The 70,803-nt window shown below is 39.4% G+C and overlaps 6 protein-coding genes and 1 long non-coding RNA gene across 11 annotated transcripts; 4 read left to right on the top strand and 3 right to left on the bottom strand.

The window, feature by feature from the left end:
- Positions 1-10,109: 10,109 nt before the first annotated feature.
- LOC133745666 (dolichol-phosphate mannose synthase subunit 2) lies at positions 10,110-11,924 on the top strand. The gene is made up of 3 exons (XM_062173774.1): positions 10,110-10,268; positions 11,061-11,174; positions 11,266-11,924. Exons 2-3 carry the CDS (start codon positions 11,085-11,087, stop codon positions 11,416-11,418), a joined length of 243 nt encoding a protein of 80 aa, XP_062029758.1. The 5' UTR covers positions 10,110-10,268; positions 11,061-11,084; the 3' UTR covers positions 11,419-11,924.
- A 971-nt stretch (positions 11,925-12,895) lies between these two features.
- On the top strand, positions 12,896-15,428 carry LOC133706428 (12-oxophytodienoate reductase 3-like). Its single transcript, XM_062131955.1, has 6 exons — positions 12,896-13,079; positions 13,178-13,271; positions 13,800-13,940; positions 14,049-14,179; positions 14,280-14,462; positions 14,650-15,428. Exons 2-6 carry the CDS (start codon positions 13,198-13,200, stop codon positions 15,291-15,293), a joined length of 1,173 nt encoding a protein of 390 aa, XP_061987939.1. The 5' UTR covers positions 12,896-13,079; positions 13,178-13,197; the 3' UTR covers positions 15,294-15,428.
- A 344-nt stretch (positions 15,429-15,772) lies between these two features.
- LOC133743598 (probable calcium-binding protein CML18) lies at positions 15,773-18,545 on the bottom strand. Its single transcript, XM_062171579.1, has 2 exons — positions 17,052-18,545; positions 15,773-16,131 (listed from the first exon to the last, which is right to left on the bottom strand). Exon 1 carries the CDS (start codon positions 17,597-17,599, stop codon positions 17,108-17,110), a length of 492 nt encoding a protein of 163 aa, XP_062027563.1. The 5' UTR covers positions 17,600-18,545; the 3' UTR covers positions 15,773-16,131; positions 17,052-17,107.
- A 153-nt stretch (positions 18,546-18,698) lies between these two features.
- On the bottom strand, positions 18,699-22,758 carry LOC133743597 (plastoglobulin-1, chloroplastic). The gene is made up of 3 exons (XM_062171577.1): positions 22,168-22,758; positions 19,370-19,565; positions 18,699-19,208 (listed from the first exon to the last, which is right to left on the bottom strand). The coding sequence occupies exons 1-3, from the start codon at positions 22,713-22,715 to the stop codon at positions 18,897-18,899; spliced, it is 1,056 nt and encodes a 351-aa protein (XP_062027561.1). The 5' UTR covers positions 22,716-22,758; the 3' UTR covers positions 18,699-18,896.
- A 14,484-nt stretch (positions 22,759-37,242) lies between these two features.
- LOC133741733 (homeobox-leucine zipper protein HDG5-like) lies at positions 37,243-43,182 on the top strand. 4 transcript variants are annotated; one of them, XM_062169449.1, is made up of 11 exons: positions 37,243-37,508; positions 38,000-38,200; positions 38,290-38,474; positions 38,632-38,749; positions 39,076-39,264; positions 39,890-40,474; positions 40,676-40,888; positions 41,027-41,195; positions 41,593-41,861; positions 41,977-42,072; positions 42,301-43,182. In XM_062169449.1, exons 2-11 carry the CDS (start codon positions 38,066-38,068, stop codon positions 42,754-42,756), a joined length of 2,415 nt encoding a protein of 804 aa, XP_062025433.1. In that variant the 5' UTR covers positions 37,243-37,508; positions 38,000-38,065; the 3' UTR covers positions 42,757-43,182. The 4 variants fall into 4 exon arrangements, with proteins under 4 accessions (XP_062025433.1, XP_062025431.1, XP_062025432.1 ...); XM_062169447.1 differs by having other exon boundaries at positions 37,243-37,577; XM_062169448.1 differs by having other exon boundaries at positions 37,243-37,587.
- A 13,698-nt stretch (positions 43,183-56,880) lies between these two features.
- On the top strand, positions 56,881-61,118 carry LOC133706859 (uncharacterized). Of its 2 annotated transcripts, XR_009844756.1 has the most exons (4): positions 56,881-57,123; positions 59,783-59,878; positions 60,042-60,106; positions 60,902-61,118. It is a non-coding gene; the product is annotated as an uncharacterized LOC133706859 (long non-coding RNA). The 2 variants fall into 2 exon arrangements; XR_009844755.1 differs by having other exon boundaries at positions 56,882-59,878.
- A 696-nt stretch (positions 61,119-61,814) lies between these two features.
- Positions 61,815-63,182, bottom strand: LOC133744707 (anthocyanidin 3-O-glucosyltransferase 2-like). The gene has a single exon (XM_062172773.1). It carries the CDS (start codon positions 63,180-63,182, stop codon positions 61,815-61,817), a length of 1,368 nt encoding a protein of 455 aa, XP_062028757.1.
- Between the last annotated feature and the right edge of the window lie 7,621 nt (positions 63,183-70,803).

Below are 70,803 nucleotides of genomic sequence, written 5' to 3'. Positions count from 1 at the left end.
CAGCTTCTCCAATTTCTTGCAGGAAGTTGGTGATTGAAAGGAAATTGTCTCCTTTCGCTGCTGCCCTTCGTTTAGGAAAGCTGTCATCCTTCATTGGTGCTAATATTATTTTGACATTATCCTTCCAAAAAGTATATGTATTCTTTCTACCATCATGAATAGCACCTTTATCATACTGCTCTGGTCTTCCCAGAAGGACATGACAAGCATCCATTGTAACTACATCACACCAAACTTCATCCACATATTTATTTCCAATGGAGAATGATATAAGGCAGCGAGTATTGACCATTACCTCATTACCCTTCTTGAACCAAGAGAGCTTGTAAGGCTTTAGATGCTTCTCTTGCTTTAATTGTAGCTTCTGAACTACTTCAGTTGAAACAACATTCTCGCAGCTACCTCCATCAATTATCAGCTTACAATCCTTGCCCCCTATGGTGCATGTGGTGTGAAAGATATTCCGGCGCAACCAATCTTCCTCTATTTCTTGTTTAGGCATTAGTAAACTTTTACCCTCACCAGTGTCTCCATAAACTAGGTCTTCGCTGCACTCTTCTTCCATTTCTTCATCAAAGATTGGTTCTCCAATATCATCAAGAGTTTCTCCTCCTTCAATCATGAGTTGCTTGTTTTTGTCCAATCGGCTACTAGACGCTCGTCTACAGTCAGAGGACTTGTGATTAGGTTCTCCACACTTGAAACAACGGATCTTGGGTGCATTGTTCTGTCCTGGCTTGGCTGTTCCTGAAGTATTGGAACGATTTCCTATTGCTGTAGATGAACTTTGAGCCCCTATTTGACCAGATTTTGCAGGTACCTGTCCACTAAATGCTTGCTGGTTCACTGAGTTGGTACCAATTCTGGTATAAGGTCGAACGCTAGACTTACACTGCTGCTTCTCAATCGCTACAGCTTGCTGATGGGCTTCAGACACAGACCAGAAGGTATGGAGATTAAGGACATCCTACAATCCTTCTCTCAGACCTCCAATATACCTTGCAACTAGCTGTTCTTCATCCTCATTTAAGTCATTTCTAGCCACCAACAGATAAAACTCTTCAGTATATTCGTCCACCGTTCTATCACTTTGCTTCAAGTTTTGCAAACGCTAGTAAAGGATACGAATATAATTAAATGGAAGGAAATTCTCCCTGAGCTTTTTCTTCATCTTTTCCCAGCTCTTGATCTTCTCTTTCCCTCGTCTTTCACGTTTCATCTTCAGCTGCTCCCACCAAGCAGAGGCTCGTCCCATTAATTTGACTGCCACCAACTTGACCTTCTTGTCATCTGGCACATCCTTGATGTCAAATATCCTTTCAACAGTATTCAACCAGTCAATGAACTCTTCAGCTTGTAAGCCACCATGAAATTCTGGTATCTCAAGCTTGAAGTTCATCTCCCATCTTCGATCATCCCGAATGGGTGGTTCCTGATGCGAAGCACGACCATGAAACGGGTTCTTAGAGCTTTCATCTAAGTCATCACTTCCTTCAGTGGATCTTGATGCCTCCAACTCAGTTATCCTTTGAGTTAGAAACTCAACTTGTCTCCTTAGTTGTTCAACTTCATTGGTTGGCGGTCTACCTCGCCCTCGTCCAGCCATGGGGCTCTGATACCAACTGATGCAGGCCCTTAATAGGATCTGAACTAGAAGTTGAGTAGGATAGCTAAAAGGATAAGATACATAACCTTAAAGCTAGAATGAACTAAGTTTTGATAAAGCTGTTTTCTTATTGATCTTTCAGAACTGAGTCTTACATTAGCTACAACCTCCTTAAATAACTTAGACTCAACTACTCATAATTAATGCTACTATACTCCAGAACACTCTAGTTAAAAACTACACAGAACACAAGAATGAAGACAGATAAGAAACATAATGACTGACACAAACAAAGCATTTAATGAACTCCGGGCTCTAGGAAAACTCTGGGCTCTAGGAAAACTCTTAGCATTTAATGACTGACTGCTTCATTCTATGACTGACTGCTTCACTCTCGGATCCAAACAACCCAAAAATCAATGGGGATATGACCTTCTCAAACCGAATCACCCATCTCTGGAGCGACGTGCCTTTCGATGCTTCTCCCACCACTGCAACCAGACACGACACCATGCCTTGACTCGATCGCACCCAAAATTTCACCAAAAATCATGTTAGTCCTTGCTCATCTAATTTCATCAGCAATATCATTTTAGTTACAAATTTAATTAGTTAAGTTTAACCTTATCAAAAGAGCATGGACTAACATGATTTTTAGTGAATTTTGGATGCAAAGTCAGTCAATATATCAAAAAGCTCCCTAAATTAAACTCTAAACTTATTTCATGAGCTTAAACAACGTACAAGGGTGCAGCTACACATGGGCTGCATGGGTTATTGCCCACCTCAAATTTTGGGGTTTTGAGGTCTGGCCGCGTCTGGCCAAGGTGCGGGATTTTTAATTTTCTAGGATTTTGGTCTTTTGATTCAGGGTTAGGGCTTCGTGTTGATAACGTGTTTAAGAGAAAACAAATTCAGGAGAACACTTAGCTGATTTCATTGATAATATGGGCATCTTTATATAGAGGGTTACAAGAACAAAATCGTGTTGTACAAGGAAACCTCATAAAACATTGATTAGGATATCTAGAAGATCCTACCCTATTACTACTAAAACAAGTAATCATTGTTTGGCACAGACACATATAATTCGTGTTTCCTTCAACATAAAGCTAATTGTAGTAAATTACTTATAAGTGTTTTTTCAAGATTTATATTATTAATTAAGCCACCATATATTTTTATACCCTAATCGTAGTAAATTACTTATAAGTGTTTTTTCCAGATTTATATTGTTAATTAAGCCACCATATATTTTTATACCTAAGTGTTGACAAATGACAATAATTTTTCTGAAAAATAACATTAGTTTTTCAATTCGTTTATAATAACTTTTTGTTCGTTGACAATAACTTTCTAATTAATGACAATAAATGTTTTGACACTGTGACATTTTTGTGAATAATAAAAATAAAATATGCGGTTGTATTAGGAAAACTGAAATTGGGAGAGAATTGAGTCGTGCTTTCATTGATAATAGAGGCCTTTTTATATAGAGGATTACAAGTATAGAATCAGAGTTGTACATGGAAACATAATCGTACAATTATTGGATATCTACGAATATCTCCGAGAATAACTCTAACATAAATCTTATTACCACTTGCACAAGTAACCTAGAGTTTGGGCCAGACACATATTCTGGATTTACTTGAATACTCCCCCTTGTGTCGCCCAAACGTGGTGCTCCTCTCGTTGCCTCGTCAAAAACCTTGCCGAGTAACAAAAACCCAGTGGGACAAAAATAACTTCGGTCGAAGGAGAAAAAGAGTACAACACACCCTTCATGTTTCGAGACCAAACATGTAGACATCCCCTGATGTCTGCATCTCTCCCTGATGACTACAGTCATGGGAGTTCGAATAACTTCCGTAAACAATGCTGCCAACATGTTTCTCAAAAGTGGATTTAGGCAATGACTTAGTGAGCAAGTCTACCACACTATCCTCAAATCCAACCTAGTTCACTTTGATCTTGAGTAGAGTCTGTTATTACTGATTATGATTGATGTCGTTGCCTTTGATGTAGCTTTGCTTCATTTGTTCAATGCAAGCGGCATTATCCTCATAAATGCTCGTAGGCTCATCTGTGGTAGACTTCAAACCACAATTGTTTCGAACATGCGTAATTATGAATCTAATCCATATACATTCACGAATCACTTCGTGACGAGCAAGAATCTTTGTATGGTTCGAAGATATAGCGACCAGAGTCTGTTCTGTAGACCTCCAAGATATCGCGGTCTTACCCATGGTGAACACATAACCAGTTTGGGAATGACCTTTGTGTGGATTGAGTTACGCCAAAGTATCCTTTGAACCCACAGGCCACCCACGCATCCTAGCTAGGGCTATGGCCTGTAACACGCCACTCTACGGCATTGGCGCCATTCCTACCTCTGTGTAGGGTGGCGCTTACATTCTCTCGTAGGGACATCCATCCTGCAGGCATATTTTCAGCAGATATGTGTGATCTCGTCACTTTAGCGGGGATCGAGATTAGACATAGAGGGGACAGACCACGACAATTCCTGTCGTTCCTGCTGAATATCCGTGTTCTTATCTCCCCCTAATGATGGGAAGACTGTCTCATCAAAGTGACAATCCACAAATCTAGCGGTAAGGAGATCGCTTTGCAAGGACATTAAGTGGCAGACGATTTGTTGGAGTCTCAAATCCAACTTAGTTGCCCATTCGTCTGGAAGGACCCATCATAGTGCGTTGTGGCGGCGAAATTGGCACATAAATGACACACTCAAGTATGCGTAAGTACGAGATACGTGTACACAATCACTAGCTGTAACGCAGAGATTGTTTGAGTGGCGGTGGGTCGTAAACGAAGTAGCATAGCTACATGAGATAGCATCACCCCAAGTGGATATAGGGAGATTGGTGCACATTACCAATGTCCGGGCTACCATCGTAGTCATTTTCGCGAGACCATTTGAGTGTGTACATAGGAATATGATGTCCAACATCTGTCCCAGTGATATGCAATAATCATCGAAAGTCTTCATTATAAACTCTCTAGCATTGTCAAGTCCAATTGACTGAATATGATGATCCGGGGAGTGAGCCCGTTGTCATATGATATGTGCTAGGAATGTAGTATAAGCAGCATTTACAGGTGGAAAATTGTACAACACATGACCAACGTGTTTGCGTGTCAACCAACCAATCATGAACTATTTAAACGTCCGCTGGTTGGTTAAATCAGTCCACAGAATCCCCACAGATTCTATGTAAGAACAGAATGAGTATTTTCATATCCTTTGCATAGGACGGTCTCAGTTCTAATTTCCCTAAGGAATGAGCTTTGTAAAATGAGTGAGAGGCCTTAGAAGCAACCGATGAGGATTTTGGTTGGGCCTAAGCGTTTGAAATGCTATTTGAAGCAAAGTTGGTGATTACAGCATCACTTAGGGCGCCATCATCATGATGGACGCCATCCATGGCGTCATGGATAGGGATTGTGCCAGCCCTAGGCTGGTGATGGACGGCGGCGGTGCCAGAGGTAGCGGCGGTGGTCACACTTAGTCCAAGAATCAACTTTTGATTCATGCTTCGTTTCGCTCGAAAGAATGGATGTTTGTGTGAAGTCTTTAGTAGACGGATCATCATATCATGAATAGGATGACCTATCATGTTATGACAAAGCCAATATGCGTCTAAATCCAAGAGATCTTCTCTTATAACTTTATTGGATTTAATAGCTTGAATAGTGGTGACATAGAGTCAACTAGAGAGACACATAAGTTTCTCTAAGATGCGCATTTATTCGCAATCATTAGAGGTAGTGCAAATGAGCTCATTTCCGTTCTCTACATGCATTTTAGCATGGAATCCGTTGGCTCGAATGACTCAATAGGGTTTGATTCCCCCTAGGAGCGTAGAAAGTTTCTGTGACAGTAATCAAGGTGCTATTTGGCAAGTGGAATTTGGGCCATTCCATATCCTTGAACTAATTCTAATGGCCCAGCCATCGTAGTCACAAAGTAATATGCTTAGAATCAAAATGGAATCATAATGAAAAGAACTCAAAATTTTATTCATAAGCCAAAGGAGTATATCATTGTTTCTTAACCATTAAGAGAATCTAATCCAAATACTAGTTAATGCAAAACAATGGTAGTTGTTTTTCTTTCGGTAACTCCAAAATAAATATGACCAGGTGAGTAGAGAGATATCGGTGGGGCAAAGCTCGCTTAAGTTCTACTTATCTCAAAACCTTCCTAGAAATCATACTCAATTCTGGGGTCTTCTTCATTCATATGAGAGATACTATTTCACCAATTGAGTTACAGGTGTCTAACATATTCATACCTAACGATTTTCCACAAAATGGTGACGAAAGGTATAACTTGTACAAATCTTTTCATTTTCCGATTCGATCCCATCCATTCATTCGTAGAGCTATTTACTCGATCGCAGACATTTCTGGAACACTTCTAACAGAAGGACAAATAGTCAGTTTTGAAAGAACTTATTGTCAACCCCTTTCAGATATGAATCTGTCTGATTCAGAAGGGAAGAACTTGCATCAGTATCTCAATTTCAATTCAAACATGGGTTTGATTCACACTCCATGTTCTGAGAAATATTTACCATCTGAAAAGAGGAAAAAGCGGGGTTGTTGTCTAAAGAAATGCTTTGAGAAAGGGCAGATGTATAGAACCTTTTAACGAGATAGTGCTTTTTCAACTCTCTCAAAATGGAATATATTCCAAACATATATGCCATGGTTCCTTACTTCGACAGGATACAAATATCTAAATTTGATATTTTTAGATACTTTTTCAGACCTATTGCCGATACCAAGTAGCAGCCAAAAATTTTTATCCATTTTTCATGATATATCTGATCCATCCATAATATCATGGCGAATTCTTCAGAAAAAATTGTGTCTTCCACAATGGAATATGATAAGTGATATTTCGAGTAAGTGTTTACATAATTTTCTTCTGTCCGAAGAAATGATTCATCGAAATAATGAGTCACCATTGATATCGACACATCTGAGATCGCCAAATGTTCGGGAGTTCCTCTATTCAATCCTTTTCCTTCTTCTTATTGCTGGATATCTCGTTTGTACACATCTTCTCTTTGTTTCTCGAGCCTATAGTGAGTTACAGACAGAGTTCGAAAGGGTCAAATCTTTGATGATTCCATCATACATGATTGAGTTGCGAAAACTTCTGGATAGGTATCCTCCATCTGAACTGAATTCTTTCTGGTTAAAGAATCTCTTTCTAGTTGTTGTGGAACAATTAAGAGATTCTCTAGAAGAAATACGGGGTTCCGCTTCTGGCGGCGACATGCTATGGGGTGGTGGTCCCGCTTATGGGGTCAAATCAATACGTTCTAAGAAGAAATATTTGAATATAAATCTCATCGATATCATCGATTTCATAAGTATCATACCAAATCCCATCAATCGAATCACTTTTTCGAGAAATACAAGACATCTAAGTCATACAAGTAAAGAGATCTATTCATTGATAAGAAAAACAAAAAACGTTAACGGTGATTGGATTGATGATAAAATAGAATCGTGGGTCTCGAACAGTGATTCGATTGGTGATAAAGAAAGAGAATTTTTGGTTCAGTTCTCCACCTTAACGACAGAAAAAAGGATTGATCAAATTCTATTGAGTCTGACTCATAGTGATCATTTATCAAAGAATGACTTTGGTTATTAAATGATTGAACAACCGGGAGCAATTTACTTACGATACTTAGTTGACATTCATAAAAAGTATCTAATGAATTATGAGTTCAATACATCCTGTTTAGCAGAAAGGCGGATATTCCTTGCTCATTATCAGACAATCACTTATTCACAAACCTCCTGTGGGGATAATAGTTTTCATTTCCATCTCATGGAAAACCCTTTTCGCTCCGTTTAGCCCTATCCCTCTCTAAGGGTATTTTAGCGATAGGTTCTATAGGAACTGGGCGATCCTATTTGATCAAATACCTAGAGACAAACTCCTATGTTTCTTTCATTACAGTATTTCTCTCCAAAAAAGCATAATTTTTTTTACCGCCGCGCAAAGAAAATATTTTGTTGCGAATGAACAAGATATTGAGGAATTGTCCATACATAAAATCATAATTATTGATACGGGCCTTTTCCACAAAAAAAAAGGGAATCCTTTGTTATAATAGAAGCAGAAGTGATGTGGATTATTCAAGAATCGAAGTCGATTTGCTTTATAAAAAGAAGATATCAATGAACTTCTATGAAATGGTTTCACGGGATTCAGCCAATTGTCTTGATCGTGGGATATCATTGAGAAATAGGAATCCATGTTATCAAAAGATTTCCTGCGATTATTTCTAGTATGGAATGAGTCAATCACCCACTTTGTACTGGAGTGAATCATCATATGACAAGTCATTAGGATGATGACTTTCGCCTTAATTGCCTCCAAGGCTACTCTATTTGCTTCCAAAGCTTGAGCTTGCTCAACAGTTAGCATTTCCTGGCTAGGTTCAAGAATCGTATCCAGGATTCCTTCGAACTTGAGATGCTGGCGGACATCACGAACCCACTTGTGATATCCAGAGCCAGTTGTTCCCAATGGAGCAAGGTCCAGTTTGTTCAAGTTACTCATCCTGAAAAGAGAACAAGGAAAAATGGTTAGTTTCGGAGCGGAAAAGCTACCACGAAAAACAATAGAAATTTCTTAGCGTAATCGCTAAAAAAAAATTCTATTCCAAGAGGTATTGGATTAGATTGAAACAACGACGTAAGTGGTTGATCATAATTCTCTACAAACTCTAAGTTTGAAGATCTCAACAAGCTCCAAGTTTGGAGATAGCACGAACCCCCACAGTCTGGCTTAATTAGGTTTCCCCTATGAAGAAAAAAGGGGGGTAGAAGAAGGGAGGTTGCAAGTCCCCGAGAAAAAGAAGAGAAATTGAAAAAACGGGAACTTTTAGTAAAAAATACCTCCAACTAGGGTCGCCGGAATCTGGCCAGAGGTCGGCGATGACCGGAACTTGGCTGGATGTTGCTAGTAGAGGGGTTGGCAATCTGAAGCGAGGCTAACCTTGGTTGCTGTGTGCGCTAGCGAGGCTAATGCTAGGCACAGGGGTGCACAAGATGTGTCTCTGGCGAGACTAATCTGTCGGCAGGTGGCGAGGCTAGCTTGCGGGGCTGCTACGAGGGCTGTGCGCAGGGGCCCCGATGGTGAGGCTAACGCAGGTGCCTGGCGAGGCTAACGTGTGCGGGAGCTGTCGACGAGGGCGTGCGAGGCGTGCAGGGCTTGCTGCGCTGGGCTGCCAAGGCGAGGCTAGCAGTTGTTGAGGCGAGGCTATCAATAAGTCGAAGCGAGGCTAACGATAGGGGAAGAAAGGCGTTAGAAAGGCTAACGCACTGTGCAGAGGCGCGTCGGGCTGTGCGTTGGCAAGGCTATCCTGGCGTGGCTAACCCGGCCGGTTTACTGGATTCCGGTGGCCGGGTCGGCGGTTTTCTGGCCGGTTTCGGTGATTCTGCAGCCGGTTCTGAGCTCTTGGGATCAAGGGCTTCAAGGTGTGCGGCGGAGGTAGCTAGGGTTTGAAGGCTACGATTTTAGAGTTTCAGGGTTAGAGCTTCGTGCTAATAACGTGTTTTAGGAAAACTGAAATTGGGAGAGAATTGAGTCATGTTTTCATTGATAATAGGGACCTCTTTATATAAAAGATTACAATTATAGAATCAGAGTTGTACTTGGAAAGTCGTACAATGATTGGATATCTACAAATATCTCTAACATAAACCCTATTATCACTTGCACAAATAACCTAGAGTTTTGGTCAGACACATATTCTGGATTTGCTTGAACAGCAGTAATTTTTTTAAATATTAATATTTCTTATTTTGGTGACTTTACAAGAGAAAAAAATTTAGGTGGCCTAACCAAAAAAAAAAATATATATATATATATACATACTATTATTAAGAGAAGAGAGCTTGCTCTCCAAAATTGAAAATTTTGACGAATATAACCCTCTAATATTAAAAAACTTTAGAAACTGAAATAACCAACAGGGATAATATCATAATAATGTCAATTTAAAAAAATAAAAAGAAATTAAATTCCTTTAAATAAAATAAATAATAGTTATTGTTGTAAAAAACTGCTTTGGTTAAGAAATTATCCACTTCATTACCAAAAAAAAAAAAACACCCACACACATAGAGTGTGGGCACATGCTAGTGTATATATTCATACTATTATTAAGAGAAGAGAGCTAGCTCTCCAAAATTGAAATTTTTTACCAATTTAACCTTTATATATTAAAAAACTAAGAAATATAATTAATCAATAAGGATAATATGATAAATTGTAAAATAAAAATAAATTAAAAAACAGAAAATATGGTAGTTATACGGAAAGTTTTCCCACTTCTCTCCGCACACTTTTAACTCTGCTAGTATATATATAAATTACCTGTCATTCCAAAAAAAAAAAAGGTGAAAAAAAAACCTGGGTTATAAACGAAGAATTCAACTTTAATTTGGTTTTAGTTTTTGTTGCGGAGAGCGTTGAAGGGTTGCAATTGCAGAGTCTCTCTCTTCTGATCCTACACCAACGCATCATACTCTTCGTCCTCCCTACCTTACTCTTGGGCTGCGATCCCCGTTGGGATTCAAACGAGGATTACTGTTGTCTCTTGTGAGTAATTAGATTTGGTTCTGAAGATTAGTGGATTGAAATTTCAATTTCCAAATTCATAGTCTTAGCCCAATGTGATCAATTCGCTCACTTCTAATGAGTCTATGACTGAAGAAGAGAAATGGGTTTTGTTCAGATGCTGTTTTACTATTTTTTTTTTTGTCATGTTACAATTCATTGTTTGCACCATTCCTTTCAATTTTAGGTGATTTAAGGATGATTTGGTTGCTTAGAATTGGAACTATAGGGATTTCCATTACTGTTCAGTTGAATTGCTACTGCTTATGCTGAAAGTTAAGCGTGTATAGTTGCATTTTGAAGAGAATAAGACTGAGGATTTATGCTCTATGAAGCAAGTGAATTGTGATGAAAGGCCGGTGATGTTCTTTATGATGTTTGGTGCAAGTGATTGCATCGTTGAACTAGGTGTTTGATTATTGAACTCTTGCCAAAGACTAAATGGTGTTTGGGTATTGATGGTGGTGGTGGGTGGCTTTGTTCAGAGTCTGTTCTTCTTTCTTTTGGGATACATTTTAGTTTTACAGAACAATCTTTGTCATAAACCAATCCATTCAAATTATGTCTATACCGAATTTGAATTACTTAAGGACGGCGTGGACTATATTGTTAATTTGAAAATGCTATTGCTTATGGTGAACGTACGGAGCACTGTCTTAGTTTAGGTAGAATTTCGAGTTGGTTGTCATGCATGTTGTTGGCAGTTGTAATTGTTTGTTGAAAGTGTTTCTACTTCATGCAAAGATGTTGATCTTCGTCATGGTGTAATTGCAGGTAGCAGAAGCCATAAAGATTACAATGGAATGGGCGGACAAGGCTGTTGGATTTCTATTGTCGTATATCAGTTTATCTATATTCACTTATTATACCTTTTGGGTCATTATTCTGGTGAGTTAGCGTATTTGGCTTTCTTCTTACTTCTTCAAATGCCTCTCACTTTATGAACGTGCTGTTGACACCGACACATCTTTGTTTGCAGCCATTTGTGAACAGTGATCACTTTATCCACCGGTATTTTTTACCCCAAGAATATGCCATCTTAATCCCTGTATTTGCTGGCATGGTGCTTCTTTGCTTTCTCTCCATATTCATTGGGTATGTGATGCTCAAATCCAAAAAGAAGAAAGCTTGATGCATATATTTGCAGTTTTGATTCTCTGGAGATGAATTGGAGCACTACTTTTTGTAGGGATTTAGTTCCGAAATGGACAGTCTTACATGTTGGTCAGATAATCTGTATTTCACTTTCATAGCCTCTTCTTTGTGGTTTCTAATTTGAAGGATATATCCATGACATTAATATATGTGGTGTGTTTAGAGATGGAATGGCCCAAACTTGTGCCTCATCTCTTAGAGGCTAGTCTGTTTTCAAATATGATTTATGTAAGTTAGTATTGTTTGTGACCAATGTAAACCATGAAGTCAGAGTAACATGATACCCAGACAAGTTGGTACAAAAAGCATTTCTGCAGGTGCATTGTCAAACTTGTTTCAATTTGAAAAACAAGCGAGTCAAATGATCAATTGTTGCAATAGATTCATGCATCTCAGACAGGTGTGCAGAGTATTTGCCTTTCCATAGAAGGCAATCTCGGACTTGTAATAAAACTATACCATTGTTGAAACATTGTTCTGATATCTTGTTCCTGCTGTTGGAAAAGGCAATGCAATATTGCTGCAAATTTTTGTATATTTTGGCCATCATTTTCCAATTTTAACTCATTGTCACTCATCAAATGAAAGAGTGATTTATTACTAGTTCCATCATTTGCACTTCTAATTTAGCAAAAGAAGTGTCCATAAAGTTTCCATTCTTCTGTAATCTTTACTGAGCAAACATAGCAAGACATGATCTCTAACTTTCAGTTTTACTTGTTCATGGTCAACACATGCTAAGATAGTGCACACAATACTTAACTCACAGTTATTGATGGTAAACGCTGTTTGCAAATTGCAAGAATGTTAGATTTGGTATTATAGCTGCAAAAACTTGTGAAGCATTTGCCCATGGACTGCTGAAATGATTTCGTACATACTTTGCTCTCCATCTCGGCAACGACTTTTGCAGTACTCTGGACTTGCTGGCAGAGCTCCAGATGGAACTGAGTGATGCATGTATCATAGTGAAGTTTGTTGAAGATGTGGGTCGCCTCGTCGGGATCCAACCAGTTTTGAATGATTCCATTTTGGCAGAGTATATCAATGTCCTTGGTAGTGCTGATGAGGCAATCTAAGACTAAGAGTATGACATATGAAGTGATGCTAGGGTAGCAGGAATGAAAACACTGTTCAAAGCTGATCAAGTTTCGAGAGATGGTTTTCGTTGATTAGGGAATAACCAACGGTGGTATTTCTAGTACCCCGCCATTGAACTAGATATCCAATATGCCCTTACATGTGCTACCCTTCTTGAACTCTACTTGGAATTAGTTCCCACTAGTTGGATAAGCCTGAAGCGGTGAAGCCCACTTAGGACCAGGATACAACCAAGACCAAGACCAAGGATTGGGCCAGGATACAACCAAGACCAATTCAACTCGCCTCCCATGTCAAAACACATGGGTCCAACTCAAACACGTCTTATCTTTGCATTTGAATTTTGGAAACATCGTACGGCCATGCTCATTCCATAGCAAACGAGGTCGGAAAATTTTAAAAACACTCCGACGCGAATACCATTCCCAATTGTTTATTGTGACCCGCCTCTATAGTCACCGGCCGCCACCGTTAGAAGTTACCAGAAAGACCAATTGAAGATTGAAGAGTCATCGCTGACGCTTTTAGAGTGCCACCGTACGTCTTCCTATATAAACCTCATTTCTTTCTACAACTTCAGTTCAGTTATTGTTCATAGCTTTATTCATCTGAGATTCGATCTATACCTCAAATAGCAAAAGAAAAGATATAAGAAATGGGGGATTTTTCATCAGAAGGACTCACCCTGTTCTCTCCTTACAAGATGGGCAGGCTCAATCTCTCTCACAGGTCAGTCCAGTCTCAACTCCCTGTGTTCGCAGTTGCATTAAAGGTTTTGGTGCTTTCTCATTTACTTGGGGAGAGAAATTAGACAGTAGTTCAGGACACCACGTTCCGTGATCCTTGAAAATATTATTGATTCATGGGGCCTTGCCTATGATGATCGATCCATTTTTTTTTTCTCTGCATGCACATGTGTGGCGTGTTTCCACAAACATGTGGTAATATACAACAATAATTACTCGTAAAATTTAACTTGTCTGATTGATACAGGGTAATAACAAAAGGGTATCCGTTTTATGAGTAGTATCATGAATCGGACAACATATTATTGTAAAAAGCTTGTTACCAAATAGAACACAGAGTGTTTCGTCGGTGGCCAATTTGATACATAATTTCGTAAAAACTGAACATAAATGTAATGTGTGCGCGTGATCTCTTTCTCAAAGAGAATTAAGTACTACAGGCACGATTGAGGGAATTTACTCTGTAATTTTCAGACTGAATGTTTAGATGGCTTTATTCTTGCGTTTACAGGGTGGTGCTTGCGCCATTGACAAGGTGTCGAGCTCCTAACGGAATTCCACAGCCAGCGATGATCGAGTATTATTCTCAGAGGTCAACCCCCGGCGGCCTTCTTATCACTGAAGCCACTACGCTCTCCGACACGAGTGCTGGGTATGTTCTCATGGACTCGTGGAAGAACCTCGAACTATAAGTTCCTTTATTTCAAATGTATTGGTTGGAAGAAGTGGTTTCTTAGTTTATTATGGTCGAATTAAGCAGGTTTCCACGTATTCCTGGGATTTACACAGATGAACAGGTTAAGAAATGGAAGAAGGTGGTCGACGCTGTTCACGCCAAAGGTGCCATTATTTTCTGTCAACTTTGGCATGGAGGTCGTGCTTCTCATCAAGGTAACTTGTTACATATATACATATAAATGGCAGATCTTCATTGCATTCTTCAGCAGTAAAATGATCATTTCCTTACCTGTTGTGTCGATCAATGTTCTAGTTTACCAACCTAGTGGGCGTTCGCCGATTTCTTCAACCAACAATCCCATTTCAAATAGATGGAAAATTCTGTTGCCAGATGGGTCTCAAGAGACTTATGCTCAGCCTCGACGCCTCGAAACCCATGAAATACCTCAGATTGTTGAGCAGTATCGCCAGGCTGCCTTAAATGCTATTCGAGCAGGTCAGTTTTGTATTCCTCGCATAATTGGTTCATTTCCATAATACTTAATACTGTCACACTCCTAATTTGACAGTTTGATAACGTAATACATCTAAGATGAGAATGTTACACATGTCTTCATTACACATACTAGTAGCTAGCTAGCTAGCTTTGACTCTTATCATCTATCTTATATGGTGTGTTTTAGGTTTTGATGGAATTGAGATCCATGCGGCACACGGCTACCTCATTGATCAATTCCTAAAAGATGGGATCAACGATCGAACTGATGAATATGGTGGGTCGCTTGCAAACCGTTGCAAATTCTTGATTCAGATTGTTCAAGCAGTAGTTGAAGCCATTGGTGCTAATAGAGTTGCCGTCAGAATCTCACCAGCTGTTGATAACAATGATGCTACGGACTCCGACCCGATTGGCCTAGGCCTTGCAGTGATTGACAAGCTCAATCAGCTTCAATACAACGTAGGCTCAAAGCTCGCTTATCTCCATGTAACTCAGCCTCGTTTCTTTGCTCAATACATCGGAGGCTTGGCCGAGTCTGATCAAGACACAGATGCTCAATCCATGAGGACTTTGCGAGAAGCTTATCAAGGTACATTCATGGCTAGTGGAGGGTTTACGAGAGAACTAGGAATGGAAACCGTGGCTTCCGGTGATGCTGATTTAGTGTCATATGGCCGGAATTTTATCTCAAACCCTGACTTGGTGTTGAGGTTTAAGCTGAATGCTCCCTTGAACAAGTATATTAGGGAGACTTTCTACACCGATGACCCTGTAGTTGGGTACACAGACTACCCTTTTCTGGACAACGAAAGTGTGAAAGAGGATTAGCTCTCCCCATTTTTATTTTGATGTTTGAAATTGTTCTTGTTCGTTTGGTTGAATAAGTCCTTATTGTGATTTGAATGTGATGGAATACAATGTAAAAACAAATTGAATAATGTTATATGAGTTTTTCGACGTGCATCTTATTTATGTGATAGCTGATGTGGTAAATGCATGTCATTTAATGAATTTATTTGATTGATTGGGCTTTGTGCTACATCGGTCGTCACATAAAATGGAATGCAGGCGGTTCTCAAAAAGATGATTTATCCAGCATTACTCAAATTAATGCATGTTTCGCCTCCTTATATGAACATCAAATACCTCCACATGAAGGTGAGATAGTTTGGAACTCGCTTAACTAGTCAAAGTCGAGCAAAAAGGTTTGGAGACTACATAACGTCTTGAGCTACTTATTAACTTGCTTATCGACATGAAACAAATATTTCACATCTCCATTTGAATTAATTCTCTGAACTTGTAGGTAAGGAAATGTACGTGGATAAACTATAATCTCAACTTCACAACATAACCATTGTTCTCCAAAATGCCCAAGAAATCAGACAAACTGAAAACTTCACAGCCTAACTAGGAATATTTAAAGCACATCTTAATCTATTCAACACGAAGGAAATTCCAACAAACTTTCTGATTGACTACCGAGTACCGAATGTTCTATTTAAGATTTTGAGAAGGATAAAATGCCACATTTATCATAAACAACGAGATTTTGAAACAAAAAGAAATCCCTGCATAATCAAGTACTTGTAGCGCAGTTGAATGGAATTGCTGGAAAAGAGAGCAATCTTGTAGTGACTCATATATTCTAGGAGACTTGTCTAACCTGCAACAAAGGAGTGAATTGGCTTTGAGAGTTTCATTAACTGGCAGTTGTATACTGAATGCAAAGTGGAAAGCACACTCGACCATTGACTACTAACATAGATGAATATATGGAAAACAAACTCTTTTGGTTTAGCCTAACATCAACAACAGTACAATGAAAGTCATTCCACTCTTAAAACTACTTCATTGATCGGATGCATTCGGTATCACTGAAGACAATTAAGAATTCATCATTAAGAAAAAGCTAGCAGGACTGAGACAGGGTTTGAAAAATAGTTAACCAAATAGTTCATCATTCTGTCCTAGTCCAGGGCCTCTCTTTTTGTAAGATTAAAAAGCCTCAACTCATCAGCTTCTTATTCACTAAAAGGAGAGTGTAATTGAACTGCTCGATGTCAATCACTTTGACACACCTTCACACCTTTTTTCAAAAACGATTATCTGCATACCACATCTAAGAGATCAAATCTTGATTCTATGCCTTAGTCATGTTGACAGTATTACTTTTCTGGTGTTTCTTTGATCCTTTACCAATGAAATGGGTATAGATTTTGGATTAGGGATCATTAGAGTTAAAGCAATGATGTTCTATTTATCACTTTTAGGATGATACCAGTTCTCCCAAGAGCCATAGAGATACAAACCTCTTTTAACCTAAACCACCTTAATATTCTATATCATTGGTATCTTGTCAATAGGATTAAAATTAAGATTCATATATAGCTATGAGTTCCTACTCTTCCTATAAGTCTTCATTAGAAAAGAACATGCATATATGCTCTCAAATCAATTATGACCCCCTTAATTACATCGTTTCAGAATACTAAAAACACCCGAAAATACTGAGAAATTCCAACAATCAATGCATACAATACAATCAAACAACAAAGTGCACAAAGAGAATTTAACTAGTCATACCTGAAACCAAAGAAAAATGAATAACAGCTCCCAAACAAGCCTTGATGATCAATTAGTCAAGCCCAAGAATTATCAAAAGCAGCAGAAGTGATAGCGTGAGCAAACTCCTGAAAATTGATCCTCCCATCACCGTCAGTATCTGCCTCCCTGATCATCCCCGTGAGCTCCTCTGCCGTGAGCGCATGCCCCAATTTGGCCATGGAGTGAGCCAACTCCGCCGCGGTGATATACCCGTTGCCATCCCTATCAAACATCCTGAACAGCTGCCTCAGCTGGTCCTCCGTGTAGGGGGACTTAGCCGAGAGCAGCTCCGGCGCCACCAGCGCCACGAACTCCGAGAACTCCACCAGGCCATTGCTGTTAGTGTCTGCCTTCTGGATCAAGGAATCCAGCTGCTCCGGTCCCGGCTTCAGCCCAAGTGAACGTAACAGCGAGCCCAGCTCCAGCTGGGTCAGGCTGCCGTCGTTGTTCCGGTCAAACGACCGGAATATCTCGCGGAGGTCGGCGATTTGGTCGTCGTCTAGCTTCACTGGCTGCTTGTTGCTCATCACCAACAATAATATTATTCCAACCAAGCTATAATAGATCAAACACTAACCGAGTTTACCAGACGATTGCTGAATGAAAATGAGAATTTCAATTCTGGGCTGTTGTTTCGGTCGATCATAGAATCTCTGTACTACTTGTTGATCATGGGATTGGATCAGAGATGAAGAAAGCGATCTGTTTTTGCTGGTTGAATCAATCAAAACCTCTTTGTTTCTTACTGCTATGATCTGTGACTAGGGTATACGTGTGATTGGATCCATCTTTTGAGGCAGTACTACTTCCTCGTCTTCAGGTGGATCCTCGATCCGAATCAAATGCAGATATACGTATGAAAACAAAGGGCATGGAACAAAAGCGAAAGAGAGACTTGGTTATACTTTTATGCTTGTTTTTTCTTTTTTGTTGTATATTATTCTATAAGACTTCGGCGGTGGATTTGATGGACCGATGGACTGATGGAGACTCGACCACGATTGATGGCTATGTTTTTGTTTTGTTTATTGATTCTTCTGGCGAATGACTTGCGGTGAAAGAGGCGGGAATTACGTGACAATTGGCGCGAGCACGTCTTTTTGCTTTTCCGTCAACGGCTTTTTAAAGAAGTCTAGGATTGTCTGCATTGCGTTCTTTCAACAATGCTGCACTTGACATCTCTTAGCCAATGGGATTCGCACACGTATTGAAATCGAACCTGTGTTGCTTCGGTGGCATGTCGATGCGGTAGGTTTTAGGTTGAAACTGTTGGGGCTAGAGGGTATTAGATCATTGTCGGAGTGGGACATTCTCTTAAAGAGACTGAAGTCTAGGGACGGTGGTACTTGAATAATTGGGTTAGCTTATAGTTTGTTATTTGGTACATAAAGTCCCCAGAAAAGAAAGGTTAACCAACTATTTTGGTCAATGAACATACATGTAGTTTCAATTTTGGCAAGTTTATGCTCAACTTGCTAGATGTTTCGATTCAAGTCTAATGTTGATTCGAAAAAGATGTGTCGGTGTTTCATTGATAAACAAAGTCGATGAGCCTAGCATTTTCCCATAAAAAGCTACTCACTATGTCTTTGAAGCTCAAAGGCATGTATGTAGAGGATCTTATAGTAATGAAACATTCAAGTTCTTCCTTATTGGGGTTTTATTCTAGGTGTCTGCAATGTCGGATACACCTTTGATATATCTGAAAATAATTTTAATATACAAGATGATACAAATACTATCATTTTCTTTTCATACAAATAAAATGGAGTAAGGGACTATATGTATACGCCTTGAATCAAAAACAGAACTGAATGTACCTGGTTACTGATCAAGGAGAGGACTCCCTTCTTTTGCAAGAACAAAGAGACCACCATCCCCCCTTGAGATTCGGAGATCGCCATCAAGGTACGTAGTAAGAAGCCAAGACTGGGTCCGCTCACCTGGAATGGGAACCTTAAGTGATTGCTGACCAGAGATGGTTCTTGAGATACTCGCAACAACCTCCTGCAGAGGACTGAGAGTTTGCTGGACAGGTGACAAATTGATTCTCTGCCCAAATATTTCCACATCTTGTGGGAGATCAATGCTTGACTTTATGTCTGGTGGCTGAAAGGTGCCTTCCTTGAATTCAACCTGAATATTTTGATAGTAAACTATTAGGTTTCTAGTACTCATTCACCATATGCAATAACTTGCTCAAGTAGTTTTCTATTTGTCTATTCAAGTAAAGTACCAATCAACTCCTGTACTAGTATGGACACTATCCTGTACTCTGATATCAGTACAAGTTATACCTGGATTCTTGAAGGACTTCTGACTTCAAAGCTAGCAGATGCACTGAAAGAGAAAGTGGCAAAAGGCCCGGACAATGTGATGGAGTTCAGAATTGTCTGACTGCTGGTGTCAATTGATTGGTTAATTTTATCGACTTTCAACAAAGATGTGCTACCTGCTGCCAGAAGTGGCAACAGCTCAGAAGATGCAGTGTACCTGATTTATTCAAATAAAAACAAATGATAATATCAGGATAGTTTAATCCACTTTTTCAATTATCAAACTGTTTCAAGACATCAAAGACGAGCAAATAGAGAACAAATGCTTCTATCAATTGTAATGAATTGTCTGAGATACATCACATTGATTTCAGCTTCAAAGTGGCACTAGAATTTGTTCTGCTATGCTACAAAGTACCAATACCCGTCTGCTATTTGGATATAGCCACTAGATGGACAACATAACATCATTGACCTCAACTTCAGATACACACATAGCAGTTTGACCATCCAGAACCAAAATATATATATATATATATATATATATATATATATATATAGGATTTTTCTCAGGTAAGGATGTCCTTAGTTTTTCTTATGGAACGGATTTACTGTTTTCACCCACTTTCCGATCACATTTTCACATCTTAACCGTTCAGTTTTTAGGTCCTAATGTATGGATCACCTCTGCAAAATTTTAGCGAATTTGGTGATCGTTAAGATGTCCAAAACTGCAATTTACACGAACGAACCGAATCTGTCGAACCGGAACCGTTCGTTTACATTGTTGTAATTTGCAGTTTTGGATGCCTTAATGATCACCAATTTGGCTGAAATTTTGCAGAGGTGATCTATACATTAGGACCTAAAAACTGAACGGTTAAGATGTGAAAATTTGATCGGAAAGTGGGTGAAAACCGGAAATTCGTACCTAAGAAAAACTAAGGACATCCTTAGTGTAGCCGGACTGTATATATATATATATATATATATAGGGCCCTTCTAGTGAGGGATCCCTTTTTTTAGTCTTTTCTAGGGATAGAGCATTAGACCAACTTTTCGATCATATTTTCACATCTCAACCGTTCAGTTTTAAGGTCCTGATGTATAGATCACTTCTGTAAATTTTCAGCCAATTTGATGATCGTTAAGGCATCCAAAACTGCAATTTACCATTATAAACACGAACGGTTCCGGTTAGACAGATTTGGTCCGTTCATGTAAATTGCAGTTGTGGATGCCTTAACGATCACCGATTTGGCTGAAAATTTGCATAAGTGATCTACACATTAGGACTTAAAAAATGGACGGTTGAGATGCCGAAATATAATCAAAAAGTTTGTCTAATGCCTATCCCTATAAAAGACCAAAAAAAGGGATCCCTTATTGGAAGGGCCCTGTATATATAGATATAAGATAAAAAGTCTTATACATGACTATAAGATTACACATGCTACAATAACCAACTATGATGTAATTGGAATAAAAATGGCAACATATGTAGAAAGTTGATGTTAAAACTTGAAGTAAAATTCATTTTGCCACAGGGGAGACAAAAACTATCAAAATCTAGAAAATGTAACTTCTATACATATGATACCCCACCATAAAGAAGCAATACACATATCTTGATTCTTGAGTAACTCTATTACGTAACAGCTTTCACATCAAACAAAAGGCTACTTAATAGACGCCAAGTACACAATAGAAAAGCTTCTTCAAGCAAAAACTATTACCTACAGCTTCCACAGAGCAATGGGAATAATAAAACTAAGATGGATCCTCCTCCATTCCAATAAAATCAATGCAGTGACTTGAAGCACAACCATTACACAATATTTGCACAAGGGAAAACAACAAAAATCATGGAGAAGCCAAGATTGAAACTTTTGACAACTAATACTTGCTAGCTTTTCAATTTTTTTTTTCTAGCAAATTATGGTTATCACAATAAAGTCATATCGTTACTAAGATAATTCCAGTACCTTATGAAGTTTACCATATGGAGCTGAATAGAAATGCAAAAGAACATTTGCATATATACTATTTTCATCTTCTTTCTTAATTCTTGTGTTTTACCTCTCTTCATATAATGAGTCTCTTCACTCAAAGGTAATATTATGCAATGTGCACTGTTCTAGATGAAAAGATAGAGAATCCATTAAGTGTTTTATCTCAAAGAGGAAAATCTTAGAAGAAACCAGATAGTCACAAACTAACAGATCAGAAATTCCCCAAGTTGGAAAACTACAAGTTATTCACTATTATTTCAATTCCAATTTCCAACCCAATTCTCGGAATTATGAAACTTTGTGATTAAAAAAAAAAAAAAAAGGATTGTCTACTGTAATATAATCAAATGTGCGCAGATTCTCAATCTTAAGCTTCAAGTGTGTAAAACATATAGCTAAAACTAATGAATGATATGATCAGCATACAAATCTATACCAAATTGATCCAAAATCTAACTTCAAACAGATTCCAATAAGTGAAGCCTGATTCAGATTTTTCACCAAGACAATTTAATTTGGATTAAACAGCTATCTTTCGGTCTTCTATTCTAAATACCAACAGCCCAACTCTTCCACTTCATTTGGCCAATCCAATCTCTACTCAAAAAAGTAATCTCTGCCCCCTAAGTCCTCCCAACATTTCTCGTACACTCTCATTTTCTGCATCCATTTTCCCCTCTAAATAGTCAAATGCAGATTGGCCAAACATATTCAAGAGAATCATTACATTGTCTTCAACAAGTATCTGCATTTAGAGTTATAATGTCATCTTGCTAAGCGAAAACTCAGACATGAAATTGAACTTACAGTAAAACCCAGTTGCCATCAAGTAGCCCCGGGTTCTCCGTCGGCGCCGGAGTGGGATTCGCCGCCTCCAATTGGTTAACCAACTCCACCACTTCCGCTCTCACCTCCGACCCGGCCCGAAAGCCCAATTCAGTCCCATAGAACGTATCTACCAAGCACCTCTTCAGCTCAGTGAGCTTAGAATCCACCTCCTCCGTGCTCTCAGCCTCAGCTTTGGCCGGAGTTCCATTCCCGATTTCCACGGCCTCATCAGCTCCTCCCCACTCGTCCTCGTTCACCGGAGGGTCCGATTCGGAGATTGTCGACTCGGGCTCCGGCTCCGGCTCGGCCGCCTCGCCCCACTCGTCGGTGATTTTCGCCGCCGGACGGTCGCCGTCGGTGGGGGTGTCGTCGGAGAGAGAGGAGCGGGGGCGGAAGGAGGAGAGCTTGGGGTTTGGGTTTGGGGAGGAGAGAGAGAGTAGGGAGAGGGATTGGGGTTTCGGGGTTGGAAATGTGAGGGGTTTGGAGAAGAGAGAAGAGTGTGAGGTGAAGACGAGATTGAGAGCCATTTCCTCTGCTTCAAAGTGTTTTTTGCGGTAGATTTTATTTTGTTTGTTTATACTTGCTTTGCTTGGGCCACTTTTATGTAATATTATCGTTTATAATTTTTTTTTTTTTTTTATGAGTAAGTTGATTAGTGAGTAACAAATTCTCACTCTGCAATTTAATAGTTTGAATGCTCATATTTTAAGAGCACCCATTTAAGAATTATCTCTATACGATTTTAATATATGTATTTGCCGCTACATTTAAGTATCGTTTGATTCCCTAAACCCTAAACATAGGGAAAGCTCTGCGGCAACTGGGGGCTGGGGGTCGGTCGCTGCGATCCCGATCTGGTCGGTTCTGGATTGGGTTTTGGGCACCGATCGGGTTGAAGAAGGGCATGCACAGTGTCGTGGTAATACGGCGGTGCAGGGTTGCTGCGCGGCGGCGTCGGTCTACTCGGGGGCGGTCTGGTACCGGCGTTTGCAGATCGATGCTTGCTTGGTGGGCTTCTGCTTTGGGCCTCTGGGAGAGATGGTGGATGGGCCGGGCTTCGGCTGTTTGGCTTTGCTGCTGTTTTTTATTTTATGTTTGTTTTATCTCTGTTTATTGCTTTGTTTGTTTAGTTGTTTGCTGTTTGTGGGTTGCTTTGCGCATGCTGCGCGAAATAAGTCCCTGCATTCGTTGTGTAGGGATCGTTGGGCTTTTTGCCCGTGGGTGCACTCTTTGTGCCTTGTCTGCTCTAGGGTGGCGGCGAGTTCTTTGCTTTGTCAAATGGTCGCTGCCTCCTAGTGGCAGGGTGAGACTTCTTGCCACTGGATGGAGATTCAAGTGGCAACATGATAGGAAAGCTGGTAGTATGGAAATTACGCTTTGCTGCATTAAAGTTGCAGATCGAGTAATCTTTCCGTTGTGTCACCGCTGGGAAGCAAATAGAACCGTCTGTCGCGCGTTCTTTACTAGCTGGTGTGGATTGGAGTACAAGTTTTTAGTTGAGTCGTCGCATGAATTTTTTTCTGGATGTACTCTAGTTGCATATTGTAATCTGGGGTTTAGGCACAATGTCCCCCCCTTGTATTCTCCGGTTTCATTAATGAAGGCTTGAGGGCAGCCGCACCGGCCCTTGTTTCAAAAAAAAAAAAAAAAACATAGGGAAAGGAAAGTTGTTTCTTTCTTGGGTTTGGGTTGCAAAAGGAAAGGAACAATATGGGAGCAAATGGTTCCTTCCAAACTCCAATGGAATTACTTTCCCCCTTCATTTCCTTGTAATTTATTACTCACAACAAATTATTTTATTGCATTAATTACAAACTTTTTGACAACTTTTCGGATAACTTTCCTCATGTTACCAAACATCGGAATGGAAAGTTCTTCATAAATTTCATTTCCCTTCCCATGAGAAAGACAAAGGAATTCTTTTCTTTCCATGAACCAAACGAGGCCTTGGGGTTCTTATTCTGTAGTTTTATTTTTGTCATGATTCTACTCTCTTTTTTATTATAGCTGCTAGAGCTCTTCCCTCGTCACCCTTGTCATAATTTCAAGGGTTGCTTTGACCCTGTTTTGGTGATGGATATGTATGGCACAGATCTTGGTCACAAGTCACAACAAGGGCTATGAAAAGAACCCGGGCTATGTAAAAAGTTACTGATGCTATGTCGACTATGCTTCCACGCAGAAAATACGTCGAATAGAGGGTAATCGTCAATCAATGTAACCGGTAATATGACCGACCTTGCCTATTCCACGCAATAAAATACGTCAAATAGAGAGAGCAATTAATCTTCTACCTAAATAGCTGAAAGACCAATTCCAAAACTTAGCAAAAATGAGGGTCTATAGTAAGTCTCAAAGATCCCAAATACGAACCCAAACAACAGTTGGCACCCAACTTCAGCAAACCACAAAGGCCCAGGCCCACTCCTTTAGGCACCCAAAATCACTCTAGGCACCCAGACAGGAGATGAGCTCGACCACGATCACTCACGTGGGCAAAGACCCATCCTAGCCCCATCAGCTAAGCTCTAGATGCCATCATCTAAGCCGGACTTCCGCCTCACCATCCCATACCAAAGGTTGATTGCCGCGCCATTGATGCCTGCAGACTGCCACACCGCCGCTACTCTCCGAAAAGAATGCACACTCCCGCCAAACTAAACTGCATCCCCATCTTTAAGACGAGCTCGTCGTGACCTTGCCGATCCACCACCACTCTCCGCCTCCAGCAAGTCTCCTAGAGCCGCGTGAGTCAACAAACCTCATACTTTCTAATCTGTTGCATTGCCATGCGCACTGCCGGACCCCGTGCCTTTCAACCGCCCATGGTTGGGCCTCAACTGCTCAACCAAAGTTCTATTCTAACCGCGCACCGACGACGGTTGCAATCCTTGACTAGAACCCGATCGCAATCCACATATTTCGATCGTTTGACCAATCAGCAACCCCTGTCACATGGCAGCGCTAGACAAAGAATAGCTTCAGAATCGAACCCCATTGAGGATGAGGGACAATTCATGAGTAGCCAGTTCAAAGGCAGCAAACTCCCATCCCTAGCAAAGCAGCTCTATTAGGTTTCGCCATAAATATTATTGTTAAATATATGGTCTCCAGCAAATAGGGCCAAATTTTAGCTATTTTCAATATTTCATTATTATTTAATTTTTTTCTAAATTTATGATCTTATCTTAAATCAAGATTTTTTTTTTTAGACATAAATGTTTTTTTTTTAAGGTGTAAATTTTGGATAAAATCAAGTTGTGAAAAAAAATAAAATAGAGTAGAGAGACAGCAGCTAGTTGGTGGAAGTGGTCTTTACATATAATTTTAGTTGTATAATTATCCATCACTTACTATCCACACTAACCTTTAAGGACAAATTTGAATATCGGCCAGCGACAGCTTTCCACATGCCTCTCTCCCTAGGTGGTACATGGTTCCAACAATTTGGATCTGTGCTATTAAAATGTCTACATCTAGTCTTACTCCAAGCCCTTTGGCCCTCTACTTTAGTACTCTTGTGGACTCTTGTTAGAGATGAAATAAAGATCATTTTGTGAGATTTCGCTCTTTAGCCTTATCGATCTATTGGATATCGCCTTAGAATCTAGGCATTTGTGTTTTGTTCTTTGTAAGGGACGCCAATTCTGGGCTTGGTGCGGTCAAGAGCTTGGCGTGAGGGTTGTGTTGAACAGAAATATAAAGAATGTCTCGACTTTGGGGTTCTTAGATTTAGCTTATTGAAGAATAGTGATTGCTAGATGTTGTTGCTTGTGTGAGGAGGTTGCTTCTAAGTTCCTCCTAACTAATTAATATATTTTTTTTTTACTTTTGTATGTAAGACTTATAAAATTAATTAAAACATGCATGGGTATAAAGCCCAATATAAAGCTATATCTCTTGATCAGCTACCCAAATTGGTCAAGTTTTCTACTTGTTTCCTGCATATATCATTCACTTCTTTCAAAGCTTGGTTTGTAGACATGTTTTCAGTTGCTGCTTAAGCACTGTTTTTATAAACTGCTTTTCTTGGTTTGGTGTGTGTGGACTGTGGAGAGAAATAAATAACAAATTTTGGAAGGAGAAGTCTACCCTAGTCGGGGATATATATATGCTTCCAAGCCAATGCTTGGTCCATGATTTGCAGTTTCATCAAGTGAACAAGAGGAAATTAAGAGCAAGTGCCTAGTGTTGTGCATTGGCATCCTCCATCAGCGTGAGTCATGCAGGTATACTCCATAACATATTGAAGCTTTGGCAGACATGTCAGTTGTGCATTTCGTTTAATCTAAGAACGTGGCTCCCATTTCTTTTGAAACAAATTCAATGATTTTGGTTTAGGCTGTTAATTAAGCATCAGGTTCAATTGGTTTGTTGTATGGACATCTGTATGAAGATATTGTGGAGGGCATGAACTCAATATCGGGTTTTTTCTTCATCATGTTCCTAGAAAAGGAAATGAAGTAGCACATTCTTTAGCCAAGTTTGCTTTAAATTTTGCTCGATCGACTGTGTTTGGTGGGGTGGTAAGGTAGCAAGTTCTCATTTTGGAAGTTATTGTTCAAGCCCCATCAAAAATAGGGTAGGGTGGGGTTTAAAAAAAATAGTAATTATGCTCAATACCTTTCATCAGGTCTTGGCCTCAGATTGTAATTCACTTAATTAATCAATAAATTTGTCATTCTCTTCAAGACAAATAAAGCCCAATATAAAGCTATATCTCTTTTGTTTTTTTAAATGAAATTAGGTGTCAATCCATTAATAGAAAATGTGGTTAACAAAGCACAGTGACCATCCTTGGGGGGCACGATTGATTTGCATCATTACTTAAGAGGCCCTAGAGCAACCAACATATTAAAGCTAACCTACATAAGGAGCACAAAAATAACCAGTAACTTGACACTATTAAGGTTTTCTCCGAGCACTTCAAGATCTAAACCCTAATTTATTCATAAACCTTTGGGACCACCCTACGCAAAGGGGGATGCCCCAAATGCAGCTAACATCAACATCCTAGGACTAACAACCCAAAACCAGGCCATGATAAAAACTTAACAGATCAAAAAACCGGCTGTAACAACCTTAACATAAATTTAGGCCCAAAGCCTAAACTCAAAGCCTGTAAGGGTAACTCCAACAAATGGAGTCTTATTTGGGGGTGCTATTCTCATATTAGCACCCTCTTGTTGCACTATTTATATAAGACTTAATTCTCATCTCCAACCATGAGGTGCTGTATAGGAGGGGGCTATTTTCACTATTCTTGATTAAAATATAGGACTAAATTCAGTTTAGTCCCTTGAACTTTAGGGCTAAAATCACTTTGATTCCTGACTTTTTTTTTTAATCACAATGGTCCCTGCACTTCCAAATTACATCAACCTAGTCCAAAATTTGACTTTGACTCGAAAGATGACGTCATGTGTTGAGTTGGAGCCGACATAGGGGCCCAGTTTTCAGATTTTAAACACCCAAAGAAGGGCAAAATGGACATTTCAAATTTAATCTAATTTCTAATTTATTTTTTATTTTCTCTCTTTTCTTCTCTCTCTCTCTCTCTCTCTATCTGACTCTCTCTTCCTCTCTGCAATTTCATTTGAAACAAAAGTAACTCCCTTCATTAGGTGCCACCAATAGTTGTACACCAACATTACCACTATTACATTTCTCCAGATAACCCAGTACTTCTGCAGCATTTTGAGCTTTGAGAAGAAAATGTTTTGCTTGGACTGCGGTGGAGATGCATTTGGCTTCTACTGCCGCTCCTCCAGACACAAAGACCACCAAGTGATCCCGGTCTGGTCAACTAAATTTCCACCAAGGAGGTCCTTGAGAAAGTTGGGGACAAAGCCAGTAACTAAGGCCAGTATACTAAGCAAGGCCAGAAATCAACTCTGACAACTACCGCCGCCACGGTGCACAGTAACTACACGGTGGTTAGCCACTGCTCAAAACCTAACTTTCTTCAAATCTCATCCAAACTCAAATTCAAGTATACAGAGAGGTAGAGCTCGAAGAATTGAGCAACTTTCATACCTGAGTTGAAACCAAAGGTAGCCGGAAAAGGAAAAAAACCCACCGTGAAACCCCTACACCATCTCCTTCGATTCTCACTCATGCTTCGTTTTTGACAATTCAACAACATAGGGACGTCCACGACGTCGAGAGGAAGCTTCGGCTATCGATGAGACGTCACGAATTGGCCGGAATCAGAAAATTTACGGGCGAACCTAAGAAGCTTTGGGGCTTCGATTCTCTTTCACCGGAGCTCTTCTGTGAAAACCAAAGTGGGATGACAACGGTGTCGAGAGAAAGCTGTGGCCACCGGTATGTCGTCAGCGGGGATGGTGGTGACGGCGGCTGTGATTACCTTGGAGATGATGGGGTTGGAGAGGGAAACATTGTCGTTTTGGGAGATGGGGGTTTGGTGGAGGTAGTTGAAGTGGTGGGAATGGGAGTGCTAGAGGCGGGTGTAGAGGAAAGGAGGAGAAGGAGGGCGGAGATCACGGCGCAGCTCGAGTTCAAAATTCACAGAAGGGACCTTTTGTTTCAGATGAAATTGTAGTGAGGAAGAGAGAGTCAGAGAGAGAGAGAGAGAAGAAAAGAGAAAAAATAAAAAAATAAATTAGAAATTAGATTAAATTTGAAATGTCTATTTTGCCCTTCTTTGGTGTTTAAAATCTGAAAAGTGGGCCCCTATGTCGGCTCCAACTCAGCACATGACATCATCTTTCGAGTCAAAGTCAAATTTTGGACTAGGTTGATGTAATTTGGAAGTGCAGGGACCATCGTGATTAAAAAAAAAAGTCAGGGACCAAAGTGATTTTAATCCTAAAGTTCAAGGGACTAAACTGAATTTAGTCCTAAAATATAATATGAGTATAATGTTTATGAATATTATATTAAAAATATGTTAATTTAATTAAATAAAGTAAAAACTTACATTTCTATTTTTATCATAATATTTAAAAATTATTGTTATAATTTAATAATTTAAAAAAAAAATTCATATTAAATTCTTTTGTCATGTTGTATCGGCATATATGACAAACAATGAAATTATTAAGATGATATTTGGCCACGTGTATAGCTATAATTTCTTATCCCGAATTTGGATGTGATTTTGTCGCTACGTGTCAAACTCTAAGTAGCTGTCTAAATTACGGTTTATATTTTATCCGCCACGTGGCATAATCTTATCTGATGATATCATTTCAAACCGTCTATAAATATGAAGTCATTGTCACCCTCATCTCTCATAAATTCATAAACACTTCTCATATCCAAATCCTACAAATCTCCATATTCTTTTTTTTTTTTAATTTTGTCAAACCATTTCTGCAATGAATCGTTTGCCGAAACAGTTGATGAAAGATCAAGAAGAGGCCGTCATGAGAAACCGTCGAAGATCCATGACGATGTCTGCCACTGCCTTGTAAATCCAAACTCTGGAAGATGAGGAATCACAATGGGGTGGTTCTTCGAAAGGTCATAAGTATACCGCCAAAACTCGAGAGCTTATGGATCAAGGACTCAAAACTCAATACTTCACAGATCCATGCAGGTATGAACCAAATATATTTCGTAGGTCATATAGAATGCAACCTTGGGTCTTTGACAGGATGATCCGTGACGTGGCTAACTATGATTCATATTTTGTTCAGATAAGAGATGTTACTGGGTGAGTTATTGGCTTATCCACTAAACAAAAGCTGACATGCGCCATGAGAATGCTCGCCTATCACATTACAGCTGACTTTTGCGATGATTATCTAGATATAGCGGAATCCACTGCCATTGAGATTTTAGAGCACTTCACGAGAGCAATTTGAAATGTGTACCATGAGACTTCGTAAGAGAGTCATTGGAAATTAATATAATGGGTCGAATAAATATGCAAAGTTATAAATATTTTAGTATCTTATGCACAAGCCAACATCGTAATGGCTTAATTCTAACATGAAATCCAAGCATAAAAACATGTTTGAACAACTAAAACTTCTTATATAACCGAAACATCAAGACAATGGAGTAGGTTGAAGAATTTTCTGCTACAAACCCTTAACTTTCAAAAATCATAACCTGCTATTAAATCATTTGATGTGATTCTAAGTTTGAAATTCTCATTGACATGTCTACTAAAACTTCCCAAGTTAAGTATAGGAACTTCAAATACGAACAAAATGCTATAGACTTCAGCAAATGGATGTTGGGTAAGAAACTCGAAAAACTCATTTTGGTAGTGCAGACACATGTTTTCTTCTTAAGGTTATATAAAATTCTTCAGAATATAAAGCTTTTTATGCCGATATGTTCTTGTTGTCAATGTGCTTGTGAGCTACTCTTGCATATGGCATGATATTTTTATGAGACAGTACAATATAGGGTGCAACGCTTGTTGATGTACGTGGTCTATGAGGATTTATTGACTCTTTAATATTGTTTGTTGTTTATAGTGCGTGGAAATGAGTGATTATTCTTGTGAAGGTTCGAGCATTTTTGGCTCATGGTACCTAATGTCTATAATTGCTCTTGTTTCCTCTCCCTTGATGAATTAATGATTTATAATTAGCCTGAATGAAATTTATTTCATTTAAAAAAGGGAGTGAAAACCACACTTCCCAAATTGTGATATACATTCCTTCTCAACTTTTAAATATTTTTTCACATGCTATTATCTTTTCAAAAAATCTAAACAAATTAAAAACCAAGAAAACAAAATCAAGATTTTTGAAGATTGAAAATCCCAAGTTATTAGTGTTGTAGTGCGATTAAAAGCCCTAGGAGAAACCCTCTCAAGTTTAGAAAACCCTAGCCTTGCCGGCGCCGGCGCTGACCCTCCAGTGCTCGTTCTTATGCAACACTTCAAAATCCTCGCTTGGAACTGCAGAGGGCTTAACGATAAAGAAACGCAGGATGCTCTTGTTGATATTGTCCGACATCAAAACCTTAGTTTGGTGTTTCTTTCTGAAACCCTAGCAACGTTGGATTTGCTGACGACTGTTTGTTGGAGAATGGCCTTCGATGGAGTCGTACATGTGTGCTCCTAAAGATGATGATTGTCATGGTCTGGCACTGTTTTAGCGGAATGATACCCCAGTTAGACTCCAGAACTACTCTGCAAATCACACAGATGTTGAGGTTGGGGCTATGGGGTCAGAAGGCGTTTTCAGATGTACATGTATCTATGGAGTCGCTACTGCAGCAAATAGTACCATCACTTGGGATCTCCTCTGCTTGTTATCTTCTCAACCTCATATTCCATGACTGGTAGCCGGGGATTTCAACAAGGTTCTTTGTCATGCTGAAAAATCAGGCTGTCCACCCCGCAGTGCAACCCAAATAAACAGATTCAGATAAGCCCTTATCAACTATGATATGATTGACATGGGGTTTGTTAGAGCGCGGTTTACGTGGTCTAATCGCTTCACCAAGGAGAGACTTGATCGAGCTTGCCAGACAGTGCAATGGAGAGAATTGTATCATTTCTCTAGAGTTATCATCCTCCCTTTTAGTCAATCTGACCATTGCCCTATTTTGAGATTAATCCGGAACCAACTCCAATGCATCAAAGACCTAGATCTTTTCGATTTAAGGAGATGTGGCTGCCACACCTTGATTGTGCTAAGGTGGTAGAACAAGGGTGGATGCTCCCAACCTATGGGAACTCCATGCAACAGGTTGGCAGAAAGATCAAGCATACAAGCCAACTCTTTTTGAGTTGGAAGCCGATGTTTTTCAATAAAGGCAAACATAAATGAAGTTTATCCAAGGCAAGCTAGAAGAGTTGATGAAACGGAACTTTGATGCTGGACACTTCGATGAACAGAAGATGTTACAATTCTGTTTGAATGAACTACTTACTGCAAACAAGACTTACTAGAGACAATTTTCTAGACTTCAATGGTCGAAAGAAGGAGATCAAAACACAGCCTTCTTTCATAGACAAGCTTCGAATTGTAGAGGTCTGAACTGAATTAAAGGGCTGAACAATGAGACAGGGCAATGGACTTCTAAACCTGAGGAAGTCTCTGAGCTTTTGATCTAGTATTATGAGTCGATCTTTCAAGCTAGTAGGTCTGATCCTGCAGCTCTTAACACTGTCCTTGATTGCCTGCAACCTTGGGTTTTTGCAGAAATGAATTCGGACCTCACTGCCCCATACTCTGATGCTGAAATAAAGAAGGCTTTATTCCAAATGCATCCATCTAAAGCACCGGGTCGGCGGGTCCAGACGGTATGTCCCTTTGTTTTTTCCAAAATTTTTGGAATGTGATAGAAAAGGATGTTTGTCTTGCAGTCCGAGAGGTATAGAGTACTGGAAGCATTTCACAAAAGTCTAATTTCACTCACCTTACTCTTATTCCAAAGATAAAAGAGCCAAAACTTCCATCTGACTTACGGCCTATTGCCCTATGTAATGTTGTGTACAAGATTGCTTTGAAAGTTCTGGCAAACAGGCTCAAGTCCATTCTTCCCCACATCATCTCCCCATTACAGAGCGCCTTCGTACCAGTCGACTTATCTCGGACAACACCTTGGTAGCTATAGAAATAGCCAACTTTATGAAGAAGCTCTATAGCCAGGGTGAGGGTTTCTTCTCCTTAAAGATGGATATTTCCAAAGCTTATGATCGGTTGGAGTCGTAGTACGTAGAGGCCATTTTGATTGAACTGGGATTCTGTCAAAGTTGGGTGGATATTGTACTTGCAACAGATAAATATGTTAGTTATTCCATTCTGATCAATGGCTCGCCTACATGATTTATTTTGCCTACTAAGGGTATACGTCAAAGAGATCCCTTGTCCCCATACTTGTGCATACTATGTGCAGAAGGTCTCTCTGCACTTATCTCCTCTGTTCACATTGGAACAATCAAAGGCTTAAAGATGACTCTTATAGCTCCTACTATCCATCATCTTCTCTTTGCAGATGATAGCTTCCTCTTTGGTGAAGCCTCGAGTCGTGAATGACGAGCTTTCAAACAGGTACTTTCTATCTATGCACGAGCTTCTGGGCAACATATCAATTTACAGAAGTCTAGTGTTGTTTTTAATGGCAATGTCAGTCTACAGAACAGAAATATTTTGGCAGACATACTTGGTGTGCCTATCCAAGTTGGACATACCAAGAAGGCTATCTTTGCCTATCTAAAGGAGAGACTGTCCAAGAAACTCATTAGTTGGCATTCTAAAATCCTGAGTTCCGGAGGTAAAGAACTTCTTATCAAGGCTGTTGCTCAAACTTTGCCTAACTACGTGATGAATTGTTATGCCTTGCCTAAATATATGTGTGATGAGCTTCAGTAGTTATGTTGTCAATTTTTCTGGGTGAGTACCGATGATAAGAGAAGAATTCATTGGAGATCTTGAGAAAGAATGTGTCTCCCCAAAGACAAAGGTGGTATGAGATTTAAACATCTACATTCTCACAATCTAGCAATGCTATCGAAATAGGGCTGGAGGTTGCTTTCTCAACCAGAATCACTTGTGGCATAAGTTTTTAAAGCTATGTATTATCCATACGGAACTTTTCTTACAACTGATATGGGTGAACGACCCTCCTATTCTTGGAGAAGTCTGATGGAGGCAAGGCCGGTGCTATAAGCTGGTTTGCTTTGGCGTATTGGTGATGGTCAATCACTCAACATTTGGGAAGAGGATTGGATACCAAATGTCTCTCATTATTCGATAACACGACCTACATATTCGGTTTTTGAAAGAGTCTCGGACTTGTTCAACACTGATTCTCTGTCCTAGGATGTTGCAATAGTTCATGCCTGTTTTGAACCCCATGTAGCCTCACAAGTTCTATCGATTCCGTTAAGCAGACGTCTTGGAAGAGATAGGCTTTCATGGAAGCTTGATAAGAAAGGCTATTTCTCTATCAAATCAGCTTATAAAGTTGCCTGTGACTTCTCAATTGGTAATATATATTTGCTACTGGGGATCCATAGGGACCTGTATGGAAGGCGCTGCGGAAAGCGAAAGTTCCAAGTAAAGTGGCTATCTTTGGTTGGCGAGCAGCACCCAATCTACTTCCCACCCGAACTGCTTTGACCTTGAAAGGTTATACTGGTTCGCTACAGTGTGTTATATGTTCTACACATGCTGAGACCTTGGAGCATATATTCTGTAACTGTAGCTTTACTAAGGAGATTATTGGAACTCCTCCATTCTCTATCCCCACTTCCTCTCTGGGTTGAAGGATTGGTTGTTAGATCGAGCTCTCTCTATAACTCTAAGGCCCCGTTTGGTTAGCTGGAATGTCAAAATTGGAAAAGGATTTATTTTCCTTTCCAGACGGATATGGAATGGAATATGATTTGGTATTTCCATGTGAGTGTTTGGAATATTACTAGAAATTAAATTTTGGAATTAATTTTTCATTTCTATTGTAGTGTTTGGTAAGTCATAAGAATGAAATATGGAATTATAATTTTCAATAACGCCCTTTTACTAATTAAAGTACATCAATTTATAAAGAATATTGGTGGGGAATATAAATTTTTAGAGGGATAATTAATGTAATTTTGCCTTTGACAGTGGGAAATGGAAATAGAATACCACCCATGACTAGGTAATTCTATTCAGGCTTTATGAGGGAGTCAATTTCCAGTCAAATCTTATTTTTTATTTCCTTTCCAATCTTTAATTACAACCAAACAACACATCTAAATGGAAAATGAAATTAATTCCCATTCCATACAATGATTTCCTGCCATCCAAACGGGGCCTAAGGGCTTTTGACCAGTTACTAGTATTACTCTAGAATGTGTGGAGAAACCAGAACGATAAGTTATGGAATGATCACGGTCAAACCAGTGCTACTATTGTGACCAAGGCTATGGCTTGGCATGAGGAGTATCTACATGCTACTTGTTCTTCAGCTACTGCACAACGAGCACGAGCAAAACCTAGTAAGGTGTGGGCTGCTCTGGAAGAAGGTCACTTGAAGCTCAATGTGGATGGGGCTTTCCTGACCTCGATTTAGTATAGAGGTACAGGAGGGGTAATTAGAAACTCTCAGGGTCAATTTCTAGCTGGCTTTTCTTCCAGAGTGGATTTTGTTACCTCCCCACTACATGTTGAAGTGCTTGCCTTGAAAAATGGACTGGAATTGATACAGGCTATGCAGATTACTCGTGCCACTGTCGAGAGTGATTGCCTAATTACAGTGCAGGCTATTGCCTCTATCACCCCTGACTTGTCTCCTTTGAGTGCACTAATCGCAAATATTCAAGGTCTCCTAGCTGGAAGTGAGGAATTCACCCTCCTCTATGCTCCTCGTCAGGCCAATATAATGGCTCATAGGTTGGCTAACTTTAGTTTTGATTCCAACGTCCATCTTGAATGGTTTGTTAATGCTCCATAATTTATCCTGGATGCCCTTATGTACGATTTTAATCGTATCTAGTAATAAAATTTAGTCTTTCGTAAAAAAAAAAGATATTTGAAGATTGAAGTCTCAAATATGAATATGGGCATGAACTTGGGTTTGTAATCATTTTTCATTATATTGATTGGGGCAACGAATCTGGGCATTCTTTTATTTAACTAATGTTGTTTTTGGAGAATAGGTTGGTGATAATTTGATATCAGTCCCTTTCAGCTTTTCGAAATAATCAACATCATTTTTAATATCTATCCCTTTTTTGCCATAACTTTTTCTTGATAATTTCTCAATTTCAGCTGTGAGTTAAAGGGAGAGGAGATTGAGACAATGAAAAATTAAGGTATCATACTCCAAAAATTTACTAGCAAAACTTTGGCTTTTCTTTTTTGCAAAAGCAAAAACATTCAAAGAAAAAAAATTGTGCATTATGGATGCTTGAGTTGTGGAATGAATAACAAAGAGTGTACATTGAAAATATTAGAAAATTAAGTAGGTATGCTGATTACAATTTAGAATGTGTGGATTTTACTAAAAAAAATATCCATAGATTTTGCGAAGATTTGGTATAGCTTTGATATTAGATATTTATAATATCATTGTTGTTAATTCAGTGACCATGATTTTATTTCGGATATATTTTTCAAAGATATTTCTCATCAGTATTATATATTATGCCCCTCACTCCCCCAAACTCTAATACAAAAAAACCTTACAATTAAGCCGTTGCAAATGAAATGTGGAACAATGATCAAGTCCCAACGTTTTAGCTAAAAATTTCATGTCCAGGGGCAGTTAGAGTGCGATCTTAAACATGATTCAGAAATTAGTATAAGCAATGTTTACTCATTTTATGTCGTTGCCAATTAACTAGACGAAATGTAACCAGATGATGGATTGCTTGGCTAAATATGCTCTTGTTTGTTCTGGTTTTAATATCTGATGGATGTAATCATGCATGTAGGCTAAAATTTGCTAACCTTATCCCATTGGTGATGATGCAATTTCTCCTCTGATTGAACAAAATTTACTGGGGCCAATTTCTCCTTTGAATGAACCTTAATTTCCCAAGATTACTTTCATCACGATCAATCTACCTTTGTAGGCCCTAAAATTGTAAAGATTTTCATCAAATTATACGTTCCTTTCGTACTGTAAAAAACTGCATTATGAACCGTTATTCTTCGTCCTTGTCATTAATTTCAAATCACCTGCTTAATTAAAATGGAACTTTAACCTAAAACTATGCAAATACAAGACCGAAAAATGTTTGGTACGACCAGAGAGTCAAATGTCGTCGTAATTCCCGATAGGACCTGGTGGCCTCCAAACCCTAAATAGCTTTTGTCCGAGCGGTGGGAGACAAATTTCGTAGATTTCAGGCAGGGCCCACGCGTCTTGAAATGGACGGCTACGATCCCTTGACTCCGCGAGATCTCTGCCCTAATCAAAGTCAATCTCTCTATCTTCTTCGGTAACCGGAGTCAATTTCTGTGTTTACCGTCGAGGTTAAAAAACCGATAATAATGAAGGAGGTCGCGTGTTTCGGACGCGACTGCGGATCACGTGGACTCTGTCAGTAGGTAGGGTTTGACATGGGCTGGGGACGAAGATGATGATGACAACAACGACGAAGAAGACGAAGAAGAAGAAGAAGGAGGAGGAGGAGAGAAACGCTTTGGTCTTCCAGGGAGAAACGGACACGTGGACTGTAACAGCCGAAGACGAGTAAATTGGCGTCGATCGGTTTCTGTCAACCCGCATTTAACCACGCACAGTAAACAAATAAATTACGGATTTATGACGATGTGAAAATTCACAATATCCAATGCTGCACTTCTAGAGAGAGAGAGAGAGAGAGAGAGTGGTACTGGTTCTGAAGTTCTGTAGCTCTGTAGCTCTCTACAGATCAAAAGCAAAGAAGAAGGGTAAGACCAAGAGGAGCCATTCTTTGCTTTTCCTTTCATTCCTCTAAACAACACCGACACTCACTTCAGGTTTATGCTGGTGACACTACTCTTTCTCTTTATCTGCCTATCTAATATTCTGTAATTTCACGGTCTCTCATTTAATTTTGTTGGTAGTATTTCTTTTCCTCTGTATTTAATGGTGTATTTTCTCAAATGGTTCTTTCATTGATGTTTTTGACTGAAATGGGGTGTTTTTGAATATTACTTGGTGTTGTTTTTGGGTATGAAAATATATTTCATCTCCTTTTTGACAGAATTTCCAACCTTGGTATTTCATTTCCCAGTAAGTGTTTTCACCTGCATGCCCAGTTTAGTTCTGTGATCTGGGTATTTTGAAGCTGTTTAAATTTGATGTACTGGTATAGTGGAGAGTGAAGAGACGTACTGATCGAAGAGAAAAGCAAAACTATTTCTTGTATTTTTCTGACAAAAGTTGTTTTTACATGTAGCTGTTTCAAGCACTATAGAAACTGTACTTTTTAGTAGCAAGTGATCTCAATCGGTGTTTACACAAAATGTATGGGGATTGCCAAGTAATGTCAACCATGGGAGGCGGGAACGTAGTCAACTCTGAAACCCTCTTTTCCTCGCCGATCCAAAACCCTAACTTCAACTTCATGCCTTTCCAGCCTTTCTCTTCCATCCTTCCGGTAAATCCTTGTATTCCTTTTCCATTTTCTTAGTTTAACATCTTGATTCCTTTTTTTATTTAATTCTGACATAAATTTTCCATGAGCAGAAGGAAGAAACTGGGCTTATGACTAGAGGAAAGGAAGAGATGATGGAGAGTGGGTCTGGGAGTGAACATGCTGAAGAAAAGTACTCCGGCAACGAACAAGAGACCGAAGAACAACTGCAACAACAGCCTCCCAAAAAGAAACGCTACCATCGCCATACCGCTCACCAGATCCAGGAAATGGAAAAGTACTACACAGACCACAATTCCCTTTCCCGCTACTTGTTTTCCCCAATGCGGGGTGAGATTTCAGTGCGGCACTCATCCGAACTGAAATTCCGCATTGGAAACTTTGTTACCTACCATTTGTTAGGGTAATGATGTTCTTGTTTTATGTTCATGCAGTTTATTTAAGGAGTGTCCACACCCAGATGACAAGCAGAGGCAAAAGCTGAGCCTAGATCTGGGGCTGAAACCACGCCAGGTCAAGTTTTGGTTTCAAAATCGCCGAACCCAAATGAAGGTAATCGAGCACTTTCATTTATTTCTTCGACTATGGTTTAATTTCATTACTAGTGGTTTGACATAACCATAAGGTTAAAAGCACGAGTCCCAAGATAGCGCGTAATTCATAAAACCTATAAACAGTTGAAAAACCTAAGGTGCCATAATCATGCTTTGTATTTTCTGAAATTATTTCCAACCTTATAATTAATAATACAGTCTGTATTCCATTATATGTATGCATGTACAATAAAAGCTAAGCAGAAAATTTATCTATGTCAATGTGTGTTTATATGCTCAATGTTTATCTTGTTAAGCTGACTAATTAATTACTGATGTTTTTAGGCACAACAAGACCGGGCTGATAATGCCATGCTTAGAGCTGAAAATGATACCCTAAAGAATGAGAATTACAGGCTTCAAGCTGCACTGCGCAACATTATATGCCCTAACTGTGGAGGCGCGGCTATGATTGGGGACATTGCCTTGGATGAACACCAACTTCGTCTCGAAAATGCTAGACTCCGAGAAGAGGTATGCAATTCCATTGTAGCTATGGCAGGAAATTGTATTTGGTAAAATAGTTGAATATTTGTATTGATTCCTAAATTGCTTTTAAGTGGAATTGTGCATTTGATGTCTTCCTTTTGAGTGGAAATGGATAGAAATAAGGCATTTATTTACTTTATGTAAGTGGGGTAAAACCAATGCGGACATTTATTGCAATATAAATTGGAAATTAAAATTTGAAAAAACAAAATAGAAAGCAGGTTTAGATTTGTAATCTATAAGAGAGAAGATTGTAGGTAATTAAATTAAAATGAATTCAATGTTCTGCCAATTTGAATAACCCAAATGTTAAAACCCAAATCTTGAGAAACCAGATAGTACTATGCAACTGATTTAATGAAATATATTTATCGAGGAAGAACTGCTAACAATAGTTTTTTGGAATGTCTACTTAATTAGACACTTGTTGCTTAATACTTTTGAGCAGATAAAGAGTATAATTTGATAAATAGAATAACTTGAAATCTGAATTTCGATGATTGATTGCTATTATGAGCATGCATTACTAGAGTGCATTCGTAAGACTTCAATAATTCTCTATAACTATTTATGCATTTGGGAATTTATACAAGATTTGTTTGTTTTATAGTTGGAACGAGTTTGTTGCCTCTCCGGGTACCCTGGGGGCCGGCAAATTCAAACCATGGGACCAGCAGCCCCTCTAATGGCGGCATCTTTGGACTTGGACATGAATATCTATTCAAGGCATTTACCAGACCCAATGATGAGTTCTTGTACTGATCATCATATGATTCCCATGAGTATTTTGCCACCAGAGCCTTCTCACTTCCCTGAGGGAGGTCTGTTGTTAGATGATGAGAAGACGCTTGCAATGAAGCTCGCTGCTTCATCCCTCGAAGAACTTGTTAAGATGTGCACTGCTAGTGAGCCTCTTTGGATGAAAAACAGTGACAATGGAATGGAAATGCTTAATGCTGAAGAACGAGCTCGTATGTTCCCATGGCCTTTGAACTTCAAGCAGAACTCAAGTGATTTAAGAACTGAAGCTACTCGTGATACTGCTGTGGTCATAATGAATAGCATTAATCTTGTGGATGCCTTCCTTGATGCTAATAAGTGGACGGAATTGTTTCCTTCTATTGTTTCCAAAGCAAAAACAGTTCAAGTTATCTCAGCAGATCCTTCTGGTCAAGCAAATGGTTCACTTCAGCTGGTAAGGGAAGTATTTAACATGTTTACTTACAATCAAGAAGCAATTCCTGCTTATTAAAAAATCACAGTTAGACATACGCACAAATATTACTTTCATTTTAAAGCCTGTGTTGGACTGAGATTTGTAGCCAAGAAGAAACTAATCCTTACTTTTAATGTAGTATGATCATACGGCTGAGTTGCTTGCTAATTAATTGTGCAGATGTATGCGGAATTGCAAGTTGTATCTCCTCTGGTGCCAACTAGAGAAGCTCATTTTCTGCGCTATTGTCAACAAAATGAAGAGGAGGGAAGTTGGGCAATTGTCGATTTCCCAATTGATAGTTTCCATGGTAGCTTCCAACCTTCCTTTCCCAGGTACAAGAGATGGCCTTCCGGCTGTCTCATCCAAGATATGCCCAATGGATACTCAAGGGTACGTAGTTTGCCTTTTTCACTTTTTTCATCATTCATTCAATTATTCTGCTTGTGTACATTTATGTCCTTTTAATTATTAGTGTTTTAATACTCTCTTAAGGTGTTTTCAGTGAAAGAAAAATTTTCTTCAATGCAGGTTACCTGGGTAGAACATGCAGAGGTAGAGGAGAAGCCTGTCCATCAAATATTCAGTCACTATGTTTACAGTGGGATGGCTTTTGGGGCGCATAGATGGTTAGCTGTTTTACAGAGGCAATGTGAAAGGGTTGCAAGTCTCATGGCCCGAAATATATCAGACCTCGGAGGTGAAAAAAAATTCTTTTCCTTCTAATGACAATCAAAGACTAATATACATTGATTCATAGATATATATCAGAATCAGGTAATGCTATACACAACTAAACGAGTTGCTTGAGGAATTTTGTAGATAGAACGAATGTTGAGTGGGGATCAATTGCCTTGACATGCTCTTAATTAATATCATATGGATCTGAGGGTGCAAAAAAATTCTAGATTCTAGACCCTTTCTGATAGATATTGTAGGGGTTCATTCCAAGTTTCAATTATTTCTTGTAAGAAGTAATAATAATGTCATATTTGTGTTGCTGTAAGTATGGATCTATCTTATGGGAAACTTGCATTTTCTTATGATGTAATAGTTGTGATTAACATATATATGACTCCTTGGCTTCATATATACAGTGATACCTTCTCCTGAGGCAAGAAGGAATTTGATGAGACTTGCCCAGAGAATGATAAGAACATTCAGTGTGAACATGAGCACATCCGGTGGGCAGGCATGGACGGCTCTATCGGATTCCCCAGATGACACTATTCGAATAACCACAAGGAAAGTCTCAGAGGCTGGCCAACCCAATGGAGTCATTCTCAGTGCAGTTTCCACCACTTGGCTTCCTTATTCTCACTACCGTGTCTTTGAGCTCTTAAGGGACGAACGTCGCAGAGCTCAGGTACTAGCTAGTATCAATTGGTCATATTAATTTGAGTAGTAATTCATTTTATCCGCTGAATTTGTCATCTATTAGTTGAGTAATTATCAACTTGTTGCATCTGTTATCTGTGCAGCTTGATGTTCTTTCCAATGGAACTTCCTTGCAAGAAGTGGCTCACATTGCCAATGGCTCTCATCCTGGAAATTGCATTTCTGTTCTTCGCGTTAATGTAAGTTACACCACTGAATTTTGTTTCTCATTATACTTTGTACATTTTTTAGTGGGAAAAATTCAAATTTCAAAAAAAAAAAAAGGAGGGTTCCTTGAAATTTTCATTTTGTACCATCGTTGTCTATAGTACCACTTGGTTTGAGCCTCATTTTCAGTCTATTCAATTGCTTGTACCCCTCTAATTATTAACAGGAAAAATAGTATTTATTATTTTGTGGGAATGCAGGTAGCTAGCAACTCAACGCAGAACATAGAGCTGATGCTACAAGAGAGTTGCACCGATCCGTCAGGAAGCCTAGTTGTGTACGCAACCATGGACGTGAACGACATCCAATTGGCAATGAGCGGAGAGGATCCATCCTGCATTCCCATCCTTCCTCTAGGGTTTGCCATTGTCCCAGTTGAGTCCACTACCGAGAGTACTACTACAACATCCCCGTCAGCCCAAGACAGCCGCAACTCGGGTTGCCTTATGACGGTGGGACTCCAAGTTGTTGCCAGCCCAAACCCTTCTGCAAAGCTCAACCTCTCCACCGTCACTGCCATTAACAACCACCTGTGCAACTCGGTCCAGCAGATCATCTCAGCTCTCGGCAACACCACCACAACAACTACTGATAATGGCAACACTGTTGGTGGTGGTGGCTCTTGCTCCGAGCCAACTGCTGCGAGCTCCAAGTAGTAATTTCCGATTTAGGGTTTGCAGTTGGGGAACAGTTTTTTGTTTTCAAATGGTAGTTTCTGTGGGAATGGGAAGAAAGGTGGTGAGGCCTTTTAGTAAATAAGAGAAATCAAGATGGTTTAGCTATTGGGAATGGTGGTAGTTGTTAGGTAGGTGAGGAAGACTGTGCATCATTACTGCTGCTTTATGTGTGTGGTTGATTGAATAGAAGGAGTCAAGAGCGCACCATAAGAGAACCCTTGGTTTCTGGTCAGGTTCTGGAAAGCTTTTGTATTAAAGACGATGGACCTTACCAGTCAGCAAGGGTGGTGGTTCGGGTATTGACTTCTCCTTGTCTCTGTTTTTTATTTGGCTTTTGTATTTATGATAAAGATCGAATTCAATGCTTCTGCAATTTATGTTGGTCATCTACAAGATTTGCCATCATCTCTCTCTCTCTCTCTCTCTCTCTCTCTGCAAACAAGCACAAACTTGATTGTTTGGTACTTGTACAAAAATAATTTGTTACTATGCACGAAACACTTTTAAAGAAACCAAGTTGGACTACAAGCATGCTAAACATAAGAGAAAGTAACACAAATTATATTATTGCAGAGGTTTTCTGATTAGTTCAGTCATTCTAGATCTTCTTACTTGTAAGTTACCAACGATGCATTCCCCAAAGATCATCCAAACCCAATTAGGGGTGTTGGAGATTGTTTCGGAATTAACCGCCCAATAATATCCAAAATGACCGATCCATTAATACTTTCTATGCGATGTCCGCGTATTCGTTCTCATTTAGGCCTCATTTGGTTCACGGAAATGAAAGTAATTCCTTTGTCTTTCCCATGGGAAGGGAAATGAAATTTCTCAAGAACTTTCCATTCTCATGTTTGGCAACATAAAAAAAGTTATCAGGAAAGTTGTTAAAAAGTTTGTAAATAATGTAATAAAGTAATATGTTGTGGGTAATAAATGCAAGGAAAGAAGGGGGGAAAGTGATTCTTTTAGGAAAATTATAAAATTTGTAGAAATTTATAAAAGATGGAATCTTTAATTCCATCAATCTAAAATTTCATTAATTGCAATTTCTGTTGTTTGGTTGTATCTATTTAGGATTTGCAATGTGTAATAAATTAAGAAAGTTTAAAACAAATAAAAAAATAAAATAGAAAAAAGCTTCGTTTTGGAAATAAAAATTGAATACTACAAAGAATTCGTAAATGACACATATTTTGGTGGAAATTGAAGTGAGGAATTTAAATAATGAATTCCTTCGATTTTTTCCACAGAGAAATTTAAAATTTTCAATCTAATAATGCCGAACGACAGAATTGAGTTTTAGGAATTATGAAATCCTGACTTTCAATTAAATTCCATCATTTTTTCCCTCATCCAAACATCGTTTAAAATTTCCAATCTGATAGGTTTAGGGGAAGGAATCATTTTCCCCCTTATTTTCCCTTTCTTCAGAAAAGAAAATCCTTTCCTTTTGCATCCCAAACGCAAAAAAGAAACAAATTTCCTTTTCTGATGTTTACTTTCCGTGAACCAAATGCGGCCTTAGTGTTGGAGATTTTCATGTTGCAATTATTTCATTTCGAAAAAGAGTGTTTCTATTGGGACCTCCAAATCTGCTTACTTGATCTCACTCTATTATGAATTATTAAATGACATATATAACCTACTATAAAATGACTATTAAGGACATAATTATTCCAAAAAAATAAATATTACATTGATTTTCTCTAGACTTTCCAATTCAATAATATTATATTGTATTCTTTATTATTTTCCTTATCTATTTTCATTTTTCCTACATACTCATTAAAGCATTATATATATTTAATAATAATTAAAACTATGATTAAGATCATGTGACTTAAAAATGTATGATATACATGATGAATGCATATTGGTGAAGGAAAACAAAATAAATCATATTACGACCTAAATCTAAGTCTATCCATTATATTTCCGAACAAAACAAAAAATGAGCTAGAAAAATTGATGCGGCTAAAATAGCCTCACAATTTAACCCTGCAAAATGTAGTTGTCAGTATAGGATAAGCAGTGATCGTTCAGTCCGGGGATTGTAGGGTAAACAAAAAGGTCAATTAACAAATAAAAGAATAAAATGGGGGGTTTTGAAATTTGGTTCCTAATCTACTTAAAATAAAAACAAAACAAATAAAACTATATACAATGATCAACTTCCCTAACCTAGACCAATACCACTCGGAAATTACTAAGTGTAAAAACAGAAAATCCATTTCAACATGCTACAAAAACGTGCCCATCTTAAATGCCTAGATAAGAGCCCAAATTAAAAGCCTCAGCGGATCAATCCATTTATCTAATTCGTTCTAATGTAGGCTTAGATCGGAAAAGTCCTTACCAAGCCCAATACTACTAATTTTCGAAAACACTCAGCGTAGTTCTCTTAACTAGTAGTATTATCTAACCCTCGAATCAACTCACACGTGTAAATTAACCATTACACATAGAATTTAACACGTAATTTTTAGAATCGTTTAACCATTGAACATGGTTTTTACCACTTTTTAGAACTAATTGCTACTTGTTTAACTCAGCGCCTTAACAAATAACAATTACTCTTGGCAAATTAATCAAACACACAAGAACTCTCACCGTTATTCTAGCATGCAAACTTATTAACCTAACTCTGAAAATTACCTAAACACGTAAAAGGGCACAAGATAACATGCATCATAAAAGAATTCTCAAAATTAACTCAATAATAAACTGAAAATCTCAAAAATATTAATAAAAATATTCTGAAAATTTCATGTCTCCAATTACACAACTCCCAAATCCAAACACACAAAACCGAAACAAAAATTGTAAGTAGAGTCATAGTTACACTTTGAAGCTAGCTTTCCTCAGCGGCTTAGCAACAAGGTGATGAACTCGTCTCTACTATGGTGGTGGAGCGTCCTTGACTCAGCGCCTAAGAACTTCGTAGATTGATGGAAGGATGGTGGTCACGATCTTGTAGGTGTTGGAAGTTTGAGAAGTGAATTGGGCAGAGTCTTGGAATAGTTTTTGGCCAGGAAGTGATAGGCGTCGCCTATTTATAGGGGGCATTGGTTGGCTTTTGTCGATCATACCCTTCATCATTTGGACGGATGCGATTGCATCATAATTCCTTTAATTTCCCAACTGAAACGTCTCCTTTATGGCCTTAACTCCTCTCATAATGGGGCGGTTCCTTTAATTTCCAAGCTGAAACGTCTTTCTCTTATTGATTTTACAGCTGAAACATCTTTCTCCTTTATTTCCCTTCTTCATTGGTCAAACGTTAATGCTTTATTTTCTGATTCCATCGTTGTTGTTTCCAAGAGCTCCACCAGGCAAGGTTTCCTACAACAAGCAGGAGAATATCAGAATTTTCTAGAGAAAATAAAGGGAATTAAAATGTAAAGACCACAAAAACGTCGACGGTGAGGAATCCTGATCCAGCTAGGATTTTTCATGAATTTTGCATTTTCTACCTATTTTACGCCAAACCCTCTACAAGACTCTAAAAACGACTCAATTACTCAAAACACGAAACTAAGGGAGAAACAAGGCTAAAATGGGGCATATACTCATTAATCATGAGGTATAGAAAAAAGAGAAAATAAAATAAATATTCAAAAAAACTTATTAATCTTCATTTTTTTGCACATCTAAAAGAGAAAGAAAAAAAAAACTACAGAATAGTTCATGTTATTTTCTTGTTAATTAGAAATTAATTTTTGAAACTCAATACCTTGTATTTGATTTTTTTTTTAATTGAAAAGGATATTTTATGTTGTCTGATTAAGGAATGGATATGTAATTAAGATTTATAGAGTAATTAAATCATTGAAATGACTAAGTTTTTTATTTTAAAGATAATAGTATGCAAATTATATGAGTGAGATTATTTGAGGAACTTTAGTGAGGTTTAGTGAGTAAATTTAGTATTTGAAAATTTGATAGGAGGTGTAAAAAGCATAAGAGGTCAAGTGAGTATATTTGAAGGTTCAAATAGAAAAACTCTTCGAAAAAATAAATGTTGTGATTAGAAAGATGAAAGTGTCACGTGCATAATTTTTTTTTATTAACTTATTGATTTTATTATTTTTTTTTTTAAAGAAGCTACTGATTTTATTGCAACACCTATGTCAATAGGTTACAATCATGAGGTAGTACATCCCTGATACAATTAGGAGCGTGGCTATACCAGGCATGTTTCTGATCAGATTCGAATCCAAGGTTGGCTAGTCTATGTGCTACTTGGTTACAAGTTCGTGGGCCAAAAGTAATCCTGACTGACGGCAGGTTGTGTAGGGCTGTGCATATATCATCAACAATACTACCAAACTCAAAGAGGGCAACACCCTCATGTGTGATCTATTGTACTGCTGCAAGACAATCAGTTTCTATAGTAGCATGCGTGAGCTGCAAATGCTGAATGAGATCCAGCCTCGCCCTGATAGCTAAAAGCTCCACTTGCTTGCCTGGCTCGCCTTGATTTTATTCTTCAGTCTTGAGCAACATGAATTAATTTCTTCTCAAACTCCCAAATTTTCAAGACTGACCCTAACCACCACTTACTTTTTTCCATCTCCCAAAGAAGGAAGAGAGGTTTGAGAATGGTGAGTAATATGGCCGTTGCGGCTAAGTAAAAGTTGAGAGGTTTCCTTTATAAGGGAAAATTCTTACTTTGAATTTCATATTTGAACTAGCCTTCATGCATGCCCTTACATGCATGCGGAAATGCGGTGCTCGCATGTGCAAGAGATGAAAATTATGTGCAATCTTGCCATTGTCATATCTGTGACAGATACGAAGCAAGAAGACCAAGATATATACGCTACTCATGTTCTAGATTTGATCCAAAATTAAAAAACTTGGTTGGAGAATTGGGAATAATACAATATAGAATATAATACATTAATAACATTGCATGATAATATATACATATTAGAACCACAACAATATGAATCTTAGATTTTTTTGCCTGCCACGATCATATGCAGCAGGTAACAGCTCTTTTTGAATCTCAGTTGATGTGTTGACACTGGAAGACAAAAATAATCATGTCAATATATAGGGCCCTCCCACTAAGGGATCCTTTTTTTTTTTATTTTAGCACCCGTTTTGTACGCGCCTCACGTGCGCGAGATATTTTTTTCAAGAAAACCTTAACGCGGGTTTCTTTATCAGGCAACATGCAGTACCGCGACGGGGCTGCAATCCTTTCCAAGACAACGATTGCTGCATTTTTCAGAGGATAAAGTCTGTCGTCGTTTCACAACGCTATCTCGACGCGGATATCAGCTATTGGCACTACAACTTTCACTGCTGTCGGCCGTTCTGCATCTGTGCCGCTGCTTCACGGTGGTTGGCTTCCACCCTAACTTGCTGCCCATCAGCGATAATCAAGTTGCTCTTCTTTCCCGTCGAGCACAGCACGGTTAGTAACCTCAACCCTAGGCATGGAGGTTTTGGCATAGAACTGTCATGGGCTAAATAATCCGACGGCAAAGCAGGCCTTGAAGATTCTGATACAACAGAGGAAACCTTCCATTATCTTCCTTTCAGAGACCAAGATTGATGATTTGGAATACATGAATTCTTTGTGTTTGCAAATTGGGTATTTGAATTGTGAGGCAATGTTCAATGAAGGTACGTAAGTCCGGTGGCGTTGCTTTATTTTGGTCTGATGGTTTGGATATTCGCTTCCAGTCTAAATAAAAAAGCCACGTTAATGTGCAGGTAAGGGAGACTGATGGGTCTGGTGTAGCATGGTGACTAACAGGGTTATACGGTAATCCAGCAATGGCAGATCGCCATTTTTCATGGGAATTGTTGTAGTCGTTATGGGCAGAGTTGGCGCTGCCTTGGGTAGTTGTCAGAGATATGAATGAGTTGCTACATGCCTATGAGAAGGAAGGCGGCGTAGTGCGCCATGAAAGGCAGATGCAGCCTTTTAGGGACGTCCTGACTTGGTGTGACCTCTTTGACCTGGGCTTTCATGGCTTGCCATTGCACGTGGTGCGAACCAGGGATGCGGAGTAGGCTGGACCGGGCTATCACCTCTATCACTTCACTTGGTCAGTGATGCGGCTAAAATAGCCTCACAATTTAACCCTGCAAAATGTAGTTGTCACTTGTCAGTATAGGATAAGCATGGATCGTTCAGTCCGGGGATTGTAGGGTACACCTACACAAAAAGGTCAATTAACAAATAAAATAATAAAATGGGGGGTTTTGAAATCTGGTTCCTAATCTACTTAAAATAAAAACGAAACAAATAAAACTATCTACAATGATCGACTTCCGTAACCTAGACCAACGACTTCTCTAACCTAGACCACTACCACTCGGAAATTATTAAGTATAAAAACAGAAAATTCATTTCAACATGCTACAAAAAGGTGCCCATCTTAAATGCCTAGATAAGAGCCCAAATGAAAAGCCTTAGCGGATCAATCCATTTATCTGATTCATTCTATTGTGAGCTTGGATCAGAAAAGTTTTTACCAAGCCCAATACTACTAATTTTCAAAAACACTTAGCGTAATTCTTTTAACTAGTAGTATTATCTAACCCTCGAATCAACTCACACGTGCAAATTAACCATTACACATAGAACTTAACACGTAATTTCCAGAATCGTTTAACTATTGAAACATGATTTTTACCACTCTTTAGAACTAATTACTATTTGTTTAACTTAGCACCTTAACAAATAACAATTACTCTTGGTAAATTAAGCAAACACACAAGAACACTTAGCATTATTCTAGCATGCAAACTTATTAACCTAACTCTGAAAATTACCTAAACACGTAAAAGGGCACAAGATTGTAACATGCATCATCAAAGAATTCTCGAAATTAACTCAATAATAAACTGAAAATCTCAAAAATATTAATAAAAATATTCTGAAAATTTCATGTCTCCAATTACACAACTCGCAAATCCAAACACACAAAACCGAAACAAAAATTGTAAGTAGAGTCATAGTTACACTTTGAAGCGTTTTCCTTAGCGGCCTGGCAACAAGGTGATGAACTCGTCTCTGCTATGGTGGTGGAGCGTCATTGACTTAGCGCCTAAGAGCTTCGTAGATTGATGGAAGGATGGTGGTCACGGTCTTGTAGGTGATGGAGGTTTGAGAAGTGAATTGGGCAGAGTTTCAAATTAGTTTTTGGCCAGGAAGTGATGCTTTAGGTGTTGAGAATGGCTGCTATTTATAGAGGGATCCTCCTCTCTTGTGATGCAATCATGGTCATTCATCTAGAGGTGATTTCTCCTCCAAATTCCCTTGATTTTCTCTTGACAAAGTCATGAAATTTCTGATCTCTTTTCCCTTGATATATTCCCTGGATATTTCTGGAGTCAATCATGCAATGCTCCTCTTTCCCTTGAAAAGTGACCGGATACATCCCTTATTCTTCTCCTTTGAATTGCACTATTCCTTCTTCCAAGAATTGTGCACACAATGAAGTAGGGGTGGCCAAACGAAACCGAAAACCGAAAAAAACAGCACCGAAAACCGAACCGTAGCCGGAAAAAACAGAACCGAAACAAAAAAACCGAACCGAACCGATTATGTTCGGTTCGGTTTTCGGTTTCGGTTAGGTGAAAACCGAACCGAACCAAACCGAACCGAACCGAAATATTGTGCAATTTTATGACCACGGTTTACCAATCCGATCGGGTTCGAAACTATTGTGAAATTTGCTAAATTTTTTACCACACGCATAATTTATTGTAATCATTGCATCCAACGGTCAGTTTTTTTATTTTCTTTGAATTTATAGAGGTTTCTCTTTGGAGTGTATGATATATAAATATAGGTTTATAAGAGTAACTAAGTTTGACGTAGTTGATCGAATTCGAAACGAGAACCAAATTGGCCAGATTTTTTACAACCACCATAAAACATTACAATCTCTCCATCGAGTGGTTGGTTTCTCCAAATTCATTTTTCTCTTTATGGTTGCTTTAGAATGAACCTCAATAATTTAAATACAATATATAAGTCATACTACTTTAGGAGACAAATTGGTATAGGCCAATGTATTGGTAATTAAAATTGAAATTTTTATCTTATGTCAACGCACATCCATCAATGAAATATTTACAAACATGATGTAAAAAAATAAGCACGTTTCCCGGTCGTCACTTCATTGGTCAACCAAGAAAACATACAAGTGACTACGGTTGACCAATCCGATCGGGTTCGAAACTATTGTGAAATTTGCTAAATTTTTTACCACACGCATAATTTATTGTAATAATCGCATCCAACGGTCGGTTTTTTTATTTTCTTTGAATTTATAGAGGTTTCTCTTTGGAGTGTATGATATATAAATATAGGTTTATAGTTTGACCTAGTTGATCGAATTCGAAACGAGAACCAAATTGGCCGGATTTTTTACAACCACCATAAAACATTACAATCTCTCCATCGAGTGGTTGGTTTCTCCAAATTCATTTTTCTCTTCATGGTTGCTTTAGAATGAACCTCAATAATTTAAATACAATATATAAGTCATACTACTTTAGGAGACAAATTGGTATAGGCCAATGTATTGGTAATTAAAATTGAAATTTTTATCTTATGTCAACGCACATCCATCAATGAAATATTTACAAACATGATGTAAAAAAATAAACACGTTTCGCGGTCGTCACTTTATTGGTCAACCAAGAAAACATACAAGTGACTACGGTTGACCAATCCGTTCGGGTTCGAAACTATTGTGAAATTTGCTAAATTTTTAACCACACGCATAATTTATTGTAATAATCGCATCAAACGGTCGGTTTTTTTATTTTCTTTGAATTTATAGAGGTTTCTCTTTGGAGTGTATGATATATAAATATAGGTTTATAAGAGTAACTAAGTTTGACCTAGTTGATCGAATTCGAAACAAGAACCAAAGCCAACCATTTCATATAATGAAGCTTTGAAATTTGATTATGAACTACGAAGCAAGATTATTGTCTTGCCAAAAAACAAAAAAAAATTGTTTTATTGAAAAAAAAAAACTGTTTTATTGAAAGAAAAAAAAACTGAAAAAAAACCGAACCGAACCAAAAAATACACAAACCGAACCGAACCGAACCGAAAAATACACAAACCGAACCGAACCGAACCGACAATTCGGTTCGGTTTTCGGTTTCGGCCTAAAACCGAACCGATCGGAACCGAACCCACCCCTACAATGAAGTCCTATAATCAAGAAAAATCAGAATTTAATTAGAGTTTATAATCAATAAGAAATAAGATAATTAGGAATAAATATTGATTATAAACACTCCCTTTTTATCTCCACGAAATAAGAAGAATTTATGTGAATGAAATTTCTTGATTTCCTCCTTATTTTTGTGCTTCATCTTATCCTTCATGTTTCCTTGTTTTCATCACTCAAGAGTTTTCAATGGGATGGACTCGTAAATTCTCTCTTTAAAACAAGAAAATCAGAAATAGGAAAGTTCAAATGAAGAAAGTTCCCTAAAACAAAATAAAAAATATTTCCTAAAATGAAAGAGGAAAGTTTCTAAAATAACTTATCTGACATTTACACTCATTTATGCTCTTTTTCACCTCTTTTCTCCATTTTTGACCTTTTGTACCTAAAAATAGAAACTATGTTAGAGTTAGCAATTTTAAGAGAATAACTTAGCCAAATGAGGGAAAATACATATTAAAAACGTCATACTTTGTGCTCTTATCAGTCAGACATCTTTCTAGCTGCACGAGTTTTACACTTGCCTCCAGTCCATGGTGATCACATCCCAATCTTGTTGGGAGTGTTTTGTGGCAGTTCATTGAAGGTAGAGAGGCGGAGACACCGTTTTAAATTTGAGAGTTTCTGGACCCTTCACGAGGGTTACCAGAATGTGGTAAAGGCAGGTTGGGAGCCTACGGTTAATGGCTTGCCTATGCAGCAGGTTACAAGAAAAATCACCAGGTTTTCTTTGAATCATTGGCAGCGTGAGTTCTTTGGTATGAGAAGTCGTGAGATTGGATTGATGCGTGATCGGCTCCAGACTTTATTTTCTTTGCTTTTGTCTTCTGCAAATTAGGAGGAATGTTCTGTTCTTAATGCAAAGTTGGAAGATTTATTGGCAAAAGAAGATGCATATTGGAAGCAGCAGTCCAAAGTATCTTGGTTGGCCAATGGTGACAGGAATACTAAGTATTTTCACATGAAAGCTTCAAACTGTAGAGCTAAAAATAGATTGGCTGGTTTATTTGATCATAATGGTGTTTGGCAAGATTCACCTAAAGGGATGGAGGATGTGGTTTTGCACTATTTCTCCAATATGTTTAAATCCGATGATATTAATTTTACTCATATGCAAAGCCTAAGGTGACTGATGATATGAATTTGGATTTGTGTGCTCCTTATTCTGCTTTGGAAATAAGGGCTGATTTGTTTCAAATGTATCCAACAAAAGCTCCTGAGCTTGATGGTATGCCACATTTGTTCTTTCAGAAGTATTGGGAGGAAGTAGGTGGGATGTAGTGTCAGCAGTTCAAAATTTTCTGCTTACTGGTCAAATACTTGTTGGAAGATTATTGGCAGAAGAAGATGCATGCATATTGGAAGCAGCGGTCCAAGTAACTTGGTTGTCGATGGTGACAGAAATACTAAGTATTTTCACAGGAAAGCTTCAAACAGTAGAGCAAAAAATAGATTGACTGGTATATTTGATCATAATGGTGTTTGGCAAGATTCACCTAAAGGGATGGAGGATGTGGTTTTAAATTCGATGGTATTAATTTTACTCATATGCAAACTGTTGTTCAGCTTATGCAACCTAAGGTGACTGATGATATGCAAACATGGCTTTGTTTTCGAGTTACTGCCATGTTCTTTGTTGGAATGGTTGGCTTTGTGCTATACCACAATATCTCAAATTTTATCTGGGAATTTCCATATTTTCTCAAGAATATGGGGTTGGAGTTTTATTATTCCATTCTCCTAAGATGATTCCATGCTGAATTATTAATTTAACAACTTCATAAAGGTGTTTCATGTGTTCTTCTCTGTTTTTGGAGAAGACAAGGATGTCATCTATATAGATGACACAAAATTTAGCAATATGTTTGAAGATGTCATCCATCTTTCTTTGGAAGATTGAAGGGGCTTGTTTTAGGCCAAAAGGCATTACTAACCACTCGTAATGACCTTGTGGTGTCCCAAATGCAGTAAGAGGAACATTATCTGGATGCATCTTGACTTGCCAAAAACCCGACTTTGCATGGAAGTGAACAACTATTACAGACGTCGCTGGGGCCGAGATGGCAAGCAATGTATGTTCAAAATTATTACAGCAGTCCATAGGCAATTGCTTCCTAAGTTTTTGCAGCTATCATATTTATTCTCACATTGTTGCAAACAGTGTTTAGCATCAAGAGTTAAAATTGAAAGGTAAAATTGTTAGGATTTGCTCAGCAAGTTTATTTGGTGGCTATCCCATTGCTAATAAATGTTCCTTAATGTTGCCTCGTTTGATTTTTGTACTTTGCAATTCGTTTTATGTTGCGCTTTGTGGGGGTAGTCAACAAATTTGACCCTGCAATCAAAGCAATTAAAGGGAAGTAATGGCAATAATAAACACGGCTATTACTGTAGCAATAAATTCGACGATTAAGGCGGCACTTAGTGTGGCAATCATGGCCGCCAATAAGTGATGGTTATTGCAGGAGTGAATACAGCCTTAATGGTGGCTTGCCGTCCAAGTACAAGAGACTTGCCATGCAAGTTTACTTGCAGCCCAAGTTGTAAGTCGCCTATAAAAGGAAAGCAGAACCACCAGGTATGGCATCGAACTCTAGTTGAGACTTCTATACTCGACTCAGAAAAATACTGACTTAGGCATCGGAGAGTCTTTTACAGGTACCCCCTCTCCTCTTTCACACCGACGGCGAAGAGGAGTCTCCGCTTCCTCGTCAAAGCCAAGAGGCGAAGAGAGAGTACGGAGAGAGGCTACTGAGCTTGGGGGTTACGTAGAGAGATTACGGAGGGAAGTTACGTAGGGAGATTATGGAAGGAGGTTACGTAGGGAGGTTACATAGAGAGGTGACAGAGCGGAGAGAGATTACAGGGAGAAACTACGAAGGGAGATTACGGAGGCCAGGAGCCTGCATAGGGAGGCTACAGAGGGAGCTTACGTAGGGAGACTACAAAGGGAGGCGACGGAGAGAGGTTACAGAGTGGAGAGGGATCGCAGAGCGGCGACAAGTTACGAAGCCAAGAGGAGTCCTCACTTCGTCAACATTAAGTCAACAACGAATAGAAACTTCTCGATCGTCCCCGGTTCAGCTTCCGCTCCAGTCCGCATTAATTGTTGGGTCAAATTCCTAATCAGAATTTTTCACCTCCAACACGCTTCATTTTCGGAAATACATGTAATATATGCCTTTGTTCTTTATTGTTTTGGTTGGCCTCCATGACCTTTAGTTCCTTTTATGTTAATCCAACTTTTAGTAACACTACAGCAAAATCAGTCTTTCACGGCGCATATTTGACGTGCGCCTTAGAAGACTGTCATTTACGACGCACATGTCATGTGTGCCGTCAGAATGTGTTTATTCGGGTCATTCACGGCGTGCATCTGATGTATGCCGTAAATTTAGTCATCTATTAACGGCGTGCACAATATGTGTGCCGTAAATGAGTTATTTTACTAGTTTTTTACGACATATTTTTCAAGCATGCCGTAAGTGAGGTATTAATTTTCTATATTTAATCAAAGTATATTAAATTTTTTTTTTGAAAAAAGAAAAACAAAAAAGATTTGTTTTGAAACCCTCAGCTCATTTACGTTACGTTAAACATCAGGCCTATAATAAAAAAAAAAAATGAGTTGCACAATGGGGTTTCGACTCCTCCTAAACCTTAGCCGCCACGGCTTTGGGTCCTATCAGAGACGAGCGGCGTTAGACTCTTATGATGTTGCTCTCTCCGTCTCTCGCTGCGTTGTAGCAGACATCCAAGGTTGGTTTTGCTCGGCAAACATTCAACCAATTTCGACACCATGTTGCTTGATTGGTGCATCTGAGTTCTCTGATGGACCTCGAGGTTGGAATGAGGCTCGAGTGGATGTTTTGTTGCCCAGTTTGGGGTGGAAAATCCAACCTAGTAGAGGCCGACTAAAGGCTCCGCAGATTGGAATGATTCAGGCCGATTGCTAGCATGTGACGGGGTGGATTAGGTCGCGGTCGCTGAGGATCGTAGGAGGCGATGCACATTGGGTAAGTGTATGGAGATGAGGGCGGTGATGAGAAGGACGGCGTTGTTTCGTCTATGGGTGAAGGATGGGGGTAGCGGAGATGAGCTGTGGGGTACGGTTCTCTGCCTAGGTTTAGGTGAGTTTGTTCGACCGGCAAATGGGGGGCTGAAGGGTGCTCGGTGCCTGGTTCTGTGGGTGCAGCGATGGAGGAATCATTGATCTGTACAGAGAATCCGACTATGGAGGCATATTCGGCGGTGGCTATCGGTGATGACGGTGGAAGGGTGCCCAGATCAGATTGCTGGCCCAAGTCCAGTTGGGGGCCCAAATTCTATTGGGCGTCCAAAACAGTTGAGATGTTTTCCTCGATTTGGACCTGGATGGTCTTTGGTCCTCTAGGGTTTCGGATTTGGGATCCGGGAGGATTGACCCAACTCACTTCGCTTATGTTTGACATAGGTGATACGAGTTTGCATACTATGGGGTTGATTTCATGCCAAGTAAATGAATTTTCTGGAGCACCACAATTGCGTGCATTGGCGAATGAGGATTCAAGCTACTTTACTTTGTGTGATATGACCTTCAATAAATATGTAGGCTCTTGTGAGCTTCAATGTAATAGTGAATGGTACCATGAACCTTTTAGGGATTGCATGTATACACCATTCTGGCTCTTGAAAATTTGTCTAGTTTTCCTTGTTGCTTCTAGCACAGGTAGACTAGGTGCCTTAGATCTCAAATCCCATACCAATCGGATAGGGATAGATCAAGCTCCAAGATTTGTTTTGGATGCTTTACAATTTGATTGTAGCTATTTTACCTTAATTAAATAAAAGTATCGCTATGTTTTTACTCAACAAAAAAAAAAAAAAATTTACGTTACGTTATTCTCTTGAAAGAAAACCTTCTCTGAAAATTTCCAACACTCAAAGTTGATTTCGGAGCTGCTCTCCGCCTCAACAAAAACCACGCCCTCCGCATTGCAATTGATTTGGAGCTCAACAAAAACCATCCTCGTTTTGCGCCATGGGGGTTCCGGTTTGCCTCCGGTAGAAGTATCCGTTCATCTCGTTTCTTTGAGCTCAGGACAAGCCTCTATCTCTCTCTCTCTCTCTCGTTTTTACTCTCTCAGTAATTTCGTCGAACACCTTCTTTGCATCTTCGATTTCCTACTTTCTTCTCACTTCCTGCATTTTGTTGATTCACATTTTTGTGTCTCAGCTCGTTTTGAATTTCCTATTGATTTTGCGGTTTGATTGTGTGGACTGATTGTGAGGGCCAAGAAATATTGGCTTCGTTTCTCAGGAAATAGCGAGTGACCTATGAATTTAACTTCTGGTGCTTTTCTTTCTATTCTAGAAAAGAAAATATAAACTTCACAGCATTGAGCAAAATCTAATTAGTTGGCTGTTTGTTCTTTTTGAGTTGATTGGTATGCTGTTTATTCAGCTGGAATTTGGATATTGAGAGTAGGATTGATGGGCCGTGTGAGTTTAATGCAGAGGCATATAACTATTTTTGTGCATATGTGTGTGTGTTGTGTACACATTTAGTACAATTCTGATTCTTTTGAATATGGATACAAGCTGCAGATTTGATATCTTGGGCTTTAGCTTATGTGGTTCCAGGTGGTACTTTCATTTTCGTGGTGTTGTTCTGGACTTTGTGTTTAAGAGAAAAGCCATGTGTTCATTTTAGTGGTATCTGATATGAATACAATATGGAAATGGCTCCCTGTTTGAGACATGCAACTTTTTTTTGAAATCAGTGGTTATTGACATTGTATAAATGTGTAATCATGTCCGAAACTTACTTGGGGAAATAGGCTTGTCTGTGGCTGCATTTTGCATTGCCATTTGCAGAGGTTTACTTAATTAATGGCATTTTGCATTGCAATTTGCACAAGTCTTACTACTGTAGTTTCCATAATCCACACCATTGGCATTGGCTATATGTAATGTAGACATAGGTCCCTCCCCCGCCCTGTCTTACCTGCTATGCTGTTAGGCTACTCACGATTCAGATATAGAATGGTGCCAGAGGCCAAATCGAAACTCTTGTTATGAATGACCTTATGTAATCATTATGATTTGTACAATTACAACTTCTATCTCAACAAGTCATAGTTGCTTGCCTTGGCTTGATTTGCATTGCGGTGGGATTGGCAATGGCCAAGGGCACCCTCTATGTTCTATTGTTCTGGGGACCAAAAGAAAATGAAAAACATGACCTTTCGTTATCTTCAGACTTCATAATCTTAAGTCTATATTGTTCAGACTTCAGAGGTTTTCCTAGTCAGTCTGAGGAACCATAGAAGTTAATTCTCAAGCTAGGAGCTGTTTGAGGAATGAGGTACAGGAATCAAGATACAAGTAATGTTGATATGTACAGGTTCTATGTTCTGGTTACTTTAAGTATTGAACTCCTTTGTAGTTTTTAGCAATCGATACTTGGAGTAATTAGGTCCTTCCCTATTGTAGTGTGTTTGCCATTGGGAGTGTTTCCAAGAATATTCAACATGTGTATACAATCAAATTAGAAGCCCAGTTCCAACAATGGCAAACAACATCCCTTGCCAAATGTTATAAGCTGTTCTTCTTATGTATAGTTCAACTTTCCTGATTTTTAACCATTCCTATTATTTTAAGCTCTCAAACCGCGAGCAATTGATTTTGTTTAGTTCATGGGATATGTGTGAGAGTTGATGGTCGCCTATAGTAAAAAGTGGGAATTAAGCTACCAATCTGGTTTCCGTTTACTTTTGCATTTCAAGAAGCACCAGGGGGTTATTTGCTGCTCATTGTTAGAATCAGGGTGTGATGGGCAAGTAGCATTTATATCCTCACACTGCATACATGTGAACTCCTTTGATGTGCTGAGATTGAGCTTGCACTATATTGGATTAGGCAGTGAACCTTGAACCTATGTGTGCATTTCTTGTACAATTTTTGTGATAAATGCTTAGTTTTCTATCTTTGGACTTTCTCTTACTTTTAAACATACTGAAGCTGATGAGATACGGAGTTGGTTGTTGAAGTATCCTATAAGGGAAATATGAGGATTATAATCATAGAGTAACATTTGCCTGAAGATGGGGAGGGAAGGAGGGTCCTATGAGCATGATGGGCATTGGGGTTATTGTTTCTTAAACTATTTTGGAAATGCCAGGAAGATAGTCGTAGGACATATAATTAAATAGGCACTTGGTCCCCAACCTCAATGCACCAGTTTTCATGTCTCTGGGATATTGAATGAAGATGTTATAGTTAGTGACATTAATATATTATTTCCTTAATTATCCATTTGCCATGCTTTGAGGATATGATTTTGACTTTGATTTTTTACTTTATACAGAATACCATGGAATAGTGTCCCTTCCAATTCTGAATAGATAAGATAGCTGACGTTCATTGTTAGGTTAATGTCATGAAATTTCCACAGATTGCACTATTTTCTTCCTTCTTGATGTTGGGATAGAGATCTATTTACATTTTTATGAAGAACTTATTGTCTCGATAACTTGACTGTTGGAATGGTGAAAATCTTATTTCTCTGAATAAATTTGCAATGAAAGTATCCTCTCTGTTACATTATGGCGTTAGAAAATTGACATAGTGAAAGATACCAATGTTAACAGTCCTTGTCTGAGAAGCACTGAAAGTGATGTTAAAGTTTCTCAGATAACTTGTTCATAATTATATTGCACCTGTTAATTGTTTGTATTAGGTTCTTTTTTTTGTATTAGTTACTTTATACAAAATGGTAACTGGGTTTTCTTTCTTTGACCTAGCTAATGGTAATGGAACTACCTATGATTTTGAAAGTTTCTCAAGGCATTACAAAAATGGCCATTGCGACTTGTAAAAGGCAATCCTCATGCTTAAGTGTGAGATTCCTCGCTTTGTCTGTACTCCCTTTTGGGCTTCTGTCATTAACAATATGGAAGTTGTGTTTAATATACAACTAATACAAGTAAGAGAGCATGCAGATAGGTTTGTTATTAGCTTTGCAGTATGACTGACTCCCTTCTTCTTCTTCTTCTTCTTCAGCTTTGCAGGAAGTGTAATCGCATGGCCTGTCAAATATATCATGGTGAATTCGGCTGTCAATTGAGGTACATTAATACTCTCTAGTAATAATCCCGGCTGTGCTCAATCTTCATTTTTTTTTTTGGCTTAATTTGTGTTCTATTTTCTTGCTGGGATATGAAAAGAAAATATGAGGAGTTGATTGGCAATAAGAACAGGGGTTTATTTTTGATTGAAAATTGTTGTTTATTTCTGCCTGAAAATATAGTATGAGATGTTATTCTCTGTTTGAATGAATCTGATAGCCTTTAGTAAAGGTCGAACTTAATGACCCAAAGAGACTGGTGCCTTGGAATTTCCAGTAGTTTAGCATCACTAGCACGGCTTTAGATGGTCTTACAAAATAGCTAGTGTAGTAGACCAGGTTCAAGGTTTCATTTGCCATGCTAGAAGGTGCATTTTGATGTTCCAGGGATCATGAAATGGTGTGTTATCCCTGTAATACAGATTTGGTTGGATTGCAGTTTTCATTGTTTGTTAATAAGTAATTGTTGATGGATTCTTGACTGGTTGGATAATGTTAGGATGCTCTCTATATGAGTTTAATTGTTGCATATGTTTGCATCCAGGCATAAAGATTGATGAAATTGACCAAGCTGTTCACCAAATGCTCTCTATTAAGTTTGATTGTTTTTTTTAATTTTCGGTTGAATTGCCTAGTCAAGTTTCTTTTTCTACTTAAATTATTTGGCTATTATATGGCTTTGATAGCATTGAGTGTTACTTGGCAGCTTACTTATCAATGGTACTCATGTATGTTTGTTGACATTCTCCAATGATTAAGCATGTTTTTTGTTTGGTTCTTTTGCCCGTGTGTGTAGGTTGCTTCTGTAGAAAATGATCCAGGTGGTGGAAGTGATGTTGAAACATCAGGACCTGTACATCCTTAAACCTTGAGGCTGTGAGCAGAATATTACAGAGCAAGGATGATCTAGCTAGCATGTTTTATATTTGAATATTAGTTTAATTATACTACGATTTTGTAATATGAAGTTGTTTAATTGACATAATTTACTACATGAATGCTCTTGTTTATTATCCTTGAATGAAAGGGTTTAATTAAAACATTGTCTATTAGAAGTGTGAATGAGGACATCTTTTACGACATGCGAAAGGGTCTCTTACGACACGCAAAATAGTCTTTTACTACTCTTTTACGACACGCAAAAAAGTCTCTTTACGACACGCAAAAGAGTCTTTTACGACATGCAAAATGGTCTTTTACGACACGCAAAAGGAGTCTTTTACGACACGCAAAAGGAGTCTTTTACGGCACACAATCAAAGTTGTAAAACATCTTTTACGGCACACAAAATAGTGTCTTACGACGTGCAAAAAAAGTTTTTTACGGCACACATTTTGTGTGCCACAAGAGAAATTTATCTTTTACGACATGGTCTTTTACGTCACACTTCTTTGTGCAGTGAAGTTGTCTTTTACGACACACATTGTATGTCGTAAAAGACTAGTTTTGCTGTAGTGTAATAAGTATATTAACTTGATAAGGAGATGTTACTGTAACGTTGTTTTACATGTTGAGAAAATATTGTGGAATCAGAACCTTAATAAATTTTAGCATCAACTGTAAGATTGCAATTCGCTAAGTGTTTCCAAGTGAACGGACCCTTATTTTTCCCTATGATTTTTTAGACTAGCTAGTCACATAGTCAACTATATATATGCTAATTTTTTATTTTTTTTGGTGAATGTATATATATGCTAATTAAGCCTGCCTTAAAACAAAGAAATTACATCCACCAAAGTTCGAAAATCTTGAAGAGCGCTTCCAGAAGGCCCAGCAGCCACTCCTACAATCTCCTTGAGGGCTCTGGCCTTCTCCCTCATCTTCTTCCCTTCTTCATTTTTCAAAATCCGCTCGAAGCTTTTGATCACTCCACTCTTTGTGAATACTCCGCCCTCCACTTTTTCTCCAACACCCCACAGTTCCTCAACCATTCGCGCAGTCATTCTGTGATCTCCAAACAATGGCCTGCAGATCATTGGGATCCCATTCGAAATGCTTTCATACACAGAATTGCACCCGCAGTGAGTCACAAACACACTTATTGAGCTATGTCCTAACACTTGCGCCTGAGGTGCCCATGACACAACTTTCCTATGCTTGTTTGCCCCTCCAACAAAACCAGACGGCAATAAGTCTTTAAAATTGTCTCTAAGAGACCAAAGAAATGGTGCATCAATTGCTTCCAATGCCTCAGCCAGAGCTACAAGCTCACTCCTAGATGGAGCTCCCACAGTTCCGAAACTGATATACACCACAGACGAAGCTCGTTGCTCGTCCAACCACGAAAGGCAGCCTGTGGCATCGGATTCTGATGGTGGCAATGGTGGTAGTGGTAATGAAAGGGAGAGAAAACCTACATTGAGCAACCTGGGCAACTTGGATTTGAGATCATTTTCAAGGAGCGTGGGGTTTAGTTCTTGATAGAAATTCAAGACAACGGCTGTGGACTGTGGTAGGACTAGTCCAATTCGTCTTAGTGTGTGCGAGAATAGAGATTCACTGGGAAGTACTTCTTCTGGTAAGTCCTCGATGCGCATTGTAGACAAACCCGGAATGACTTCTAGGGTTTTGCCTTGACCATCAACACCATCATTTGCATATAAATGGCGGATAACGTCAGTGTAAATATGAGCAGACAGGGTGCAAGGTAAGGGTATCCAAATTGGAATCCATGGAACATCCAAAGTCTCAGCCATCTGGCTACCAAAGACCAAGAATCCATCTGTTATTAGACAACTGATCTGCGTGCTTGTGTCTGCCATTGCCTTTTCAATGCAGGTTTTGAAGTTTTCAGGCGCCGCCTTGAGGAAAAGGTCCACTGCCTCTAGCGGGTTTCCTGTTAAGACATGATTTGTTGGAACACCATCTGATACATTGTAGGGTATTATGTTATCCAAAATCTCGGATTTTGATTCTGAGAACAGCGAGTCGTTGGATTTCAATGTGTTGAAGAAAGAAAAGCGCGTGTTTGGGGCAGCTTTTGCAAGCTTGCACACCAAGTTTAGCACAGGCTTTGCGTGGCAGCCAAACGGAAATGCAAGAATGGCAACATGCCCTTTTGGTGAGATTCTGTTCATTGCGTCACTTTGTTTATCAAGCATCGCAGGTTGGCTCGATGGTTTTAAACAAAGCGAGATAAGAAGGTTACAGATCGACAGGGTGTTGAAGCTGATTTCTTAAATGCAAAGACGTTATTTCTTTCCTTCATTCAATTTACTAGTATAAAAATTATGAGTCTAATATAACCTGCATGTCAGAAAAACTAACCAGAATCATTATGAGGCTTTAAAAGTACTTTAAGTTACCAATTATCAGTTTGAAATTTTTTTACAAACAAATTAAGTTGCAGATACATTTTGGCAAGTTTACTATTGGTATGTATTAATGAACATTACAACTTTTTTTTTTTTTTTAACAGGCCCAAAGCTAGAACAACACAGGAATCTATTACTATGTACTTGTACCCTAAATCAATGGTCAAGTAAGTAAGGGAGATGACACTAATTACAAATAAATTCTTATCAAGGGAGTGAAATCCACACTCCCTCTTTCCTTCTTTGCTCAAAATTATCATAAAAAGACAAAATCTAAGTTAGTAAAGATAAAATTTAAGTTACCAAAATAAGAAACATGGAGTATGGATTTCACTCCCCTTCTTACAATCAAATAACTAGAATAAGTAACAACGTATACAAGGATCAAAATGCTACTACACTAAAAACAAAAAAAAAATAACATTTAGTGTAAATGTCCCACATACGAAATCTCTCATCATTTGTGTTTGCACCCAAAATGAACATTTTGGCCTGACAAGGCGTGTCTTGGAGAAATTGAGCCAATGTCAGTGGCTCAAGCTATATATTGTCGACAAGCTCGAAATATATATTTAGAGGCTAAATAAAGCCTACTATGGAAGTATGACAAGTCAACTTTAGCATATTTTCCTACTTCGGCTAGGAAAAACCGAGCTAGACAAGGAAGGAGGGGTGGAAGACTAACCAAATGAAATCGAAATGTGCTGAAACTTTCCAGATCCATTCTAGACATCCCAAGGATCATTTCTTATGAAGAGTGCAAGAGCTTTTTTTTGAGTGGAAGGCCTTCAAACAATCAGCCCAATTTTCTACAGAAGCAAAACTGGAAAACTGGACCTATAAGAGGTCCAGCAGCATTTTCGGCCCAACCACATGGAAGAAAGCTCTGAAATTTGGTCAGCATGATCTAGATTCATAGTGGAACATTTTTTATGAAGACATCATGGCCAGAATCTGAATTTCTGATGGAGATATACATGAAGGAATAAAGGAGCCGAAAGTGCTTCCTTATCTCCCAAATTCATCATTCCTATTAGTGCTCCACCTCCATCTCCACCTCCCTTATCTCCCAAATTCATCATTCCTATTAGTGCTCCACCTAGACCTCCACCTCCCTTATCTCCAATTAGTGCTCCACTTTCATTTGTTTAATGCCAAAGTAGTTGGCATGGTAGCCTATAAATAGAGGTTACATTGAAACACAATTCACACATTCACATTCAACAACAACATCTCTAAGATGATCTAAGTTCTCTCTAGAGCAAACCCCTCTAAGAGCAACTCCTCTCCCTCTCTTTCTCTTTCTCTTACCGGTGATCACACTTCTAGTCCTAGTCTTCTCAGAAGCCGACTTTCAGTGCCACCAAACCCTCTGTCAACGTGCTTCGGTCCTAGTCTCCTCGGGAGCCGACGGTAGTGCCGCGACCACAACGGTTACAGAACCAGCCAAGCAAGGGTAACGCCCTAGCAACCCAGCCAAGCTAAAGTCACGCTTTAGCAAGTTCTCTCTACTTCCCGGTGGTTCTCGCTCTGCTCGATCTACAACATCGAGTATCGATTTGGTGACGCAAGAAGATTAGCAAAAGTCCTCACCACGAGGCACAAAGAATCCCACGACGAGGTTGGTGCTCTCCTCGTCCACAATTGCTTGAAAGAAGTCAGGTCAAGGGACACCCCCGACGACCGCACCCGAACGGTGCTGGCACGCCCGCGCAGAAAAGAGACTGTTGACCAGCTGCAACAAAATTGGAGCCAAACATTTTGGCACGCCCAGTGGGACAAGGTTAGAATTTTTTTTCGTCATCATTGAGATGCCAGGGGAAAATCTTTACCAAAAGAAATTCCTAAAGTGAATTGATGGACAATGTTGCCACCATTGGCGATACCGCCATTAATGATGAGTTTATGCCTATTCCCATCCCAGAGGGGGCAAGCATTGATGAACAGCTCGCGATCATCATGGCCAACATCGAGAGGAATAAAGAAAAGCAAGCCAGGGACATGGCCATTTTGATCGAAAAAACAAAGCAGAGGTTTCGCGATTGGGACCTAGAAATTGAGCAGAACGCTCGAGAAGAGGTCATTTATGAGGCTGATTTGCCTATAGGTGGCAATCAACCTAATGGCCTCACTGGTGAATCACAGCCTTACATAGAGGCTACTTATGGAGAACGTCATCAACAAGATTGTTCTTCAGACAAGAAAATTGTCTCTGAACAAATATCTGATGTCTCCACTGATCAAGCCAAATATGTGGCTACTGATCAGATGCATGGGGGGGGGCAAGATATGACCCATGATCATCCCTTTGATCAAGAGAAGTTGGCGACAGTTGGCGACAAAGCCGATCTTGGGACACCGTCATCTTCCAAATTACAATTGGAGATCATGTCTCGTCAACCAACAAAGATACTTGGGGGGCAAGAATACCCCTCTCACGAGCCAAATTCCTCCAAATTCTTCAACGAGAAGTATCTTTGTTCTTTTTCTACAAGCTCTCATAGGAGGGATTTTTACCCTACAAATTTTGATACATCGGAGCTTGGAGTGAAGCATAGATGGCCTCCCCCGCGGCCTTCTGGAGGTTAGCCAAATATAGTGCTGCTAACTTCTTTCTTTGTTTTTAAATTTCCTGTCAATTTTCAGTTTTCATTTTTATTTTCGTCATTTGTGAATCATAACGGAATAGGTGAAGTCTCTTTTGTTAATATTGGCCTAAACTCCTTATTGGTGCCTAGTTCAGGTCCCTTAAGGTTAAGGGCGGCTTTTATTAACACTTGTTGAACTGTCTTCACACTTATGACCTTTCACATCTTAGTAAGTATAGCCTATGTGAAATGGTGTCTAGAAAGGGAACAACGTTCATGACAGGTTCTTGAATCCAGAAGTGCGTGCAAATGGGCCTAAACCACTATGTGGGAGTAGCTCATGCCAAAATGGATTCTGCCTCTCTTGTTCGCCCTCCCCCACCTGGCCATTTCAGTAAGGTTGCCCAAAGGATTTGAAAGAAATTTGTGTCTAGGCGACTATACTTGGGCCGCATGTCTAAACCTTGATTCACATTGTCTTATTGAATTCAACTACTTATAAAATAAAATAAAAATTAAAAAAAAAAAATATATATATATATATATATAAAATAATAATAATAAAAAAAAAAATTTAAAAAGTCATAAATACAACTCTTAGGGGGCAATTCTAAGTGTTCCTACACTCGCAAAGCTACTAAGCCGAGTCAGCGGCTCCAGAAACTTTTTCCAGCTTTGCCCTCGCAGGAAAGGCTGAGCTCAAGGGAAATGTGAGAGCCACCACCGTGACTGCCACCCCCATCGGAAGTAGTCTTCATGTTACCAAAGATGTCCTCACCATGCATGGGGAACAGAGGAAGGGTTTCAATCTCCATGTTCATAGATCCATAACCACCATAGTTCCCCATCTGCCCGTTAAAAGCAATCACACCAGCTGAAGAAGCAGAAGCAGATGCAGAAGATCCGAAGTTAATATACTGATCCTCAGGTTTCCAATTGGTACCATTGTCATCACCAACAATCCCTGATCTTTGCATGGGCACATGAACATCCAAAGTGGACCTCTTCTTCCGCTTCTCCCGAGCCCTTTGGTTCACGAACCAAAAATAGACGTTCTTGAACTCGATCTTGCCGTACCATTTCAGCTGGAGACAGATCCTCTGAATCTGCTCTATAGTTGGGGACCTAACTCCCTTATTGTAGAAAAGCTCCTTGAGGATTCTTATCTGATCTGTAGTGGGATTCCACCTGTTCCGCCTACAAAGCATGTTAGCACTACTCCCGGCTGCTTTGTTACTTCCTCCATCCTCGGTTGGTTGCTGGGTTTGTGGTTCCATTGGTGAAGGATTGAGAGAATGCGAGAATTGAAGAATGGTGGTGACAAGTAATTAAGAAAGATTGCTGTTAGAAATATTGGAGTTGATGAAATGGTTTTGGGATTGGAGATTGTGGAGGAAGATATAGGCATGCAAATATCCACCCTTGGATGGACGGTTGAAAAGAAGAGTCAAACTAAGTGTCAGTAAAGCGTGATTAAAGTTGCCTTAAATCTCGGAAAAGAATGGATTATTGGCGCGTGGGGAAACCGAACGGTTTTCGAGGAGGTAACTGTTCTTTTCACGAGATTATTTTTCACGACCGTTGTTTTTCAACGAGTGATTAGTGCCTTAAATCTCGGAAAAGAATTATTGGCGCTAAGAGTTTTGAGTTGGGAGCCAGCAAGTGGATCCAAAAGATACATATGTCCTCAAAAACCTCGCCGCGAGGCTCTTTTTGATGCGGAGCATATTTTAAAAGTTCATATATTTTTTTTAATATACAACTATGGGGGCCTATATTTGGGGCTTTGCGAGACACAATTATTGACTTCTCATGGATATTTGGATATCAGGATAAGAAAATATTATTATATTCATAAAGTGGCTTTGCGGCCAAAAGCAGTACATTCATTACAAAGCCAAAAGTGGCTAGAATACAAAACATGAATCTTCCGATATCTTCTGAATCTTTTCTCAAGTGGAAACAGCTATGGAATCCAACGTCGGGTTGAGCCGCGCCATTATCCCAAGGAGGGGCAGACTTCAGGGAAGGAAAAAGAGGAGTAACGGAACCCCCGCGCCCCTTTTACATGGAAGCGGTAGAGGAATACAACATAGGCTTGGCCAACACCATTATTCATGAGAAGGGGAGACTCCAGTGAAAGAAAATGGAGCCTCCAAGCCCCCTCAATTGGAAGCAGCTATGGAATCCAACGTCGGGTTGAGCCGCGCCATTATCTCCTGGAGGGGCAGAGAGTGAAGGAACCGAATATCAGCTTGAGTCTTTGCACCCCTTCTAGCCTTGGTAACCACCATTAGCTGGACGTGAAGTACAGGAACAGCCATTCTGTAGCTTGAACCCATTCCTTCAAAGAGTCCATCCCTTCTCATCCCTCCAAGATTCTATCAAGAAGAGAAAGGGGGAGAAGGAGGTGAGAACCAAAGCCCCTTCCATCTGGAGGGCACAACACGGGCCAGGTCCAGAAGAAAGGAAACAGAGGAGGAAAGATGAACCTCAGAGTGGTCGTCCTCCCTCTCCCCGTTTCGCTCCGCGTATGGGATTTTCTCAAAAAATGATCTTACATGACCGGAGATCCCACACTTGGAGCCCCCTCGTGTTTCTAAACCAATCTGAAGCCTGGCATTTTTGTTGCAGAACTCCAGAAGGACGAAACAAGGGGTTGCCTAAGATTACGCCATGAGGCCTAACCCAGGCTTAAGATTACGCCATAAAGCCTAAAATTTAGAGGCTAAAGGTCATTTCATGAGGGGAAGATTTGTGAAGAAGGAGAAAAAGAAGCAAGGACTGAAAGGCCATTTCTTGAATATTTCAGAAAAATTGTTGTGAATATTTCAGGCAAATCTCCACCCTTGGATGAAGCTCAATTTCAAAACCGATGTCAGTAAATCGAGATTAGTGATTCCAAATCTCTGGAAAAAAAGGGACTAGCAGCATGTGAGGAGCGGTTTTCGAGGAGGTAACTGTTCTATTCACGAGATTATTTTTTCACGACCGTTGTTTTTCAACGAGTGATTAATGCCTTAAATCTCAGAAAAGAAGGGATTATTGACGTGTAAGGAGACCGAACAGTTTTCGAGGGGGCCTACAGAGATTGGCCCGCAAAGCTCAATTTCAAGCAAAGTTCCTCCACGCGGAGATTCGCCGCAATAGCACTAGCTTCGACCTGAGTGGCCTGTTCTCTGAGATGGGCCAAGTTGCGGCCCATTTCTTCAGAAGCAGCCAGAGGTTCATCGAGTTGGGCTTCTTCTGTAGCAATCGCGTTTTCAACAAAGGCTAAACCGGTATGGAGGTCCTCGATCCGAAGTTTGAAGTCGGACCTTTGGATTTGTAGTTCCCGCAGGCGGTTGGTTCGCTCATTTAAAATACCGCGAGAGATGTCCATTTCTCGAGAGAGGCTATTCAAAGCCTCTCGAGTGTCGTGAGCCTGGGCGTTCGCGGCCGGTTGACGTTGGCGGGCCTCACCAAGTTCATTCAGCAGATCGTCAATGGCACTAAATTGCTGCAGGGTCAATGCCTTCTCCTGGCAAAGATACCTTAGGGCTTCCAAGACTCGCGAGAGGATGTCAGTCTCCAATACCTGAGGACCTAGATGTTCGTGAAGCACCATCTTAGCCTCATCCACGGCAGAAGGAGGAGTTACCTCTAACACCCTCATCAATCTCTCGAATCTGGTAGGAGGCGGCGGAGGCGCCACAGGATCACGAACCACCAATGCAAAAGGGTGGACAGCTTCCTCAGTTTCTTCATCTTCAATAGGTTGGTCTGTCCCTTCAGCCGCGGGAGAATCTGGAAACTCAACTCGCGGCTCACCATGGGCAAGTGGAGCAGATTCAAGCACAGGGCCCTCGGCTTCGACGGTTGTCTCATTTATTCGCAAGACTTGGGGGGCACCACCACCGTCAGTATCATTTTTCATCTCTTGGGCGACTGTCCGACCGATAGGACCCTCAGCGTTTGTAGCCACCTCCTCGGTACAAACAGAATCCTGGTTAGATTCAGAAATGTCAGAGAGTGGGGTTGGATCAAAAGGGAAATGGAAAGCATTGGCCAACAGTGGCTTACCTCTCGAGTTGTCAGGTCAATATCTGGTACGTGGTCACCAAGAGGAAGAGGCCTCACTTCATTCACCTCTTGGACCTTTAGTGCCGCGAGAATCTCTGTCGTCATCAGTTCCTCATAAGCGGCAGAATCCTCAGAGTGGCTTTCCACACTTTCATGCTCCGAGGAGTCGTCATCGGAGATCGTTATTAGAATGGTAGGACCTTGCAGATGCTCTGTAGATGTGGGAGACGGAAGAGGCGCCACGGGGTTAGTTGATGCTTGAACTAGCGAGAGAGTTGGCTTTTCCGCAGTGGCTGAGGGTCCAGCCTCGCTCAGGCGAGAGGGATTAGTGGTCCTTTGACGGACCTGTCAAAAGATACATAGTGAAGATCCTGCCCAGATTCTAAAATTTAAAAAGGATAAGACGGGGTCGGAGTTTACCAATCGCATTCCCAAAGGTTCGTCATCTTCAAAACTCTCTTCGACGAATTGAGCTCGATCGCGTTTGCAAGCAAAGACAGCAGTGGCCTGTACGAGAAAAGAGTCATAACTCAAAAAGGGGGGAAGCACCAAATATACAAGTTTGGGATCATTCTTAACTAAATTACCTCAGCGGGATCTTCATCATGCGAAGACTCTCCCTCAGAAGTCTCCTCAGCTATTGCCTTTTGTTTCCCCGCCTGAACAGAGGCTATCCTGCTCCAGGTAGTTTGCTGCAAAACACACTCAGGAATAAGAGCGGGAAAATCAACACA

The sequence above is a fragment of the Rosa rugosa genome, chromosome 4 (assembly GCF_958449725.1).
Source record: "Rosa rugosa chromosome 4, drRosRugo1.1, whole genome shotgun sequence".
NCBI lineage: Eukaryota > Viridiplantae > Streptophyta > Magnoliopsida > Rosales > Rosaceae > Rosa > Rosa rugosa.
This window is presented reverse-complemented; position numbering and strand designations above follow the sequence as displayed.

Excerpts from the sequence above, each read along its gene's own strand:
- LOC133745666 (XM_062173774.1), top strand. The coding sequence starts at position 11,085 with ATGGAATGGGCGGACAAGGCTGTTGGATTTCTATTGTCGTATATCAGT. Across the intron at positions 11,175-11,265 it reads CCTTTTGGGTCATTATTCTG|CCATTTGTGAACAGTGATCA; the intron begins GTGAGTTAGCGT and ends CTTTGTTTGCAG.
- LOC133706428 (XM_062131955.1), top strand. The coding sequence starts at position 13,198 with ATGGGGGATTTTTCATCAGAAGGACTCACCCTGTTCTCTCCTTACAAG. Across the intron at positions 13,272-13,799 it reads AGGCTCAATCTCTCTCACAG|GGTGGTGCTTGCGCCATTGA; the intron begins GTCAGTCCAGTC and ends TTGCGTTTACAG. Across the intron at positions 14,180-14,279 it reads AGGTCGTGCTTCTCATCAAG|TTTACCAACCTAGTGGGCGT; the intron begins GTAACTTGTTAC and ends TCAATGTTCTAG.
- LOC133743598 (XM_062171579.1), bottom strand. The coding sequence starts at position 17,599 with ATGAGCAACAAGCAGCCAGTGAAGCTAGACGACGACCAAATCGCCGAC.
- LOC133743597 (XM_062171577.1), bottom strand. The coding sequence starts at position 22,715 with ATGGCTCTCAATCTCGTCTTCACCTCACACTCTTCTCTCTTCTCCAAA. Across the intron at positions 19,566-22,167 it reads GATGGCAACTGGGTTTTACT|GTACACTGCATCTTCTGAGC; the intron begins GTAAGTTCAATT and ends TGAATAAATCAG. Across the intron at positions 19,209-19,369 it reads GAAGTCCTTCAAGAATCCAG|GTTGAATTCAAGGAAGGCAC; the intron begins GTATAACTTGTA and ends CAAAATATTCAG.
- LOC133741733 (XM_062169449.1), top strand. The coding sequence starts at position 38,066 with ATGTATGGGGATTGCCAAGTAATGTCAACCATGGGAGGCGGGAACGTA. Across the intron at positions 41,196-41,592 it reads AAATATATCAGACCTCGGAG|TGATACCTTCTCCTGAGGCA; the intron begins GTGAAAAAAAAT and ends TCATATATACAG. Across the intron at positions 42,073-42,300 it reads TTTCTGTTCTTCGCGTTAAT|GTAGCTAGCAACTCAACGCA; the intron begins GTAAGTTACACC and ends GTGGGAATGCAG.
- LOC133744707 (XM_062172773.1), bottom strand. The coding sequence starts at position 63,182 with ATGAACAGAATCTCACCAAAAGGGCATGTTGCCATTCTTGCATTTCCG.